This window comes from Bufo gargarizans, chromosome 5 (genome assembly GCF_014858855.1).
Source record: "Bufo gargarizans isolate SCDJY-AF-19 chromosome 5, ASM1485885v1, whole genome shotgun sequence".
Classification (NCBI taxonomy): domain Eukaryota; kingdom Metazoa; phylum Chordata; class Amphibia; order Anura; family Bufonidae; genus Bufo; species Bufo gargarizans.
In genome coordinates, this window is record NC_058084.1 from 468,398,132 (window position 1) to 468,470,220 (window position 72,089).

Below are 72,089 nucleotides of genomic sequence, written 5' to 3' on the forward strand. Positions count from 1 at the left end.
AGACACACAGATCCAGCACGTATCACCGGGAGGGACACACAGATCCAGCACGTATCACCGGGAGAGACAAACAGATCCAGCACGTATCACCGGGAGAGACACACAGATCCAGCACGTATCACCGGGAGAGACACACAGATCCAGCACGTATCACTGGGAGGGACACACAGATCCAGCACGTATCACTGGGAGGGACACACAGATCCAGCACGTATCACCGGGAGGGACACACAGATCCAGCACGTATCACCGGGAGCGACACACAGATCCAGCACGTATCACCGGGAGGGACACACAGATCCAGCACGTATCACCGGGAGAGACACACAGATCCAGCACGTATCACCACGAGGGACACACAGATCCAGCACGTATCACCGGGAGAGACACACAGTTCCAGCACGTATCACCGGGAGGGACACACAGATCCAGCACGTATCACCGGGAGAGACACACAGATCCAGCACGTATCACCGGGAGGGACACACAGATCCAGCACGTATATCACCACGAGAGACACACAGATCCAGCACGTATCACCGGGAGAGACACACAGATCCAGCACGTATCACCGGGAGAGACACACAGATCCAGCACGTATCACCGGGAGAGACACACAGATCCAGCACGTATCACCGGGAGAGACACACAGATCCAGCACGTATCACCGGGAGGGACACACAGATCCAGCACGTATCACCGGGAGGGACACACAGATCCAGCACGTATCACCGGGAGAGACAAACAGATCCAGCACGTATCACCGGGAGAGACAAACAGATCCAGCACGTATCACCGGGAGAGACACACAGATCCAGCACGTATCACCGGGAGGGACACACAGATCCAGCACGTATCACCGGGAGAGACAAACAGATCCAGCACGTATCACCGGGAGAGACAAACAGATCCAGCACGTATCACCGGGAGAGACACACAGATCCAGCACGTATCACCGGGAGGGACACACAGATCCAGCACGTATCACCGGGAGAGACACACAGATCCAGCACGCATCACCGGGAGAGACACACAGATCCAGCACGTATCACCGGGAGAGACAAACAGATCCAGCACGTATCACCGGGAGAGACAAACAGATCCAGCACGTATCACCGGGAGAGACACACAGATCCAGCACGTATCACCGGGAGGGACACACAGATCCAGCACGTATCACCGGGAGAGACACACAGATCCAGCACGTATCACCGGGAGAGACACACAGATCCAGCACGCATCACCGGGAGAGACACACAGATCCAGCACGTATCACCGGGAGAGACACACAGATCCAGCACGCATCACCGGGAGAGACACACAGATCCAGCACGTATCACCACGAGGGACATACAGATCCAGCACGTATCACCGGGAGAGACATACAGATCCAGCACGTATCACCGGGAGAGACACACAGATCCAGCACGTATCACCGGGAGAGACACACAGATCCAGCACGTATCACCGGGAGGGACACACAGATCCAGCACGTATCACCGGGAGAGACACACAGATCCAGCACGTATCACCGGGAGAGACACACAGATCCAGCACGTATCACCGGGAGAGACACACAGATCCAGCACGTATCACTGGGAGGGACACACAGATCCAGCACGTATATCACCACGAGAGACACACAGATCCAGCACGTATCACCGGGAGAGACACACAGATCCAGCACGTATCACTGGGAGAGACACACAGATCCAGCACGTATCACCGGGAGAGACACACAGATCCAGCACGTATCACCGGGAGAGACACACAGATCCAGCACGGATCACCGGGAGAGACACACAGATCCAGCACGTATCACCACGAGGGACACACAGATCCAGCACGTATCACCGGGAGGGACACACAGATCCAGCACGTATCACCGGGAGAGACACACAGATCCAGCACGTATCACCGGGAGAGACACACAGATCCAGCACGTATCACCGGGAGAGACATACAGATCCAGCACGTATCACCGGGAGAGACACACAGATCCAGCACGCATCACCGGGAGAGACACACAGATCCAGCACGTATCACCACGAGGGACATACAGATCCAGCACGTATCACCGGGAGAGACATACAGATCCAGCACGTATCACCGGGAGAGACACACAGATCCAGCACGCATCACCGGGAGAGACACACAGATCCAGCACGTATCACCGGGAGAGACACACAGATCCAGCACGTATCACCGGGAGGGACACACAGATCCAGCACGTATCACCGGGAGGGACACACAGATCCAGCACGTATCACCGGGAGAGACACACAGATCCAGCACGTATCACCGGGAGAGACACACAGATCCAGCACGTATCACCGGGAGAGACACACAGATCCAGCACGTATCACCGGGAGGGACACACAGATCCAGCACGTATCACCGGGAGGGACACACAGATCCAGCACGTATCACCGGGAGAGACACACAGATCCAGCACGCATCACCGGGAGGGACACACAGATCCAGCACGTATCACCGGGAGAGACACACAGATCCAGCACGTATCACCGGGAGAGACACACAGATCCAGCACGCATCACCGGGAGAGACACACAGATCCAGCACGTATCACCGGGAGGGACACACAGATCCAGCACGTATCACCGGGAGGGACACACAGATCCAGCACGTATCACCGGGAGAGACACACAGATCCAGCACGTTTCACTGGGAGAGACACACAGATCCAGAACGTATCACCGGGAGAGACACACAGATCCAGCACGTATCACCGGGAGAGACACACAGATCCAGCACGTATCACCGGGAGAGACACACAGATCCAGCACGTATCACCGGGAGGGACACACAGATCCAGCACGTATCACCGGGAGAGACACACAGATCCAGCACGTATCACCGGGAGGGACACACAGATCCAGCACGTATCACCGGGAGGGACACACAGATCCAGCACGTATCACCGGGAGGGACACACAGATCCAGCACGTATCACCGGGAGGGACACACATATTGCAGATTGAAAATAAGCACAAATGTTAGTAGCCACCGGTAACTACTAACATACGGTAAAAATAATAATTTACGTGTTAAAGGTGTCCATGACCTTTAAAATCTCATTTTTTTCACAATCTCATTCCAGTAGCAGATGATATAAAAATTAAGCAACATCTCTGGCACTTTGCAAAGGTGCAAGTTGTTCATCATCATCTAACATTTTTAGATATTTGTCGCAAATAACGGCAACACTGTCTCCAACAAACTTGCCTCATAATACCGCATGCGATTGATTCCCCCCCCCCCCCCCCACTCTGTTTTTGGTGCATTCTGTTTAGAAAATCGACCCCAAAATATGCAGAATCAAGGTCTTGGAGGACAGATTTCCATGCACTGCTTTTACCTAATGAGCAGATCACTCACGAGATTCGGGGCAAATATGTACATCTGATGGCGGGTTTATCAGGAATGAATGTCAGTACCAAGACTCCATCCCATGTAACGGCCGCAAATCACCTGATGAGCAAGCAAATGCTCGTTCTTCAGGTGAAATGATCTTTCATGCAGATGCCTCAATCGTTGTTTCTGGGCAGCAGACTGCGCTGTGTGAACAGGGATCTGTATGAGGATGAGCAATAGAAGTAGGCATCACTCATCCCCATAGAGTGGAGTGATGGCTGCATGTAAATGCATCTCTTTACCTCGAGTGACGAGCAGGTAACTATCAGGAAGGAACAAGTATAAAGCCACCGTAAAGCATTACCAGGATATGCCACCAATGTCCGATTCAGCACGTATCATATGTTCACATTACACACTGCTTTGATAGCTTTCCTGAGCTCCAATATCAGGGAATTTACTGTCTGGTGTGAACATGACACTCTCCAGAATGCAGATCACTACAGCAAGCTCTGAGGAAGGAGGGAATGCTGGGAGCTTTCAGCTCTGAAGCCTCTACAGAGGTTGTCTTAACAGCTTCCTCAGATTTTGCTGGTGCCCTTTACTAAAATCTAATGCATGGGGATGAGGCGAAGATGCGGTTGTGGGACCTTCTGTAATACTTTCTTTTCATTGGTCCTGGTCTAACAACACACACAACCCGCCCACGACCCGATGGCCACACGAGCGTGGTGGACATACGCCATAAATATTTATTACATTTCTTCTTTACATTGTGTATCTAGACTCACAGGACCTGTAACAAACGCGTTTCACGTAGTCCTTGCAGGCCACCATTTCCTGATGTGGTCTCTTCCCCAAAAAGTCATTTGGAGAAGCCGGAGATATCCAAATATTTTGGACGTCTTGTGAAAACATATCAGATTGCTTCTTATTTGCTTGGATTCCAGGGGTTTTCTGATGCAGGAGGGGGCTCGCTGGCGCGGTAAACTTCCTTGTGTTTGGAGAGGCCTCCTTGGACGGGAGCTGAAGGAATTTGGAGGATTTGTCCTCACTCTTACCAGGTTGGGAAGAATGAGGTGTGAGCTGGTGCAGACGGAGCAGGGACTGGAAGCTGAAACCTTTCCTACAGAACTTGCACTTGTAGGGTCTCCTCCTCTCATGTTTACACCGATGCAGGAAAAGTCTCAGCAGTTTTCCAAACTTTTGCCCACAGTCGTGACACGTGACCGCCAAGCTGTGGGACAGCTGGTGCCTTATTAACGTGCTCTGATGCCTGAAATATTTTTTGCACTCTTTACACCTAAAGAGTCTCTCAATGTCAAATTCTCTAAGAAGCTCTTCCGAAAGACGTTCCTTCCTCTGCAACGTTCGCCCTTGATCCTTCGCAAGGTCCACAGCTATCACAGGATCTGGAGAATTAACATAGTGGGGCACTTCTTCTTCAGCTGCAAAACTAGTGTATTTGACCCCATCGTGGGTAGGAAGTGGTTTTATCTTCTGGGTGGTGGTTGAAGAGAGGCGTTCATCAGCTTCAGGGTCCTTCGGAGGACTCTTGGGCTGGAGGTTGCCATCTCCACCTTTGTCCTTGGAATGAACTTCGGCATGTCTGAGAAGATAGGTCAGCCTGGTGTAGACCTTCTCACACTTTTGACACTTGTAGATCTCATGCCCCAAGTGCTCTCGCTGGTGGTTCACTAGTGCTGTCTTGTTGTGGAAGTGCTGGTGACACAGGGTGCATTCTACGAGTCTTGAATGAGCTTCTTGAAGATGGGACTTCAGATCCTGGGCGCTACTGAACTCCTTGCCGCATTTTATGCACAGCTTTGGGAGCTTTGGTTTCTGATGCACTAGCTTGTGTTCCTTTAAGTCTTTGACCGTCTGGCACACCAGTTGGCACTTATAACACTTGTATTCGAAGACTTGGTGGGTTTTCTGGTGTTTCTTAAGGTGGCTGGGCTTCTTGAAGCTTTTCTCACATAAGGAGCACTTATACGGTTGCCCTCTGTAGTGGCACTTTTGGTGCGCCATCAGGTGGCTCTCCTGCCTGTAACCTTTTCCGCAGTCGACGCAGACAAACCTTTTCTTCCAGTTCGTCTTTGCCAAGTTGCAGTAACATTTCATGATGCCTTTGCAGTCGAGACATTTCGGCTGACGGTCTTTTAAGGCTTTCTTCTGCCCAGGAGTCTCGCAGTCGTTGGTTGCTTCTTTCTGGGTTTGATTTTCATTGGGAATGTCAGTATCTAAAGGGTTAAAAAATATAGACGTTATTGCCCCTGTACGATTCCTATACCATTACAATGCCTGTTGATTTATGTCTCCTGGATCTCAGCAGACTGAAGGGGCCACAGCGCCGTACACTGTAGTGGTTGTGTTAGGTATTGCAGCTCTCTGCTGTGACACGGAGGTGGATAACATCCTTAGGTCCTCCTAGATCAGGGATCAGCAACCTCCGGCACTCCAGGTGTTCTGAAACTACAACTCCCAGAGTGCACCATTCAGTTCTATAGGAGTTAGAAGAACAGCCGAGCATGTTTGCATGCTGGGTGTGGTGGTTTCACAGCAGCTGGAGTGCCGAAGGTTGCTGATCTCTGCCCTAGATCATATGGACAAGGGTGGTCCTGATGAGATGATCCCTTTTCTGCTGTCCCACAGCCATTCTTATCCAGACTATGTTACCAGACAAGATTCTCCTATGTCGGCCGTGTGTCCCCCCCCCAACATCCTATGTCCTGCTGCATTGATCCTAGAGTTACGTTCATCAGTCACTTACTAGATAGCACACTGGTGGCAGCCTGCACAGACAGGGAATCCGTCTTCTCCTGCAATGGTTTCGACTTTGGCCTCTTGATATCTAAGAAATAAAAATGTCATGAAATAATCAATACCTCATCATCGATGCCCGTTTCAATGCTTTATGGGACCCAGTTGCTCTCGATACAGGAAATGTGTGCACTCAGCCAATCACTGGCCGTCCTCAGCCAGTGACGTCACATTTTGGGTGCTGGTGCTCGGGGGAAGGAGGAAAGTAACAGTCCAACAATCATTGGAAGACAATACGGACACGTGGACACTACCTGCGTGTAACGAGGGCCTTGATTTCTCATGTTTTCCAATGACAGACACATCCGTCCTCTCCCACTGCTCAATCTGATCGAAGAGAACTGGGGGTTCAATGTCAAGTCCTGAAATACGGAGACAAAACGCAGGGGACATCAAAAACTGGACAACTTCACCAAGGAATCAGAAATAATGTCACAACTGAAAAAAATAAATAAATAAAATAAAAAAGTGGGAAAGAAATAATCGGCTTCTACTGTGCCCATAGCCTGGTGGTCCAACCTGTATGATGGGAGGGGGCAGTAGTATATAAACTCAATGCAATATGGCGATATAGAAATAACCAAATAAATGGGCTAATGGCATGATGCCTACGCTAGAAACCTAGTCTGTAACGTGCTGGGTGTGAGGGCACTGCGCCAAGTGCTGCGGCCAGGATCGGGCTATCACACTGACAGAATGATCCATACAGCCCACCCCACATCACCCTAATTATGAAAGGGTTAAAGGATATGCCATCAGTGTCATATAGGTGAGGGATCCTCTCCTGTCTCCAGAATGGGACCTCCGAAGTGAGCAGAGGGCAGCTGCGCATGCGCAGCCACCCTCCGTTCACCTCTATGGCAGTTCCTGCTGGCTCAGCCATTTTTTGGCAGTCACAGTCACATAGCAGTGGCCACGCATATGTAGTGTGCTCTCCTTCACTTTGGGGGCCCTGTTTTGGTCAATAGGTGTGGGTCTCGCATGTGGGACCTGCACCTGACATTGATGGCATGACCCAGATGGGCCAATCCCTTTAAAGGGGGTTTCACAGGAGTTCAATATTTATGACCTATCCTCAGGGTCAAATCGGAGGAGGTCCAACGCGATCAGCGAAGAGGCTGCGGCGCTCATGTCACATTCATGGGTCACATGGCCACCGCATAGATCAGTGGGGGTGCCGGAAGTGGGACTGATCGGATATTGACGACCTATCAGCATGGATTTCAGGAAAGGATGACAGGTATATACAGTATTTGCTGGCACTTTTACGGGCTGTATATCGGGGGCATTGACATACAGAACCCTGATTCACCATCATCCTGGTGACTGGCCCGTACACTATTTATGAACTGCGTTAGGGATATCTCCATTACCCAAGACCAGTAGATTTGCGTAGTTCTCCTTCATGACATCTTTGTACAGTTCCTGTTGGTCCTGACCCAGGTTCCTCCATTCTTCCTCTGAGAAATATACAGCCACGTCATCAAAGGTCAGGTGCATCTTCAAAGACAATGCAGAGAGAACATGAGACCAGGGAAGGGGCTATGAATGGAGCCAGAGAACTTCTAAAACGTAAAAGGGCTTTTCCAGTGCTTTAACACCCCTCACCCAGCAGCACCAGAACCACACAGCTCCATGAATTCCTGCTGTTTCCACTGAAGTGCATGGTAACCAGCTGCGTCCACTACATTAATGGATGGAGCTGTGTAGTTCCGGCGTTACCGGTGTCGGAATGCTGAAATACCAGATAGTGATGATCCGGAGGATAGGACATTGTCAGGACCATGACTTGCTTAAAGGGGCACCCAGATTTTAACATCAGCTTCCCACTCTGCTACTTTGAGCCACAGGGTTACATGAAATCTTCCCCCTTAAGCTATCTGACATCCACATCTAAGGGATCTTAGCTGCCACCACTTGTCGTATCAGGTGGACAAGAAGTCTTACACTAGGTAACTCACAAGTACCCACTTCTCTCTAGCATTCACAGGGTTAACACGCAAATATATGTAACGCTTCTTCTAAGGCGGTGGAGTCGTTCAGAACACAAGAAGGCTCTGACGAAGGGGAAGTTTTAATATCCACAGGACAGAGCGTATAAAAAAATACAATAACATACAAAAAAATAACAGCTTCAAAGTAAAACGTAAAAAAGAAACGAAACGTAATACGTTACAAGGAAGCAGAAGTCCGGTCGCCTGGGGGGAGCAGGAACGTCGGCCAGATCATCAAGTGAGTAGTCCTCCAAATAAATGACAATTTGCTAGAGGGACACATACACCTTAAGAAGGTCTGCAGACTCCACCACCGGCCCCTGGTGTCACGGAGAGGCTCCTGTGTATGCTAATGGACTTTCACGACCCAGTTTTATGAGGCCGGCTTAAAAATGGTTTAGACTCAGAAGCTCTCCACTAAGAAATGTTTACTTGTGGTCATCAAAGCAACTTCATACTAACCTCATCAAACCCGTCAGAATGTTCCGCACGCGTGCATATCAAACATGGAGGGGTTAGAGGCAGTACTTAAGGAGTTCCTTAATTACTTCATCCCTGATTGAGGTGACATTAGCACAGATGAGGCTGGTGAATGGCCTAAGTCTAACACAAGCACATGGACATGTTATGGATTAGGTCCAGTATTTCTTTGATCATAAATATTCATCTGCATGAGATTTTATACATGACCCCTTCTGCCTGACCCCCCCCCCCCCCCAAACAGCTCCAACAGGTCTATGCCAGCAACAGGTTTTATGAGGGGCACCTCCTGTCTATGTGACGTTGTTCTGCTTCCCTGGTTTTGTTTAGACAGACCTTGAATTCTGGTTTTGGGAATAAGACATTGATGATTTTCTGGCCAGCCACAAGAATGTCAGGAAAGGAAGGGGGGGCTATCTACTACTTCGCCATCTACAAATCATTTTGATATCTATACTGCCACAGATATCAAAAGTAAAGTACCTGTAGACCATATTAAAATCTCATCCATGTTGCTGCTACTAAAAAAGCAGAACACACGACCCACTGCAGAAACTACTTACAGAATGAGAATTTTGTACAAAAGCAATGCTGCCCTCTACTGCACAGGAATATTACTGCCATACTATGCCCCTATTCACAAGAATATAACTGTTAAATTCTTGTACATAGGAGGCAGTATTATAGTAGTTATATTTTTGTACATAGGAGCAGTATTATAGTAGTTATATTCTTGTACATAGGAGCAGTATTATAGTAGTTATATTCTTGTATATAGGAACAGTATTATAGTAGTTATATTCTTGTACATAGGAGGCAGTATTATAGTAGTTATATTCATGTACATAGGAGCAGTATTATAGTAGTTATATTCTTGTACATAGGAGCAGTATTATAGTAGTTATATTCTTGTACATAGGAGGCACTATTATAGTAGTTATATTCTTGTACATAGGAGCAGTATTATAGTAGTTATATTCTTGTACATAGGAGGCAGTATTATAGTAGTTATATTCCTGTACATAGGAGCAGTATTATAGTAGTTATATTCTTGTACATAGGAGACAGTATTATAGTAGTTATATTCTTGTACATAGGAGCAGTATTATAGTAGTTATATTCTTGTACATAGGAGACAGTATTATAGTAGTTATATTCTTGTACATAGGAGACAGTATTATAGTAGTTATATTCTTGTACATAGGAGCAGTATTATAGTAGTTATATTCTTGTACATAGGAGCAGTATTATAGTAGTTATATTCTTGTACATAGGTGCAGTATTATAGTAGTTATATTCTTGTACATAGGAGGCAGTATTATAGTAGTTATATTCTTGTACATAGGAGGCAGTATTATAGTAGTTATATTCTTGTACATAGAAGGCAGTATTATAGTAGTTATATTCTTGTACATAGGAGCAGTATTATAGTAGTTATATTCTTGTACATAGGAGGCAGTATTATAGCAGTTATATTCTTGTACATAAGAGCAGTATTATAGTAGTTATATTCTTGTACATAGGAGCAGTATTATAGTACTTATATTCTTGTACATAGGAGCAGTATTATAGAAGTTATATTCTTGTACATAGGAGCAGTATTATAGTATATTTTTGTACATAGGTGTCAGTATGATAGTAGTTATATTCTTGTACATAGGTGGCACTATTATAGTAGTTATATTCTTCTTCATAGGAGGCAGTATTATAGTATATTTTCCTATCCAATCCAGATGATACCCTGAGTAAGAGATAAGTCCATTACTAAGGCTTTTATTAGACCAGTAGATGTCTTGCAGATAACAATTATAGATTGAAAATGTTTCAACTTGTTAGCGACCAAAAAAGTGCTTATTACATAGAGCAATGTTCGTTCATACTTTCGCTCTTTAATCGTTTGCTACAAAGACATCACTATAAATTACAAATAAAGATGATGCAACAATGCTCGCTCATGAAGGTGGGCTTCAGTTGGAATGGTGGACGCCTCTATGTGATTTGTAAGCGAGTAGACGCCTCCATAATATACCAATAGATCTGTGAATGAGACATGATAATTTTTTAGCTGGATAAAAGATCACAATTGGCAAGAAACGGGCGATTCCTCTCTCATCATTTAATCGCTCATGCTTATTACATCACGAGCGGCTCGTTCAATTTCGTTCACATTAGCGACATTTGGTACGATATTCGCTCTGTCTAATACAGGCTTAAGTACATGGAGAGTTCGGTCCAAGGTTCATCAGAAATAAGCGATACCTGAAGAAGACCTGAGGATGCCCGTCTGGAGGGTCTGAACTAAGCATAATAGAGGAGACACAAAAAAGATCACCCTCTAGGATTCTTGCCAGAAACTTTGGTCATGGTAAGGATACGGCTGGGTTCAATAATCTGTGCTGGGTCCTCACGTATACTTAGAATGGGAGACCTCAAAGGATCTGAAGAGTGCATGTGCTCTGCAATTCTCTGCTGGCCGATAAGTCGGGAGGCAGTGAAATCGGGGTAAGAAGGGCGTCCGGCATGCTTGACGTGGATTACGTTTCTGATGATTGAGGTATCCCAGATTCTAAGGATCCGTAAATGTGACAAAAGGGAATTTTTAGCACCCAAAAGATGTCGTCACTCCTGGAAGGTGAGTTTTGCTGCTAACTTAGACCCAAATAGAATAGTTTCTCGACTGGTGAAAACTTTTTGGAAAACAAGTCACACAGAGAATATTTGCCTTTTCCTGATAGTTTGAAGAGAACTGCACAGACTCCAATTGAGGAGGCATCACCCTCAAGAAAAAACAGGCCGTCGGAATTCAGATTGTGGAGAACAGAGGCAGAGGAAAGGCAAGACATAAGGAGGTTGCACTGGAGAAGTTGGCCTGTCTAGAATGATTGCATCTCTTTGGGTTAAAGCAATGAGGGGTGACATCACCAGGGAGCAATTCCAGATTAAAGGGAACCTGCCACCTCCCAAAACCATTACCAGGGAAGGAACAGGTTGTCTCTGCCCTGTCATTACCTTTAGGGCATCCGAGGGTCACCAAGGTTTTCTAGGTTCCTGTGTATGGGCATCTCTGCCATCGAGAGGTGTCAAAACGGATAGGAGTTAGGGCCAGGAGCAGGGTTTTATAGGTGGTGACCCTTTTCCTTCCCTAGCGGTGAGGCCTAGTGTCTTTCCCCTTCCTTCTTGTTGTCTTTTGGTGTTCGCCCCTATTACATCCGTGACATATAGACTAATAAGTTTTGGTACAGAACATCCCTGAAGATGTTGTCAAACTGCTGAAAAACAGCGGGAACACAGTGGAGACCCAATGACCAAAATCACTAAATATCCATAATGAGTTGAAGGCCATCTTCTGCTCAAACCTCTTTGATTCATATTAAATGGTAGATCCCCTGTATTATTTGTAATCTTGTTCATTCTGCTATCATCACGGCACCAGCAGAAGAAAAGGCTCTGCCCAGATTCTAAATAATATATTCAGACTAGGGCTGTGAGTGTTAAGACTCCATGTTGTGTTCTCAGCCTCCACGTTTGTATTTCATACTGCGATTTTTTGTGTAATGAACGGTGAGCTTCTTGTGGAAAGTTACTGACACTTCAAGGTCACTCATTGCCACCACCAACGCTTGTTAGAAAGGAATTTTAACAAGCACTAGGAGTACTAGTATGTGGCTAGCACCCACAGTTAAGATTAAGGAGACGTTCTAGGCGTATATGCTCATTTAAGATTGTGTTTTTAATAAGTTAATTACGTAAATGTTTAACTACGTCTTCAGTTGGAAATGATCCAGAAAATCGCTTTATTAACCTCTGCTTTCCTTTAATAAAGTAGAAACTAATGAAACACAGCTCTATGCCTGTGTTGGTTTTTATCTAGGGATATCCATAACTTCTAATTCGGAGTACACCGCTCATCCGGCATTGGGGTTTTTGCTCCAACAAGGCTCAAACAATTGATCGATTTAATTGATGAAATCGAGGCAAAGAAAATCCTCAATGCAGTTTGCAGGTTAGTGGGGGCACCTGTGATTTGGCAATAGCATGTATAAAGTTATTGTCACGGCTGAGGACGGGGAAAATCCTCAGCCGTGCGATGCCAGATGATGTTAACCCCTGCTCTGCCAGGACGATAGAATTAGGGAGCAGGTCACTTCCTAATCGCATCCCTAATCTGACCCTAACTCCTAGCTGCATGGGCCGACCTTTAAGGTAGGAGGACCCATGCTCAGGAACCTCGGATCCCTAACTCACCCTCCGACCGATCCCTGAACTAGGAGTCAAGGTAAGACGGCCTGTTCCTTCTGGACACGGAGGAACAGGGGTCTCACTGGCCAAGCTGCAGGGAAAAGGGGAAACACAAACAGATCTATGGATATGGCAGGTGAACTGAACCAGTTCCACCTACCTGCCACAGCCTTGCTGACTGGATCCCTGTGGTGGCAAGCTGAAGATGCCAACGCATCCACACACAGAGACCCAGATCCATAGCTGCACAAAAAAACAAGGAAAACATCAAATAGACATCACACATAAACTTGACATAAACTTATGACCACAAGGGTGGCCCCCACTGGCAGGTGAAATAACAGGAGGCTGCTCCAGCTAAGCATGGCTGAAGTAACCCACAGACTGGAGCTAACAGTGAGGCTTTATAGGCCCAAGTAGCCACACCCAACAAACACACCCAGTGTTCACAGACACAGAAGGGAATTAACCCTTCAAACACAAGGTAAGGGAAGACGGCCACTCAAAGGGGAATACACACATAAAACACACACTACACCTGTTGCCGCGGGCAACGGCATGTGTGACAATCATGTTCTGGGGATCAGCCCTAGGGCTGGGACACTGCCACCACACGCACTAAAGACCACACGTTGCCCCGGACAACCAAATGCAGGAAAGTGTCACACAACAAACCATAGGCCGTGACACTCTCACCCCTCAAAGCCCCCTCACCCACACAAAAGGGAAAACAAGTTTGGGACCCCAAACATGGAAGGGGGAAGGGAAAAGAAATAGAATCAGTGTCAGCGCAAAGCAAGTCTCCCTGGACTGTTGCCAGCCCCTGGAGCAACACACAGGAACCAGGGCGCCAGCCAACAAACAGCCAGGAGAGACCGCACTGACACTGCGTCCACACTCAGGACACAGTTCCCACCAGATCGTTGCCAGCCTGCATCCTTTACTAGCATACACCAAAGCCAGTCTCACAAGGACTGCAGCCAGCCACACCGACACAAGTCAGAGAACCACTGAGACGTGGACGAGGGGAGACCCAACCACAAGTGCAAGTTCATCCACACTGCAGCCACTGCTACAGAGAACTGCACTGTACTAGGGTTCCCCTTTCACCCTCCCTCCGGAGGATAAGCATGCGTGCCAGAAAACGAGAGGCGCCACATGCTGCGCCCTCTTCCGAAGGCCGGATACTCCCACCGCTCAAAGCCCCTCCCAACAGCAAAAGGGGAAGGTTGGTGAGGCACAAAAAACAAAGGGAGGGGGGGAGGGGAATGACAAACAAGAAGGCACCAACACGGACACGGTGAGAAAGGAATGGCGGGGAATGCCACTCACCGCGCCGTAACCGGTGATACCCCTATAACGCAGATGGCGGTACATGCTGCCCCCTCTTTCGAGGGAAGGCCAAGTGAGGAGCCTTTGTGGTCATACTGTCACGGCTGAGGACGGGGAAAATCCTCAGCCGTGCGATGCCAGATGATGTTAACCCCTGCTCGACCAGGACGACAGAATTAGGGAGCAGGTCACCTCCTAATCGCATCCCTAATCTGACCCTAACTCCTAGCTGCATGGGCCGACCTTTAAGGTAGGAGGACCCATGCTCAGGAACCTCGGATCCCTAACTCACCCTCCGACCGATCCCTGAACTAGGAGTCAAGGTAAGACGGCCTGTTCCTTCTGGACACGGAGGAACAGGGGTCTCACTGGCCAAGCTGCAGGGAAAAGGGGAAACACAAACAGATCTATGGATATGGCAGGTGAACTGAACCAGTTCCACCTACCTGCCACAGCCTTGCTGACTGGATCCCTGTGGTGGCAAGCTGAAGATCCCAACGCATCCACACACAGAGACCCAGATCCAAAGGTGCATAGAAAAACAAGGAAAACATCAAATAGACATCACACATAAACTTGACATAAACTTATGACCACAAGGGTGGCCCCCACTGGCAGGTGAAATAACAGGAGGCTGCTCCAGCTAAGCATGGCTGAAGTAACCCACAGACTGGAGCTAACAGTGAGGCTTTATAGGCCCAAGTAGCCACACCCAACAAACATACCCAGTGTTCACAGACACAGAAGGGAATTAACCCTTCAAACACAAGGTAAGGGAAGACGGCCACTCAAAGGGGAATACACACATAAAACACACACTACACCTGTTGCCGCGGGCAACGGCATGTGTGACAATCATGTCCTGGGGATCAGCCATAGGGCTGGGACACTGCCACCACACGCACTAAAGACCACACGTTGCCCCGGACAACCAAATGCAGGAAAGTGTCACACAACAAACCATAGGCCGTGACAGTTATTGGCCGGGGGAGGGGGGGTTAATGGGGGAACCTGTGATTTGGCAATGGCATGTATAAAGTTATTGGCGTGGGGGGGGGGGGAGGGGTTAATTTGGGGACCTGTGATTTGGCAATGGCATGTAAAAAGTTATTGGCATGGTGGGGGGGGGATAGGGGTTAATAGGGGGACCTGTGATTTGGCATGTATAAAGTTATTGGCGTGGGGGGGAGGGGTTAATGGGGGCACCTGTGATTTGGCATGGAGGGGCTGATCTGGGGGAGTGGGGGACATGGTGGATGGCATGGAGGCACTGAGGAATGGGGACATCATGGCAGCCAATGAACTCTGGCAGTCTGTTCCTCCACCCGAACAGACTGACGGAGTTCACAACATAACCTTAGATACACATTCTGGCAGAAGAACAGCCTGCAGGAGTATGACGTATTGGGTATAGCCGGATACAACCAGCTATATGCTCTCATTGACTATAATGTGGTCCAAGGCCACCTGGCCATGTTTCGGCATACATGCTGCGTATCGGCCAAAGCTTTTTTTTTGTCCTTACAAAACCCAGCTTGAATGCTGTAACAAGGCCGGACCCCATTACAGTCAATCGCTGCAGCAGCCGGCAGTATCCAGCTATACCCGATACGGTACATTCTGGCTGTTCTTCTGTATATTGCAGCTGTGAGAGAAGCCTTATGTGTGTACAATTATTTGCTGTACCACTGTAAGAAATAAAAATATTGTTTTTATAAAGCAATACGTTATTTTAAGAAGGTTTTTCTTATTTACTGCAGCCCTAATTCAGACATTGACTCCATTGGGTAGACCCTTGGGAGGTTCATGACCAGGAATGAGGGGTACGGCGCCGTCGTCAGAACGATGTTTTGGAAAGGCCATTGCCTTTTCTGAGAAACCGTATGAAAGATCAGTCAGAATTCCAGACAGGAGTGACAGGACTGGAACCTGAATGGCACTATTTTGTCTTAGAAGACAATATTGGAAACAGGAAGACCTCCAGCCAGTAAATAAGACCATTTGTCCTGGAAACAGATTGCCCCTCCAGCAGTAAGAGACTTCTCAAAATCACAATTAAAAAGAGCAGTAAATGCTATAAAATAGAAAATAAAAAACTACAACCTCCTTCCCCCAAACACTGCCTTGGTCTTTGTCTACAGGTATCCGGCAAGTGACCACACACCGAATCAGTGGCCTCCGCGGTCGCGTGCTGTACTACTGCTATCACTGCTCAGCGATGGGAGCCATGATGCCAGCAGTATGGCATGTGACCACTGACTGGCTGTAGAAATCACATGCTAGTACTGGTAAATAAAGATGGGGAGGACTGTCGGAGCGTCCATGCTACATCGGTGGGTGACACAAGAGATAAGCAGTACTTTAAAAAAATGGATAAGCCTTTTACATGGTTGAGTGCAGGGGAAAGGTACACCCTGACATATCACCTGTTATATGCTCCACTAAACCTTCAGAAAACGCCACGAGCAGGGCCACGTTGTTCTACACAGGTCTGGACAGCAAAATGTGAAATTTTTGACCGTGTACTGTTTGACAGAGAAGACACCTTGTGGAGAAGAGCAGAAGTGCAGCCTGGTTCCTCAAAGACTCTTTGGAAGGTGGCCAGAAATAATAATAAAATGTATTTCTATAGCACCACCATATTTCGCAGCGCTTTACAAATTCATAGGGTTCATGTACAAAACAAAAGTAACTGGCTAATATGCAACTGAAACACTAGGAGTCAGGGCCCTGCTCGCAAGAGCTTACAATCTATGAGGAGTTGGTGGTGACACATAAGGTAGTTGATTGTGATAAGTAGGATTCGAGCCATTATTGGACTGACCGGAGTGGTGCCGGCAGATCTGCTTCGGGTTTGGGACTACTAGAGCAGGCATGGCCAATCTGCAGCTCTCCAGCTGTTGTAAAACTACAACTTCCACCATGCCCTACTGTAGGCTGATAGCTGTAGACTGTCCAGGCATGATGGGAGTTGTAGTTTTGCAACAGCTGGAGAGCCTCAGGTTGGCCATCCCTGTACTAGAGGATCGAGTTCAGGCCAGAGGAGTTGGTGTAGGAGAGGTTTAGTCGGGGAAAAGTCATTTTAGGTAGCTTGATGAGCCTGCCTGAAAAGATGTGTTTCTAAGGCACGTTTAAAGGTGGAGAAGTTGTGGATTGACCTAGTATTCCGAGGGGCAGAGAATTCCAGAGAGTAGGTGCAGCTCAAGAAAAGTCTTGAAAACGGGAGTGAGAGGTACGAATTATGGAGGTTATTAATCTTAGGTCGCTAACAGAACGGAGAGCAGGAGTAGGGTGGTAGATGGAGATGAGGGAGAAGATGTATGGAGGTGCAGCACTGTGGAGAGCAGGAGTAGGGTGGTAGATGGAGATGTATGGAGGTACAGCACTGTGGAGAGCAGGAGTAGGGTGGTAGATGGAGATGTATGGAGGTGCAGCACTGTGGAGAGCAGGAGTAGGGTGGTAGATGGAGATGAGGGAGGAGATGTATGGAGGTGCAGCACTGTGGAGAGCAGGAGTAGGGTGGTAGATGGAGATGAGGGAGGAGATGTATGGAGGTGCAGCACTGTGGAGAGCAGGAGTAGGGTGGTAGATGGAGATGTATGGAGGTACAGCACTGTGGAGAGCAGGAGTAGGGTGGTAGATGGAGATGTATGGAGGTGCAGCACTGTGGAGAGCAGGAGTAGGGTGGTAGATGGAGATGAGGGAGGAGATGTATGGAGGTGAAGCACTGTGGAGACCACGAGTAGGGTGGTAGATGGAGATGAGGGAGATGTATGGAGGTGCAGCACTGTGGAGAGCAGGAGTAGGGTGGTAGATGGAGATGAGGGAGGAGATGTATGGAGGTGCAGCACTGTGGAGAGCAGGAGTAGGGTGGTAGATGGAGATGAGGGAGGAGATGTATGGAGGTGCAGCACTGTGGAGAGCAGGAGTAGGGTGGTAGATGGAGATGTATGGAGGTACAGCACTGTGGAGAGCAGGAGTAGGGTGGTAGATGGAGATGTATGGAGGTGCAGCACTGTGGAGAGCAGGAGTAGGGTGGTAGATGGAGATGAGGGAGGAGATGTATGGAGGTGAAGCACTGTGGAGACCACGAGTAGGGTGGTAGATGGAGATGAGGGAGATGTATGGAGGTGCAGCACTGTGGAGAGCAGGAGTAGGGTGGTAGATGGAGATGAGGGAGATGTATGGAGGTGCAGCACTGTGGAGAGCAGGAGTAGGGTGGTAGATGAAGATGAGGGAGGAGATGTATGGAGGTGCAGCACTGTGGAGAGCAGGAGTAGGGTGGTAGATGGAGATGAGGGAGATGTATGGAGGTGCAGCACTGTGGAGAGCAGGAGTAGGGTGGTAGATGGAGATGAGGGAGATGTATGGAGGTGCAGCACTGTGGAGAGCAGGAGTAGGGTGGTAGATGAAGATGAGGGAGGAGATGTATGGAGGTGCAGCACTGTGGAGAGCAGGAGTAGGGTGGTAGATGGAGATGAGGGAGATGTATGGAGGTGCAGCACTGTGGAGAGCAGGAGTAGGGTGGTAGATGGAGATGAGGGAGATGTATGGAGGTGCAGCACTGTGGAGAGCAGGAGTAGGGTGGTAGATGAAGATGAGGGAGGAGATGTATGGAGGTGCAGCACTGTGGAGAGCAGGAGTAGGGTGGTAGATGGAGATGAGGGAGGAGATGTATGGAGGTGCAGCACTGTGGAGAGCAGGAGTAGGGTGGTAGATGGAGATGAGGGAGGAGATGTATGGAGGTGCAGCACTGTGGAGAGCAGGAGTAGGGTGGTAGATGGAGATGAGGGAGGAGATGTATGGAGGTGCAGCACTGTGGAGAGCAGGAGTAGGGTGGTAGATGGAGATGTATGGAGGTGCAGCACTGTGGAGAGCAGGAGTAGGGTGGTAGATGGAGATGAGGGAGGAGATGTATGGAGGTGAAGCACTGTAGAGACCACAAGTAGGGTGGTAGATGGAGATGAGGGAGATGTATGGAGGTGCAGCACTGTGGAGAGCAGGAGTAGGGGGGTAGATGGAGATGAGGGAGGAGATGTATGGAGGTGCAGCACTGTGGAGAGCAGGAGTAGGGTGGTAGATGGAGATGAGGGAGGAGATGTATGGAGGTGCAGCACTGTGGAGAGCAGGAGTAGGGGGGTAGATGGAGATGAGGGAGGAGATGTATGGAGGTGCAGCACTGTGGAGAGCAGGAGTAGGGTGGTAGATGGAGATGAGGGAGGAGATGTATGGAGGTGCAGCACTGTGGAGAGCACGAGTAGGGTGGTAGATGGAGATGAGGGAGGAGATGTATGGAGGTGCAGATGTATGGAGTGTGAACTGTATTCTGTGGTGGATGGGCAACCAGTGAAGTGACTGGCACAGACTAGTAGCATCAGGGTAGCGGTTGGATGGATGGATAGATGAGCCTGGCTGCAGCATTTAGGACAGACTGAAGGGGGGAGAGTTTAGTGAGAGGGAGACCGATTAGTAATGCGTTGCAGTAGTCAAGACGAGAATGAATCAAGGCAACAACAAGAGTTTTTGCAGTTTCCACCGTAATAAAAGGGCGGATTCTTCCGATATTCTTGAGGTGCAGACGACAAGAATGTGTAAGTCATTGAATATGGGGAACAAAGGAAAGATCAGAGTCAAATGTGGCCCCAAGACAGTGGGCATGTTGCACAGGAGTTATGATAGTGCTGCAGACCGAAATTGAAGTATCAAGTTTAGGCGAGTTAGTAGATGGGGGAAATACAAGAAGTTCAGTTTTAGATACAGGACATGATGTCAGAGACAGCTGCCAGACAGTTACTGGTGTTTCGGAGTAAAGCAGGGGTGATGTCAGGGGATGAAGTGTATAGTTGGGTGTCGTCAGCATAGACATGGTATCGAGAGCCAATTCTACTGATGGTCTGTCCGATGGGGGCTGTATAGAGGGAGAAGAGTAGAGGACCTAGTACTGAGCCCTGAGGAACGCCGACATCGAGAGGAAGAAGAGCCAGCAAATGATACACTAAAGGAGCGGCCAGAGATAGGAAGAGAACCAGGAGATAGCAGTGTCCTTAAGAAATGACACAATTGGGTCGCCTTGCTCCCATGAGGGCGATGCCCGAGTCAAAGCCTCTCCTGAAGGCAAGGAGATCACACAGGCCAACACGCCACGGCCAGAGCAGGACTGCTGCTGAATACAAATGGCGAAATTCGCAGCAATTCCGCGGCAAATCTTCATCAGTATCCGCATGCAAGGCCGGAGAAATTTGTGGCAGATTTGTCCTTTGCATAAAATGAGGCCATGTGTGAACCTGCCCTTAGAGGCCAAACACGGTGACTTTGGGCTTGCACGTCAGGGGAAGGTAATATCTGGACACGCTGAAATAATGTGCAGAAAATCTGCCCGAGGTGAGCGACAGCGGGAATACGGCACCCGTAGTGTTAACTGAACCCAGAATATCAGAGGTAAGCAATGAATGCAGGATCCTGCAGCACATCGCACCCACCTTGTATTGTATACACAATTATAAAGTGCCAAGGCCTGCGGAGGACGATCTGCGGGCAGCTGGAATACGACATACATTTTCTAACTTTACGCCTAGCAGATCGCTGCTTCATTACTCAGGCGCTTTACCGCTCGGGGAGTAGTTTTGTCGGAGTCAGGGCGTTGCTTATTTTCTTGTACAAGGAGACAAGTCATTATAGCAGTGGCCGCTCAAGAGTCGTCTGAAGCACAGTCTGAATACATTGCTTAGATAGGTGTTTTCTTACATCTGTGGAAATAACGAGAAGCTCCCATCTTACTAGAAGTAAGGAGTAGTGATGAGCGAACTTCTGTTTTAAGTTCGGCGTCTAAAGTTCGGCTTCCGGTTAGCGGAGAATCCCGATCTGGATCCGGATATGGATTCCGACTTCCGTTGTGGTCCGTGGTAGCGGAATCAATAATGGCCGATTATTGATTCCGCTACCACGGACCACAACGGAAGTCGGAATCCATATCCGGATCCAGATCGGGATTCTCCGCTAACCGGAAGCCGAACTTTAGACGCCGAACTTAAAACAGAAGTTCGCTCATCACTAGTAAGGAGTCTTCTCCAGATGCTTTATCACTTCGTTCAAAACTTCGGAATAATAATACCGTCTTCCACTTTAAAAATCACTACTGAAGTTATTCAACAAGTCACGAGCGACTTCGGCTCATCGGAGCCCATACGTTCTGTCTCCGTACGGTATTATTCCGAAGTTTTGAACAAAACGACTTTGATTTAGCATCTGGAGCTCACTTTGCTCAACGCGAATCGTGGACATCACCGGCGGTTACAGACGGCTTCCTGCTCATCCTTGAAAACATACCGTGTATCACAATAATTGCTGATTCTAACAAAATATTAAATGCGGACAGTTAGTCTTCTTAGTCTAAAGCATCTTGTATGTGTATATACAGTATATATACCGTAGATATATTTATGGTATGTACTTATATAGCGCTACTATATTCTGCAGCGCTTTACAGACATCAGCATCCAACTGTCCCCAATGGGGCTCACAATCTAAGGTCCCTATCAGTATGTCTTTGGCGTGTGGGAGGAAACCGGAGGAAACCCACGCAAACACGGGGAGAACATACAAACTCTATGCAGAGTTGCCCTTGGTTGGATTCGAACCTAGGACCCCAGTGCTGCAAGGCACCAGTGCTAATAACCACTGAGCCACCGTGCTGCCCAATATATATATATCTAAGTAAGCCAGCTTCTTAAAGGGGTTGTCTGGGTCCAGAGCTGAACCCGGACATGTCCCCATTTTCACCCGGACATATCCCTCACAGTTCACATTGGAGTTGGAAGCTCCTGATGTACATGCCGTCACATCTGACTGGAAGAATGGTGCCGTATGGCATCCATCAAATGACTGTTCAGTCAAAGCCACAACAGATCTGAAAAACTGCAGGCGGCGTACATGACCAGCTCCACAGTATGGAAAGCTGAAGTGTCTGCGTTACCTGGAGCGGAAGCGTCCGTGACATCTTTCTCCGCACAGGACCTGACGACTACATCTGGAGGTTACAGACTGAGTGAGGCGTCTCACCAATATAATCAGCTTCAATTACCGGCAGCCGGGCGACTAACGGCTCTCAGGTGCTGCAACTGCCGCTGTGCAGGAGGGCGGAGTGACCACCCCCAGTCATTAACAGGCAGCCAGTGTGCCGGGACCTCCGGACGTGGAGCTGGTTAAGAAACAACTGCACTGACAGCTGTCGCCGCATTTTCTGTAATGGTAGTCAATGGTGTCGCACTGCAACGCGTCACATGCTGCGACGCGACAGTTGTGCAAAAATCCATCCAAGTTGAATTTTTGTGCAACTGTCGTGTCGCAGTCGGACACCACTGACGAGCTTTACCAAAAATGGGTGTCTCAGTGTAGCTGTACCCTTTTTGTCGCGTGACAAATCTCGTCGTGTGCCGACGGTCACACTACCTTGCGTATCACAGCGCGGCCACATTCACTATGGCATAGTGGTCTTAAAGGGGTTGTGTCATCTCAGACTTTTGATGACCTATCACTAGGACAGGCCACTAATCTAAGATAGTTGCGGGTCCCACCTATCTCCAGAACGGGCCCCCGGAAGTGAAGGAGAGTGCACAGTGCATGCGCAGCGTGCTCTCTATTCATTTCTATGGGAGGGCGCGCAGCTATTTTTTGGAAGTCATAGAAATGAACGGAAAGTGCGGAGCGCACCAGCGGGGCCACCGCATTCACTTCTAGGGACTGCCGGACATAGCAGAGCCAGGGCTTGGCTATTTTCCTCAGTCCCAGAGAAATGAATGGAGGGTGGCCGAACATATGTGGCTGCATAGCCCACAGATAAGCCACCAATGTCTAAGATGAGACAACCTCTCAGGGTCAAAGTCGCTGTAGCCCTAAACTTAAAGCGATATTCCATAAATTTAATACTGGTAACCATCCTAAGTGGGGGTCCAACTCATACCCCCCACCCGCTGACAGTGCCAGCACACCCACACCCAGCGGGACCTGTAGAGGGAAGCATGTTTACCTGCTCCTGGTTCTAGCTCCATGGGTCCACGTTGGGACACATGCGGCGTTGCAGCCGGTGATGTGTCCCCAAGCGGTACGTGACCTAGAAGTGACGCTCCGCATGAGGACAGTTATTGGCTACAGCAGCGCACCTGTCTCCATCTATGTCAGAAGTTCACATGCGGGGACTGAAGTGCATTGAAGACAGTGGTGGAGCCAGGGACCGCTGTGTATTCCCTTTCCATTTCTTTGGGGTTCCATCCATGAGTCAGGGGCACGTGCTCCGGGGGCGGCCCCACCTGAAGCAGAACCCCTTGTTTGGATCCAGCCCAGCAAGTTTTTACAAGTGACCATGGATTGCCATCTTCTGCTTTCATACATTCCTTTAAACTTCTTGTTTTAGTTTTCTGTCTGGGTCAAGTACTGGCAGCTGCAAGCGGATACATGGAAACCATCAGCAAGCAGGCTCGCTCGCTGGTGACATGCTGGACTCCAGGCTGATACATTGTGACAAACTATTAGCACAGCATTGAGATTTCTGCTACTGATGTGTTTAGCTCAGGGAGGATTCTCTAGACTGGAAACAACTGTAACAAACCCTCAGCTGTGAGAAGTATTAGGTCTGTGCAGCGTCTGGGTGACAACAAGCAGTGATACTGATCAGTAGTGACGCCTGTCACCAGTGATCAAAAGGGCAACAAGAGACTTTCTGAGGGCAAATATCTGTGCTAATATTTTAGGAAAATCCGTACATGAGAGGGTCTCTATTCACTGACCACTACCTCAGGCCTCATGCACACGACCGTTCCGTTTTTTGCGGTCTGCAAACCGAAGATCCACAAAAAACGGAAGCCGTCCGTGTGCCTTCCGCAATTTGGGGAACGGAACGGGCGCATTGTAGAAATGACTATTCTTGTCCACAAACGGACAAGAATAGGACATGCTATATTTTTTTTGTTGGGCCACGGAATGGAGCAACGGTGCTGACAGCACACAGAGTGCTGTCCGCATCTTTTGCGGCCCCATTGAGGTGAATGGATCCGCACCTGAGCCGCAAAAACTGCGGCTCGGATGCGGACCCGAACAACGGTCGTGTGCATGAGGCCCTTATACAGACATATGTCCCCATAGGCTCCCATAGTAAATACCAATGTATGCAATAATGCAGCAAGCTACTCCTTTTTCCGTGTCCGTTAAATTCAATGGAGCCGCAAAAAAAATATATATATATGGAAATGACTGTCTGCATCTTGTGTCTGCAAAAAAAAGAGAACAAGTCCCCCCAAAAAAATGGAAGTTAGGGCTCTTTCACACCTGCGTTCTTGTCTTCCGGCATAGAGTTCCGTCGTCGGGGCTCTATGCCGGAAGAATCCTGATCAGTTTTATCCTAATGCATTCTGAATGGAGTGAAATCCGTCCAGGATGCATCAGGATGTCTTCAGTTCCGGAACGGAACGTTTTTTTGGCCGGAGAAAATACCGCAGCATGCTGCGCTTTTTGCTCCGGCCAAAAATCCTGAAGACTTGCCGCAAGGCCGGATCCGGAATTAATGCCCATTGAAAGGCATTAATCCGGATCCGGCCTTAAGCTAAACGTCATTTCGGCGCATTACCGGATCCGACGTTTAGCTTTTTCTGAATGGTTACCATGGCTGCCGGGACGCTAAAGTCCTGGCAGCCATGGTAAAGTGTAGTGAGGAGCGGAGGAGCAGTATACTTACCGTCCGTGCGGCTCCCGGGGCGCTCCAGAGTGACGTCAGGGCGCCCCACGCGCATGGATGACGTGATCGCATGGCACGTCATCCATGCGCATGGGGCGCTCTGACGTAATTCTGGAGCGCCCCGGGAGCCGCACGGACGGTAAGTATACCGCTCCCCACTACTACTATGGCAACCAGGACTTTAATAGCGTCCTGGGTGCCATAGTAACACTGAACGCATTTTGAAGACGGATCCGTCTTCAAATGCTTTCAGTTCACTTGCGTTTTTCCGGATCCGGCGTGTAATTCCGGCAAGTGGAGTACACGCCGGATCCGGACAACGCAAGTGTGAAAGAGCCCTTACTCAGTGTGCATTCCGTTTCCATATATCCATATTTCTGTCACGCAAAAAATAGAATGGTCTATTATTGTCGCATAACGGACAAGGACAGGACTGTTCTATTAGGGACCGGCCCTTCCGCAAAAATGTGGAATGCGCGCAGCCGGTATCTGCAAAACACCCAACAGTGGTGTGCATGAGCCGTGGTGCTCATAATCCCCCAAAAAATACTTTTATCATCCGGCAGGCGGTATGTGAATTACGGACTTGAAGTTAAGGGGGTGGCGGCTTTCTCATTTGAAGTCAAGCTCGCTGCCCCCCCCCCTTTCCCGTCCCTCAGCATTTGGCCTCATGCACACGACCGTTTTTTTTCTAGGTCCGCAAAAACGGGGTCCGTAGGTCCATGATCCGTGACCGTTTTTTCGTCCGTGGGTCTTCCTTCTTTATTTGGAGGATCCACGGACATGAAAAATGAAAAAAAAAATCTAAGTCAAGTTTGCCATTGAAATGATAGGAAAAAACGGACACGGATCACGGACACGGATGACAATCTTGTGTGCATCCGTGATTTTTCACGGACCCATTGACTTGAATGGGTCCGTGAACCGTTGGCCGTGAAAAAAATAGGACAGGTCATATTTTTTTCACGGCCAGGAAACACGGATCATGGATGCGGCTGCCAAACGGTGCATTTTCCGATTTTTCCACGGACCCATTGAAAGTCAATGGGTCCGTGAAAAAAAAACGGAAAACGGCACAACGGCCACGGATGCACACAACGGTCGTGTGCATGAGGCCTTTGATTGATAGCCTTTGTTTACGTGTAATCTCCGATTCCAGGTCAAAATTTTGTGCATGCGCCGTGAGCTTGTTTTCAGTGGCTCAATGCGAAGGCGCGATGAGGACGCGGCACAGTCTCTGATCAGTGACCAGGTCACAAACACAGAGGAGGAGGAGGACATCTTCACCTGATCTCTGTGGAGGCAAAACACTGAGTGAATAAGGCCCCATTCACACGAGTGAGTTTTCCGTCCAGGACGCACAGGATCCGGACTGAATCCCTGACCTGGGTCTTTGCACCTCGGTGTTTATAAGAAATCGCAGCATGTTCTAAGTTGTGCGTTCTTCACACAGCGCTGGCTCCACAGAAGTGAATGGGGCTGCATGAAAAAACGGAAAACCATCCGGATTCAATGCGTTTTTCACTGATGTTTGCGTGAAACATACAATCCAGAGAGAAAAAAACTCAAACACTGAACACAATCACAGAAAAAAAACTGATCAAACTTGGTGCAAAACCGTCAGTTTTTTCCTGAACAGACACAATCCGTATCTCTAGTGTGAACGAGGCCTAAGGCCTTATGTTCCATCCAGGCCTCCAGCCACGTGCCATTACCTCTGCACAGCATTTCCCTTCATGTGTTAAATTTAATTGATCATCTGATTAACGAGCTAATTAACCCCGGATCTGAGCTCGTGCTTCCCTATAAATCTAGAGGCCGTCAGACCCCCATCCTGTTAGAGAGGCTGACGGGGAAGCAGCACGAGCCACGTACAGCCCTGGTCACACCTGAGGTGCTGTGCAGCATTGTAGCGCTGCGCTCTGCTTCTGGCTTCATTGCTGCGGCGGTTACCTCCGGACCTTTCCACCCTCCGTCCCTCCCGGAGTCCTCTCCTTCCGTGACCCATCACCACTTTACATGCACTTCTCACTTTCTTAGGGCTCATGCACATGGCTGTGCCCGTAGCGGGTCCGTAATATACGGGCACTGGCCGTGTGCGCACCGTATCGTGGATGCAGACCGGTTTACTTGAATGGGTCCTCAATCTGGGAGATATGGTGCGGTGCGGAACAGAGGCATGGATCAGGTTCTCTGTCCGTGCCTCTGAGCCGCAAAACAGTAGTGCATCAGACTGCGGACTGTCAGAGGGGGATTGCGGACCCCATTCAAGTGAATGCAGATGGCAGGCACACTGTCAGCGCCAATGCAATTTGCAGTCCGCAGCGTGGGCAAGGCCAGTTCGTGTGCATGGGCCCTTGCATCACCTTCACCCATCCCCCTCCATAGTACAGCACACTCCTCTTGGGTCACCTCTCTACTCCTAGATTGTAAGCTTTTGTGTCTCCTCCATTTCCTCATAGATTGTAAGCTCCTGTGTCACCCCCATCTCCTTATAGATTGTAAGCTCTTGTGATCAGGTCCTCACTCCTATTGGGTCACCTATCTTCTCATAGATTGTAAGAATGTGTTGGCACTATATATATATATATATATATATATATATATATATATATAATGGTTATGTTGGGGTACTTTTCACACTTGCGTTGTTTGATTCCGGCAGGCAGTTCCGTTGCCTGATCAGGCAAACTGTATGCAAACGGATGTCATTTTTTCAGACTGATCAGGCATTTTTCAGACTGATCAGGATCCTGATCAGTCAGAAAAATGCATTGCAATACCGGATCCGTTTTTTCGGTGTCATCAGGCAAAACGGATCAGTTTTTTTTCTTTTCTCATTTTTAAAGGTCTGCGCATGCGCAGACCGGAAGGAACGTATTTTGAATGCCGGATCCGGCGCTAATACATTCCTATGGGAAAAAATGCTGGATCCGGCGTTCAGGCATGTCTTCAGTTTTTTTTCGCCGGAGAGAAAACCGTAGCATGCTGCGGTTTTCTCTTTTGCCTGATCAGTCAAAACGACTGAACTGAAGACATCCTGATGCAAACTGAACGGATTACTCTCCATTCAGAATGCATGGGGATAAAACTGATGAGTTCTTTTCCGGTATAGAGCCCCTGTGACGGAACTCAGCGCCGGAAAAGAAAAACGCAAGTGTGAAAGTAGCCTTAAAGGGGTTATCCAACCCTTATAATGCCTGGGCCCCTCATACTGGTTATACTTACCCTGCTCCCTGGCATCAGGAGCGACGCAGGTGTCGGGGAGCAGGGTAAGTATAACCAGTATGAGGGGCTTGGGCATTAAATCCCCCCAGCACTCCCTGTTGAGGCCTCCATACTTTCCTGGACGTCTGACCGCTCCTGCACGGATGGGGTCACGTGCGCTGCAGCCAATAACTGGCCACAGCAGTGACACGTCTGTAAGCAACCCAGGAGCGGTGTGGAGACAAGTCACCGCAGAGATTAGTCATTCGCGGCCTCCGTCCGTGCAGAGGTTGACATGTGGGGACTGGAATGGAGCGACGGGGAGAAGGGGGCACACCTTTAAAGGGGTTGTGCCATATTTGCAAGTTACCCTCTACCCACAGGATAGGGGATAGATAACTGATCCCTGGGGGGGGGGGTCCGACCACTGGGACCCCCACAATTCTGAGAACAGGAGCCCCCTGCTCCATTCCTCTATCTCTGCCAGTCCCATACTTGACCTGCCGCTTCATTGGAAAGGTGGCCCCTGTTCTGGGGAGTGGTGGGGGTCCCAGCAATCAGCTAATGATCCCCCTATCCTGTGTATACAACCCCTTTAATTTGGTATAGAACCTGACCACCTGAGAGACCCCCGGGAGGGTACCAGACGTCTGCAGGAATGTACTGCACATTTACACATAAATACTAGCGCCGCGCCTCCACTTCTGCCCCCCTCGCCTCTGATTTCCACCTGAATGGCGGATTTATCTTATGGTAAATGAGCACATTCACATTCTGATCGGAGCCACGAAGGAGAAGAAAAACCTCGTACGACCGGAAACTCCTCACAAGCTGCCGTCCTCCGATGTGGGAGAGACCACCGTGTGAAACTCCAGGTGCTGCCCAACTACAACTCCCAGCATGCGCCATTCACTTATACAGCAGTTCTGAAAAGTGCGCACTCTGGGAGTTGTAGTTTCACGACAGCTGGCGGTCGCTGACCCCCGCCCTACGGTCCCATTGGCTGAATATAGAGGGTTAAAAAAATAAAATAAAACCCCATGCAGAGTAGGACTTATGGACACGACTGTATTTTGGGTCCGCGTTAGCAGATTGCTCGCAGACCCGTTAATTTCCATGTGGACAGCACATAGATGTCATCCGTCCTGTACATTCCGGTAAATGCGTCAATGCACGCGCCCGCTATCCGTATTTTCATGGATCCGCGGTCTGCATTGTCTGCATGACCTGGGTTCACGCTTTCTACCAAAGGAGACCAGATGCTTCGCTGCAGCATGGAAACAGGATGTGGCAAAAGAGGAGAATCCCTTTAAATGTGAGAAAGAGAATGGTCCCCAACCCCCACCATTACAGTATATATATTTTCCAGTTACCATCTGGGTTTAAGGTGAAGAACATCACTAATTACTCAAACCAAATGGTGGCGCTGATGAGCAGAGTGACCACTGGGACAAAGGAGACCAGATGCTTCGCTGCAGCATGGAAACAGGATGTGGCAAAAGAGGAGAATCCCTTTAAATGTGAGAAAGAGAATGGTCCCCAACCCCCACCATTACAGCCTCCCATAAACCTATACTTATTTTCCAGTTACCATCTGGGTTTAAGGCGAAGAACATCACTAATTACTCAAACCAAATGGTGGCGCTGATGAGCAGAGTGACCACTGGGACAAAGGAGAGACGCTCCTCGTGTAAGCCAATCAGATGGCTGCTTTCATCCTCACATCTAAGTGGGAATCATAACAGCTGCAATCTGATTGGCCGCTGGGGTCCGCGCCACGGTTCTTACTGGCTCGTTAATAATTACCTCAGCCCGGGGTGACAGATGCTTCGCCCTGGCTTCTACGTCTCTCGCCTTATCTCCCAGGTAGATTTACATATCCCTCTGCTCCGACCTGTCAATCACTGGGCCTTCTGCGATGTCATTGGCCAGCGACTATGCCGGACTCCTCACGGTCCCTCGGTCTGCGCGTCCTGTCACTCCGAGGCGTGCGCCGTGATTGGACATCGACGTCGTCAGTCAGCTCTCTGTCAAGCTGTTACGTTATTTCCTATTAGACGGGATTTCTGTCATTCATCGGTCACGTGGCACACGCTCTATGCTCCTATTGGTTACTTTAGCTGTCACTTACGAGCACGTCTGTCATGGACCAATCCGTGACTTTAACGATTGGCGCCACCGAGAAGACTGCGCAAATGGGACGTCCTTTGTCCAAGCAGTTGATTGGCTGGCCGGTTTGTCATTCTGAGCTCTGATTGGCTACGGGTTTATGGCGCCAAATCCAAGGCGGGCTGGGTGGTGGAGATGGTGGTCAGCTGGGGTTAAGAAGGAGCTGAGGGCCGAGCCCGGTAGAGTCATCGTATGTCCGGCCGTGAGGGTGTCCGCTGAGTCCTGCGTCCAAGGGAGGTCGCGCAGGTTACAGTGAGCGCCACTAAAAGGTACGGTATGTCCGTGTGTCGCCGATAACCCCTCCCTGTGTTCTCCGCCGAGCCCGGCCGCGTGACGGAATAGTCGTTTATTTGGACATGAAACTAAATATTTATTCCCCTGTTGCGCTGCCCGCCTGTCTGTGATCCGTAGCATTTACCTCTGACCCTGCGGCGCCCTGATCTCTGGATACTTTGTTTTGCAGTAATTGTGCCCGGCCGCATAGTCTTCGGTGTCAGGATGGACATGTACCGCTCGGCCCCAGCTCACGTCAGGGGACACGGCCGCCTCTCCGGGTTACCCGTGGTCAAGGCCTTGTTCTCCTGTGAAGCAGATACCGCCTCGGCCCTGTCTCCAGTCACCAACCTCGCCCTCAACATGGACCAGCTGGCAGTACTGGGCAGGTAAGTTACCACTGGTGCACCCACCTGGAGTGTGATCCTTCTGTAACTGTCTGCAAGAGCTGCACTCACTATTCTGTACATGCATCACTTATCCCGCCTTATACTCCAGAGCTGCACTCACTATTCTGTACATGCATCACTTATCCCGCCTTATACTCCAGAGCTGCACTCACTATCCTGTACATGCATCACTTATCCCGCCTTACACTCCAGAGCTGCACTCACTATCCTGTACATGCATCACTTATCCCGCCTTACACTCCAGAGCTGCACTCACTATCCTGTACATGCATCACTTATCCCGCCTTACACTCCAGAGCTGCACTCACTATCCTGTACATGCATCACTTATCCCGCCTTACACTCCAGAGCTGCACTCACTATCCTGTACATGCATCACTTATCCCGCCTTACACTCCAGAGCTGCACTCACTATCCTGTACATGCATCACTTATCCCGCCTTACACTCCAGAGCTGCACTCACTATCCTGTACATGCATCACTTATCCCGCCTTACACTCCAGAGCTGCACTCACTATCCTGTACATGCATCACTTATCCCGCCTTACACTCCAGAGCTGCACCCACTATCCTGTACATGCATCACTTATCCCGCCTTACACTCCAGAGCTGCACTCGCTATCCTGCTGGTGCAGTCACTGGGTACATACATTACATATCCTGAGTTACATCCTGTATTATACTCCAGAGCTGCACTCACTGTTCTGCCTGTGAATATTGTCTGATCTGTACTTTATCTTTTAGTCAGTGTGAGACCCCAAAGAGGAAGCTCTGTGACCGCTTGTCTCTGCAAAGATCTGATTCCTCTGAGTCCATGGATGCAGGTAAGCAGTGCTGCACTTACTGTATGACTTTGGGAAGGGGGGGGGGGTGTGTCTTGCTACCCCTTTTGAGGATCCTTCCAGGTGCAGCGTTGCTCTCTTCTATCAGCCGGGGAGAAGCTGCCTGTAGGGTCTCGGTGACGGGAAGCACAGACCTCCCAGCCCTCATGATGACTCCAGTACTGGCTGATATTAGAACGCTGACTGCGGGGTTCCAGTCCCTGCTGGTGACTGTAGATAAGGTTCTGGTGATGTCGTCACAGTATTTGGGGGTCACATCCCACAGGACCGTTTACTCCCAGGGTATCGGTTATTAGGGATGAGCAAATCTACTTGGTGTAAAACATCCGAAGTTGATTCAGATAAAACTTTGTTCTAATTTATGAAGTTATTACCTTAAGTCTCACGGGACTTCACAAACCTATAACTTGGGCTCATCGGAGCCAATACATTCTTAGTACTGTGTGGAGCTCTGTACAGTATTGGAACAAGTTTTATGCGAATTGTCCGAAGTCGCTTCGCTCATCCCTACCGGTAATCTTTGCCCTGTGACTGTATCCTCGGAGAGACTCCTCCCTTGGACAGGAACCAGAATCGCTTTAAGGGGTTGTCCAGGACTTGCATACTGTTGTCTCAGGTCATAGGCAGGGATCTGACTCGGACACCTCCACTGACCAGCCGTTTGGGGAAGCTGCTGTACTCGCTGGACATCCCACGGGCCCCACTGCCTGCCCGCAGCTTACAGAGCACAGGGCTGTCCATTGGATAGTGGCTGCGACTGCTAACTGCTTCCATAATTGTGCTTTAGGACTTGTGTACACGACTATGTACACAAGCCCTAAAGCAAAACGGATATGGATGTTGTCTGTGCATTCCGTATTTTGCTGAACGGAGCCGATGGCCCCTAATAGAACGGTCCTATCCTTGCTTTTAATGCAGACAATAATAGGACAGGTTCTGTTTTGCGGAACAGAAATCCGGAAACAGATTGTAACAGGCGCCCCCCCCCCCCCCCCCCCCCTTTTTTTTTTCTTTTTCTTTTTTTTTGTTAAAAAAAAAACGGATGCGGAAAGAAAATGCGTTTATGCATGAGCCCTTATACTGCCTGGGGCATTACGCATTCTGGTCATGGGTCCGATGTGGTGACCCTTCCAAGACACTGCTTGTCTTTGGCCTTTACCTTCTGGGTAAAATAAAGCACCAGTTCATGGCAGCTGCGCTCCCCTCCTTCACCACATGCCTTGGGGTCCATTCACACATCCGTGTGTCTTTTGCGGAACAGAGTTGCGGACGGGTGAATGGACCCTTAGCCTGATCCAGGTCGATCTGTGCTTGTCCTGTCCAAGGGGGTCAGGTGGTCTCAAGCTTAAATAAAACCAGTGACCACTAAGTGTAATGTAAAATTTTTCTAAGACTGGTCGGGGACTTCATCTCGGAAAGCCGGGTGCTGACCAGTGCGGCCGCTGTAGCAGGGACTGTTGCCCTGCTGCAGACTGATGCATGCTATGTCAGGTTACTGTGGCAGCCGTGTTAACTGAATATATATTATTTTTTTAGGCCTTGGTCTTGAATCACCCAGAGTATTGAACTTTAAGAACCTGGAAGAGACGTAAGTGCTCCAACCCCCCCCCCCCCCCCCTTCCCGCCACATAAAATTGGCTGCATGGGGTCACGTGACCTTGATCGTTCCTGTAGCCACATGCAACCCTGTGAATGCATTTATGAGGGTATGGTAATGTGACAGCGGTGCAGAGGTCCAGGGTGGTGTGAAGCTGCAGAGTCTGGGCTTCTAAAGTTGCAAATTGCCTCCTTTAGAGGAACTTCTAAGTGACTGATGTTCCTAAAGGTTAAACGGGTTTTGCAGGATTAGCAAAAACATGGCAGCTTTATTCCAAAAAACGGACATTCACCGGTCCATGGGGCGAGCCTGGTACTGCAGCACAGCTTCACTGAAGTGATCGAGGCGGAAGTGCTTTTTTTTTTTTTCTGTAATAGAGAGCAGCCATCTTTGCTAGTCCTAATAACCCCATTAAGCATGTGCAGCCTAGGAGCAGACCCCCCCCCCCCCCAGTTACCTATAGTCACTGGAGGAAAAAAAAAAAACCTCACCTGTCCACATTCCTGCACTGCTGTCCTGTGACCGCTATGGCAGTCGCTGGCTTCAGCAGTCTATTATTCTGGAGCAGCTCATGCTGTTTTCACACGTGACCCCCTGAGGCTGGGACTGTCTGCTCCTAAGCCGGGCCTAGTATTGCACATATTTAGAATTCCAGCTCCAGCAGTCTGCACCCCTGCTGCTAGAGGAGTTTAACCGCTAGCGCGGCTGACCTTGTGCTCCCTGTGGTCTTATCTCTGACCATGAGGCCTGTACATGCTGACTCTGTGGGGTCCGGGCTTTAGAACCAGCAGATATCTATCCATACGTGGTCTACTCCCATTGTGACTGACGCTATTTCTCTCTGGTTTCAGGTTTGAAAAGGCGCTGCATGACTCCAGCCGAAACCCAAAGTAAGATTCCTGCCGCCGGTGCTGCTATAGTCGTAGCCACTACAAGGGCTCATGCACATGCGGGTTTTCTTTCCTCCATGTCCGTTCAGTGTGTTTTGCAGACCGTATGTGGAATAATTTTAGTTTCAATGGGTCTGCAAAAAAAAAAGTTGCTCCTGGTGCATTACATTTCCATATGTCCGTTCTGCAAAAAATGTCCCATTGTCTGCATTAGACAAGGATAGGACTGTTCTATTAGGGGGCCATCTGTTTTGCATTATATGGAATGCACAAAGACGTCATCCGTATTTTTAGCTTTTTTTTTTTTTTTTTTGTGCAAAACTCTAACTTTCACTTTTTATTTCAGTGCAAAGATACCCGTGGGGAGGAGGCGGTCCCTGCCGGTAAGTGGTTCAGTCTTTGTGCAGAACTCTATTTTCTGTTGTGGCCCCTGTAGTCTAGCACAGGGTTCTGTAACCTCAAGCACTCCAGCTGTGGTGGAACTACGACTCCCATCGTACACACTTGTTTGACCGTTCTTGGACCTTCTGTAGAAGTGGAGTATTCTGGGAGTTACAATTTCAACACAGCTGGCGGTCACTGAACCTTGGGCTGGCAGCACAGGAGCTCTCCTAGTCGGCTCTGCCCTGGCAAATATTGCAGAGTATCAGGATTCCTGAGGGTTGTTTCTCTCTTTATACATTTTAACTTTTAATTTATTTTTTGGTCCAGCAAAACCTTGGTTCCAGCCCTGCCTTCAAGAGAAATCTCTCCGATTCCCTGAGTTGTGAACTATTTGGAGATGACGAGAACAAAGAAAATGTAAGTTATGCAAAACAATAGTGTTTAACTTTCTTAAACTTCGTTTTTAATTTTCACCTCAATGTTAACATCTCTGCTTACAGTCAGTGAATGACAGCATTCTTCACATTCTAAGGGTATGTTCACACTAGCGTTATTCTTTTCTGGCATTTAGTTCCGTCCTAGGGGCTCAATACCGGAAAATAACTGATCAGTTTTATCCCCATGCATTCTGAATGGAGAGCAATCCGTTCAGGATGTCTTCAGTTCAGTCTTTGACTTTTCAGTCCTGAAAATACTGCAGCATGCTACGGTTTTATCTCTGTCCAAAATTCTGGAACACATGCTGGATTTTTTATTTTCTCCCATTGACATGCATTAATGCTGTATCTGGCCCCGAGTGTTCTGGCAAATCTGATTCGGCATTGTGGTCTGCGCATGCTCAGACCGCAAAAAATGTGAAAAATAAATGCCAGAGACTGATCCGGCTGACACATGCCATCAGTTTGCATACGTTTTGACGGAATCGGCAGGCAGCTCCGGCAACAGAACTGCATGCCAGAATCCTCTGCCGCAAGTGTGAAAGTAGCCTAAAAACTCTAGTTCTGCTGGATCTGGCCTGGGTTCTGTTTCCTAATGATGCACTGTAACCTACCCTTGACTAGTGAGGGATTTATCAGCCTCTAAATAGTGCAGGTTTCCTGGTGACTTGATCTTGCTGCTTTGGACCAGTGCTTCCTGCGGTTTCTACAGTATGTGATCATGCATTTTACTTGCTTTCAGGAACCCTTCCAATTCAAGATCCCAGCCAGGCCAAGTTTCAGAAGTTTCACACGACCCCGATGCCAGGGAGAGGGCAAGGAAGCGCTTGTGCAGAGACAGAAGTCCGCTCCGGCATGCATGGTACGTGATAGGCGGCGCTTCTTATAATCAGCAAGTTGTGGTGAACACAAGGGGAGGTGTTCACAGGATGGTAGGCCTGTTTATAGACATGTGATTGTGCTCACATTTATGTTGTGCATAAACTGTCAATAGAGGGATATACAATTGTCAGTATAACACTGGTACTGGGTATAAAGGGCACCTACATTTTATTTTGTAGACCGTTAAAAAATAATGCATAGTGCATATTTGTATATAATAGCGTAAATGGACAGGGTACTGACAATGGAGTAAAACAATGGCAAATATTTGGATACTAAAACATGATGCTGGTAACACGTTTTAGATACAGGAACAGAAGGACAAAATGTTAGAACGCCATGATTAAAAGCCATTGATTCTGCTTGTAGCAGGAATGTGCAGGTAAAATCACTGGTGGTGTGTTTTGAATAGTATGTTATGTGGCTCAGTGCTTAGGAGTCTGTTCTAGCAATGGTTGAACGGGTTATCCAATCCCTATAATATGCACCTGAGTTGCTCTGGATCCCTACACGGCCACCGCCGCATCTCCCTGTCACTCGGATCAAATCATCCGGGTTACAATTAGATTGGAATGTCAGAAAGCCGGCTGTGCTGGAGGTGAGGAAGACAGATGGGATACAGGTGTTATTACCTTGCAGTTATGAGGGTGGTGCGTGGGTGTAAAAGGAAGAATAAATCCTCCTCTCCAGGCGTGTGAAGCATCGTGGCATGCAGAGAGAGCATGCCAAGTTTAGAAGGGCGTTGTCTCTGCTTGAATGACACTTAGGGTTGCAAGGGGATGGACCACGCGTGTGCTGACGGTAAATCTAGCCGTGTCTGACTGTATGTGGAGCATGGACCCACAGTTTATTAATATTTAGGTGTATTGAGCGAGTAGGAAAGTGTTTGCAGCACAATAGGGATTGGTGGGCTGAATGCAAGGGGACACGTGCAAGCTGACAGCCAACTTAGCCTGCACGTGTGCCTAATGGTGAATCATGAAGCCAGTGGTTGTAAAGTATGGATATGAACTGGGGATTGTGGACTGGGATTTGGATATTGGGAGCGTATAGATATGACTGTAAATGTACACATGCATAAAAACTTGCATCGGTACATGAAGAGGTTGCAATAACGCCTGTACAAGCGTCATAGATGTCTGTACTAATACGCCTTAGACTTTTCCCTGCCATTCAGCAGTGCAGTGAGCTGCCTGAAACAACCAATCACAAAGCTCCTTACAGTAAGGAACTTTGTGATTGGTCAGTTTGAGTCAGCTGCCAGAGCCTATAGCACACCGCTCTGAAGTGAGAAAGGAGGTGCGTGGTTGTCACTGGCGGGGTAAGTGGCCTTGCTCTGTAGGGTCCCAGATCTGAGCACCTTGGTTTTTCCATATGAGCGCTGTCTCTCCTCCCTGCTGAGTGCGGTAGTGAAGACGGCCTCAATAGAAGGTCTAGGGGACCGTCTTCACTACCACGCTCAGCAGTGAGGATAAGTGGCTGAGCGCTTCAGACTACTGCTTATAGACATCAGCGAGGGTCTCAGCGCTAGACACTCCAACAGGAGACCAGCAGCAAGCAACACCAACCTCAGACTTGGGTCTGACCGCCAGCTGCAAGTCAGTGAGGACACAGGGGGAGACCCTCAGGGCAGGTCATTCTATTGTCCTGTAGCCAGAAAAATAAAGGAGGAGCAGCTTATAGATGCAGCACCCTGCGATGTGCCTGTGTACCCGGTGCGGGGCCCAGCACAAGCCCCCCTGGCTGATACACAGATGTCACAGCATGACTGACTTACAGATGCCCCCTACTCTCATTGCTAATGCTAATCCTGGAGATGGGGGAGAACAGGAGGCTGCATGAGGGGTAGGGTCGGGTTCACAGACAGTAGTGGCCAAGGAAAAGAATCACTGTCCCACTATATACCGTCCACTAAAACTATGTGCACTATATACTGTGTACACTAACAGTATATACAGTTCACACTACATCCCTTTATGTGCACTACATACAGTACATTATCACACTGTGCTATCCTAAGCCTACCACCCAGACCCTGCATAGTTCTGTCTGTGCCACCCTAAGGGTACTTTCACACTTGCATTTTTCTTTTCTGGCATAGAGTTCAGTCCTAGGGGCTCAATACCGGAAAAAAACTGATCAGTTTTATCCCCATGCGTTCTGAATGGAGAGTAATCAGTTCAGTCCTTTTGACTGATCAGGCAAAAGATAAAACTGCAGCAGCTCCGGTTTCATCTCCGGCCAAAAAAAACTGAATGCCGGATTCGGCATTTTTTTCCCCATAGGAATGTATTAGTGCCAGATACGTCCTTCTGGTCTGTGAAAAATCAAAACGGGATACTGATTAGTCTTCAAATGCAATCAGTTGGCATACATTTTAAGATGTATCCGGCAGGCAGTTCCAGCAACCGAACTGCCTGCTAGATTCCTCTGCTGCGAGTGTGAAAGTAGCCTAAGCCTACATGGCCTCATACTGTGCTAACCTAACCCTGCAGAGCTCTGTGCCACCCTAAATCTACATAGCCTCATACTGTGCCAACCTGACCCTGCAGAGCTCTGTGCCACCCTAAGCCTACATAGCCTCATACTGTGCCAACCTGACCCTGCAGAGCTCTGTGCCACCCTAAGCCTACATAGCCTCATACTGTGCCAACCTGACCCTGCAGAGCTCTGTGCCACCCTAAGCCTACATGGCATTAGCATCCAATCTGAGACCTTTGCAGAGGGGAAGCTCTCATGTACCAAGTAGCCCCCTAAACTCCATTTCCGCTGAGTGTAACAGTGTCCCCAGCTTTAGTTGTTGGAGCAATGACTGTAATAAGGAGTCTACTGTTTGCATCTATACCGGCAAAAACTGGTGGCAGTGATCTTATGTTTAGTATATGATGTCAGCTAAATTTAAAATGATCAAAATTTGCTATTTATGCATGGACGACAGTTCTAGAATACTGGTTATGGTTTCAGTGCATAAATGGAAACCCCTTAATGTTATGTAGGCCTTTGTATTAAAGGGATTCTGCAGATTTTTTTAAAAAAACAGATCTGATCTATCCTCTGGATAGATCACCAGCATCTAATTAGCGGAGGTCCGACACCCGGGACCCCCGCCGATCAGCTGTTTGAGGTAGCGGTGTTGCACTAAGCAGGATGCCAGTCCGGTATCTCACGGACTGTGTTCCACAGACGTGTGAATTAAGCCTAAGATGGACCTCGTAGGATATTATGTTTGATATTATTATACTTGGTTATAAATGTAGATTTGGAGCCTTGATTTCAGAGTAATTAAACATTCTTTCTGGGTGAGTTCTTTTACCCTTGTGAAGGCTGCTTGTAATACTTTTTCTTTCTTGGGTAGCCTTTGTTGTGCAATGAGGCTTCCAGGATCTGAGTCTGGGCTTCAAAATCTTCAGTATTGGTACCATTTCTGCGGATTCTTGTGACGCCTGTGCTGTGGTCCATAATGCACGGGCACCGTCCGTGAGGCAGGTGCATAGGGATCGCAGACCCATTCATTTAATAGGTCCGCAATCCTTCCGTCCTGCAAAAAAACAAGTTCTAGATTTTTGCGTAGCGGAAAGCATGGAACCCCAGAAAGCACTCTGTAGTGTTCCGTTCTGCATCTCTGGATTTGCGGACCCTTGCAATTAATGGGTCCGCATCCGTGATGCAAAATGGCCACGGAACGGTGCCCGTGTATTGCAGATCCACAATACGGCAACGGGCTTCAAACGTTCATGTGAATGAGCCCTAAAGAGTGGTTGGATTTGATTTTTGCAGATAGTACCAGTTCGAGAGTTTTAGTGGATGGGCTTAAGTAGTTGGCTGTGAATGAGGCTGAAGGTATTGTGGTTTAGGAAGGATGGGAGTTGGGTGGCCGCCTCTCTGTTGCCTATCGGTAGTAGATCATCCATGTAATCGGGCACCTTACATGGGATTGGCTGGAGGTTGACGGCTTGTGTTTTCTTCTTAGTTCTCTTCTCCTGGGACGGACACTGAATCCAGAAGTCATGATCTTGTCTTGGTGAGGAGGTCGTCTTGCACGTCCACTACAACAGAGAGCAGTGACGATGGCTTCCTGGACATGTTGGATGGAGAGGATGAGGAGGTAAGGTTCGGACAGAAGCTGCTCATGGCTGCTGTGGCATAATGCTCCCCACCCTGCAGTGGCTGCTGACAGATGTAGTATGTGTCCTGTACTTGCCACAGAGTTAGGATTATAAGAGGATATCCAGAATTAGAAAAAGATGGCTGCTTCCCACCAGAAACAATACAACACCTTCCATGAGTGGTCTTGTAATGCAGATCGGCTCCATTGGAGTGACCTGTAATACCACACACAACCCAGAGGGGGCAGGTGTGCGGCTGATTTAGGAAAATAGCAGCCATTTTTATTTCTGTGCGACCTCTTGAATTTCACCAGTTTTGACCAGACATGCAACTGACCTCTTAACCTTCTGTCTTCCAGAGCGACGCTGAGGTTCCGTGTGGCGTTGCCAGTCTCTGGACCGCTCCCTTGGTTTTGAGCCGCCCACAGGTTGTAAGTAGAGGCCCCATTTCTAGTCCCATATATACGGATCCTGGAAATCCATCTAATACTCCTCTCTCCACTCCTCCAGAGTCATGAAACTGGTTCTCCCTCACATACTCCCGTGGCCAGGGCTGCGACAAAGCGGCCGGAGCTCCCGCACGGAGACATGCCAGAGAAGATCAAGAGGCGCCGCAGCATGTTTGAGGTGACGGAAGAGCATGAACCTGAAAAGGTGAGTGTCCGGAGGGTGGTGGGATATAGGCTGTCCCCTGCAGGTGACCGGGGTGACTGACCACCTCTGTCTTTCAGGGTTTGTGTCTGATGCGGTCCAAGTCCTTCTCTAAGGAAACTATTGAAAGTATATTCGACAGCGACCAAAGAGATCTTATCGGAGACTTCTCAAAGGTAAAAAGGAGCAAAGTGACGGGTTAGTCGCATAGTGAATGTGTATGGGTGCGATGCATTGATATGGCTACTGTCCACTGTGTAGTTGGATGGCAGCTGAGCTGCATACCCCGGCGCAGCCACTACACAGCGGACCAAATGCTGCCAGCTCCATCCACTGTAGGGCTGAATCGAGGCAAATAAATCCTCGCTGCAGTTTTTGTGCATCGAGGATTTGTTTAAATCGCATGACCACGGAGCGTGAGTGAAATGAAGCTTCTCACTCACCGCTCTGTGGCCTCCCGTTGGCACCGCGCTGCAGGGCCTTGTGTTCACGCATCGTCGACGGGGTGTGAAGTCAGGTCCCCAGTGCATGCTGGGATGAAGACGCGTCTCCTGCCGACTTAATGTGTCGGCACACTATGCACTGAAAGGCAAGTGTAAAGCTAGCAGATGGGGCGGGGAAATGGTGGCACCTGTGATTTGGCACATGGAGGGGCTGATCTGGGGGACATCATAGCAATCTGGATGGAGGGGCTGATGGCAGTGCCATAATGGGGCCACTGGGGGACAGGGCTGCTGCTGATTTGATGGGAGTGGGGCACATGGTGGTTGGCATACGAGGCACTGTGAAAGGGTGAATTTTTTTTCTAAAGCAATACGTTTAAGAAGTCTTTTCTTAGATTACTTGATGATTGATAAAATACTATATTACTTAATCATTTACTGCAGCCCTATTACACTGTAGTTTCTGGTGGCTGCCCAAAACAAAACAGTGGGCTATGGACCCCCCACTGACCCTATGGAATATGTAGGTACCGGAGTAGCCCCTTTTCTCTGTAACCTTTCAAACCTCCTCCGGTGAATTTGATAACTCCTCAAACCCCTTTGTTCGCACTGTACTGTTGGAAGGCATTTAGATTTATAGCGCTATCCATGTTTAGTGGGGGAGGTGTAGCTGCTTTCAGTATTTCTGTAGACCAGTAGCTGCCATCTCCTAGCTTGCACTGAGCAGTTTATGGAGAGATGCATGACTTCTTACTTTATTTTTTATTTTTAGGCCTTTTTATTTCCAACTGTTAGCGGTAAACATCAGGAGCTGAAATACATCACCCCGGAGATGGTGAGTTCTTTGTGTAGTGACTGCCGGTGTCATGGGTGGCTCCCGTGCTGATCCTGTCTCTCTCCTGCAGATGGCGCTGATCCTGAACGGGCAGTTTGATTCTCTTATTGAGCGCTGTGTGATCATTGACTGCAGGTACCCCTACGAATACGACGGGGGGCACATCAGGGTAAGTGTCTCCATTCTTAATGGTGCAGGGCTTGTGTGCTTCAGGCCTCTTAGATTTAGTTTTTTGTAACGGTTTCAGGATTCAGCAGATTTTGGCGGCATGGTTTGTTTCTCCCTGTGCTTATTTTTTTTTTCTTGGACATAACTGGCCTCGTTCACACGAGCGTATTGAAATCTTCGTTAGTCTGGCTCTGGTTTGTCCACGGGTTCCTGAAATATCGTCAGTATTGTCCTCGGTATTGATTTCAGGATTTACATGCGTATTTTTTTCCTCCCTGTGTTTTAATTTGAAAGCAAATATGTACAAAACTTGGACATGCTGCAGATTTCAAATACTGACGGAAATTGTATGCTTATGTGAATGGCTCTCCATTAGCGGCGGATTTGGTACGTAAAATCCCGGCCATATATACAGATTGCAAATACGCTCATGTGAAAGAGGCTTGTGAAGGATTTTTTTTTTTTTTTTTTTTTTGTGGTGGGCTATAGTCGGTAGTCATTGGCACCATTTTGGGGTACAGGCGGGTGTTGGCTGCATAACACAGCTATTGCCTACCTCATGAGCCAGCTCCATACGCTGGTTACATTAGGGTGCACCTAAGGGGGTAAACTGCATGCCCATATCACTGAAGTACGACTACCTAAAATGTAACATTTATTTAGGTCAATTAAAATTCCCTGAATGAGGGACAACTTGTACCACAACACACAAAAATACATACAGTACAATAAACACACGAACGAGCAAGATCAGACAGGTAGATTAGTATGAGAGGAAGAAAGGGGGGGAACGCATCAGGGCAAACCGTGCCATGACACACTCAATCCCTACAATATCCCTTTAGAACTTCTCCTCAGCCCGGAGATGTGTCTTGATGGTAGGCACACTCCGTCCCCGTACCTACACTGTCTATCCTTAAAATGCCCTTTATACACTATCCCATATGGATATCCGGGTAATAGTGTATAAGAAAAAGATGTCGCTTAAATAATCACGTGTCCCGACGCGTTTCCCCCCTTCCTCTCATTAAAGGGGTTCATCAGGGGACAAAAACAGTGTCCATCGAACACATAGTATTCAACAGACATCTGATAGATATCAACAGAAAACGGATCTTAAATCTGGAGGCCACAAAACAAAAGACCAAAAGGCCAAAAAACTGACTATAGAGGGAGTCCGCACACAATTATGTATAGATACACAGACTTAAATCCCAGTAAAGAGTATACTTAGCTGGCACAACTCCAAGTCAGCAGATCTGGATACACCTGTTGTGTTGTGAGGCCTCCAGGGGGCAAGATGTGATGTAGCTCCCAAACTGCATGCCCCCCTGACCCCAAAATGCATTTTATGCAGTGCATTTTTTTTAACTATAGAACTTAAAATGGCTTTCCATTACTTTGATATTTATGGCCTCATGGAAACTATAGAGTGGACTGAGCCCGGAGCAGGAGGCTCCATCCACTGTGCATTGTCCAGGTACATTCAAGTGAATGGAAGCTGAGCTGCGGTACATGGGTGCTGGGAACCACGCATTTCATGGAGCCCTCTGTCCGCTTGTAGTTTGGAGTGGTTGCCTGAAACAGCTGATGGGTGGGGGAGTTGGACCTCCAGCGGTCAGATAGTCATCAATATGTAAGTCGTGGAATCCCTGAAACTGGTGCTTGTCAGAATGTTACATGTCATTTTTAGTTTAGATATTAAATCGTTAGCTACAGTGAGATTTTCTGACCTGCACGCAGTGTGAACGAGGACTTACTGTGTACGTTTGTGATGTCCGCCCTCCCCTGGTGCTCATGTAGGTGATGGCTTCTCTTTCTTTACAGGGGGCCATCAATCTGTACATGGAGCAAGAGGTAGAAAACCATCTCCTAAAGACCTCCATCCGACCCCAAGGGTCCAAGCGAGTGATTATCATCTTCCACTGCGAGTTCTCCTCGGAGCGCGGACCCAGAATGTGAGTGATTGTCCCGGTTATTAAAAATACGGTTTTCTACTAGACTTAACATTTCAATTCCTCAGTTTTCAAGATCTCTGCTTGCTGTCAATAAGAGAACACTCGTTGGCATTAAACTGTACATGGTCAGTCCTGCTGAGGACTTCACACAGTTGTGTCCAGTCTGAACGATTATCTATTTAGCCTTCAGCAGCAGCTCTGCTAATGTTTGCTACAGTGTCAGTCTGGGCGACAGTCTGCATAGTCGGCTCTGTGTTCCTGTTCCCCCTTGCACAATGTTGAAATTAAAACTGAACATGCTATCTCATTATAGGTACAAGTTCTTAAGAGAGAAGGACAGAGACGTGAACGAATACCCCCATCTGCACTACCCCGAGCTGTACATCTTGTCAGGAGGCTACAAGGACTTCTTCCAGAAGTGCAAGGTAACTGTTAAGCCTCGTTCACACGTCGCTGATTTGTGAGACAAAACCAGGATTGTCGCCTCCAGACATGAGGTATAAGGGAAAGATCTGCTCCTCTTCTGTGTTTGGAACCGCACCTGGTTTTGGATGGAAATCACTGACATGTGAGGCATAATCGTGATGCTTTGCTGCCGTGAACTCTGGTTAGAACAGGTTGCTTGGGCTTTTTATTTTATTTTTTTTTATTAAATTTTTATTTTTTGGTAGAGATTTTGGAAAATGCCTGTGATCATGTCTGCCGCCTATCTAACCTCTTAGCAGATCTCCTTTTTAAGGGTTTGGGTTGATGGCTTGTTCTGACGTTTTCCTCTACAAACAGTGACAAACCTGTCTGTAGGCTGCATCTGGTGCTGCATTTCAGCCCCATTCACTTCAGTGGAGCTGAGCTGCTTTACCCCATAAGCCTGTGGACAAGTGTTGCAGAGTTCTGTACAACCCTTTAATAGACACATTGCAGAAAGCAAAACTTAAACCTGGAAACTTGTGAACGCAGCTCTAGACTACAGCGCGCGCTGTATCGATACCCATATGTAGTCCCAGCGCTTAAAGGGGCTCTCCAGGAATACTTCTATAAAAATGTTATACTTGCCTGCTTCCTGCCATTGTGGGCCTCCGTTGTGTCCATGTTGGTGTTAGGCTTGTGTTCTTGTATCGCTGCATGGTCACATACTCTGCAGGTGATGTGGCCAGAAGCAGCATGTCGCTACTGAAACAAATCACTGGCTGTAGTGCATCATGTGACCGTGCCAATGCAGCACCGGAAGAAAACTGACACAGCGGAGGACCGGAACGGCATGGAGCAGTTCTGTGAATCTTCTGTTTTATGGAAGCAGGCTGTAGACATTCGCTAAAAAAAAGTCAATAGTGTGCCCTAGCTTTGGATGCTGGGAGGTTTCACTGCTGTAGTCTGAAGCTAATTTATTTAAAAATTTTTTACATTTTTCTTAAATTTTTTTTCCCCCCAGCCTTTTTGTGATCCAGAAGGTTACCGTCCCATGCACCATGAAGACTTCAAAGATGATCTCCGGAAGTGTCGCATGAGGAGCCGGACTTGGGCCGGAGAGAAGAGCAAGAGGGAGCTGTACAGCCGTCTCAAGAAGCTCTGAATACGCTCTACTGACTTTCCCCACCTGGGATCCATCTATGGGAACATCCTTGACACAGGCGGACCCCGGGGAGTGGAGCAGACAATGTTCGGTGTTTCTGGAAAGCACAGAGCTGGGGATTAGTGTTTTTTACCTGGGACTGCCTGGTGCAGCCGACTGTAAATCCACTTTCTCTGGGACATTCTGTCTGCACCTTGCCAAGCCTGCCACGACTCGTCAGAAATCCTGCAGCTTACGCAACATCCCGCAGGATCAGTTTTTATCTAGCAGTAATGGTTTCTGGTTGCAAGACCTCCATGTGAACACAGACTGAGTTATCGCTCGGCTCCTCTTGTGCCACTGCTTTTTATACAAAATTTTAACCCTTCCTTTCTCAGGTTTGAGTGATCATTGAATCAAAGATGTCGATTTCATCAGCTTTTACTTCCCCTTATTTTAAGATTGACGGGGGGTAAAGCTAAAGTTTATATTCTTGTTACCGGCATGTGTAATCATTGTGTGACCCCAGACAGAAGAGACTGCTGTCTCCAAACTTGTCCTGTGTACATTTATCCTAACGTGGCTGGAGTTTGGCCACAGGGGGGCTTATGGTCGGGCCCCTTCCTCTTTTGGCATATGTTGCACAATTGCTGAATGCACCAGTCTTGAGTTATCACAGGGGTTGTCCACAAACCAACATGGCTGCTTCCATCCATGGGTAGACTGGCATTGCAGCTCAGCCTCATTCACTTCAGTGGAGGTGAGATGAAATTGCACATGTGGCCTTTGGACCGGTGTGGCGCCATCTTCTTTTCTGGGCGACCCCTGTAAGCTCACCATCTGACTTCTGCCTGTCATGGTATTTTTATTTTTTTTAATTACTGGGTTTTCTTAATTGGCAGAATTGCTTTTTTTAACTTTTTGCACTTAATTTTCAGGTCACGTCCACTTTGGCAAAGCATCTGTTGCCTTAACATCTCTACAGTTTTTATATGTAGAATTATTCTGCATTGGGGGTCACCTGCATTACTTACACTTTTCCTGCATTTGCTATTGTGCAGCTGTTGGAAACAGTCAGCAAGCCTGACGTTGGGCTCTTGCTGATCCAATTGAGATGCTTCTGTTAACACATCTCTGTGCAGGAATTGAACATGAAGGTAATGCTTGGCGATCTCTGCTCTGAAGCCTGCAGAATTAGGAGTGTAGCTCCAGAGTATAATGCAAGCTGTAGATTAAAGGGGTATTTAAAGCTATCCTCAGAATAGGGGACAACTATTAGATTGGTCCTACTGCTGGGACCCCCACTATCATGAGATTGGGAACACTGTACCCCACGGAGCCCCAGAAATGAATGGGATGGCTGGTTTGGCATGTGCACAGGAGTTCCAGATATGGGAGAGCACTTTGTTTGGCACTCCCATAGAAATAAATTGAACAGCCAAGAGCATGCCTGACCAGCCCCTCCATGTGTTTCTATAGGACTTCCAGAGATGGCTGAGTGTTGTATTCGGCACTTCTAAAACTCCCATGGAAATTAATGGAGGGGCTGCGCACGTGCCTGAGCAGCCCCTCTATTCGTTTTGGTGGCAGGGCTCAGTCGGGTACCAGGTCGTTGTGATCGATTTCAGGTCTCTCTACGATGTAATAGTTAAAAATAACTGGAATACCCCTTAAGTTGTAAATTTGGGGTTGTCCCATTTTGGCAACATGTGGCTCTCCATCACTTTAGGGCCCCTGTTCTGATTATAGCTGTGGATCTCCCCTTAGGTAAATGCTACTATCTGACACTTAAGGCGTATCCAAGCCATAAATGTTGATATGGGATAACCCCCTTTCAGATTTTAGTTTTCCTTCTGCAGAAAAGGATTGGGTCGTCTTGGGTTTGTACAGAATTTAGAAAATCATGTTTGCTCGTCTAGTATTGCAGCTCGGCTCAATCGACAGGAATAGTTGAGCTGCAGTACTGCGTACAACCTGCAGACAAGTCCTGTTTTTCTAATCATGTGCAACCCCCTCGACCCGCATAGTGTAGAAATATGGCAGTACTGTAGCGATCAGTGTTGGTGCTTGCATATGACACATCAAAGGGAGGCCCAATAATTTACTGCCATGAGTGTAAGTAGCAGTGATGACCACCACCACTTTCCTTTTTGCCGATTGTGACTTTCCTGTTTGTGGTTGATTTTTACCATCTGCACCCATGTGCGGCCTGGACTTGGCGGCCCTTGCTCAGGAGATCATGTTCATGTCTGTCATGTTACTATTCCAGGTTTGCAGCTTCCTGTACAGATTATGCAGTTTTGTATCTTTGCATTGTTTTTTGCAGGAAAATAAATGACCTAAAACCTCTCCTGTGTGTTACCCTGAAGGGGTGGTATAACCGCATGGTTGACTTTCTTACAACAGTGTCCAGTTCAGGGATCAGCATCCTCCAGCTGCTGTGACACTACAACTCCCAGCATGCATATTTGCTTAGCAGTTCTAGCAGCACCCATAGTAGCAAATGGAGGGTTCTGGGAGTTGTAGTTTCAGAACAGCGGGCTGGTTGCAGCTTTGTGGGATACTGGACTGAAAGGATATAGTTAGTGGGTTCCTGGATCTGGACTGGGACAGGGTGGTCCCATACACCCCATTTTGTAAGCCCTAAGGTCAGATGCAGAAGGCTGTTTCAATATGCATCCATATTACATGCTTCCTAGCGGCAGTTCCTGAATTGTACATTTTACTTCAGTAGTTTGTGGGTGGTCTGATACCATAGATGAGAAACTTGTGCAAAGTAGGGTACTTTTACACTTGTCTTGTTAATTCCAGTATCCGGCAGAGGATCTCAATCCTGGAATTAAACTGATCCGTTTGGATCTTGCACATCAGGATGCATCCGTTCCATTAGGATGCAGTTGTGTGAAATCAAAACGGAAAAACTGATCCGTCACTAAATACATTGAAAGCCGCTTGCTAAGTTGGGGTCATTTCCCCCTGGGTCCTGGATTGTTTGTTGGGCCGGTGTTCCTGGGCAGTCCCAGCATGACTGGGAGGTGATGCTGGATCCTCATCGCAGTGTTGGGAAGTCCAGGGCCGTCTCTCCCCTTTTTTTTTCCCCCTGACTGCTTCGAATCAAAGAAGCTAGGGAGGGTGGGCATGGAGTATATTCTAAGGCCTCTTTCACACGGGCGTCATTTTTTTGGCCCGGCTGAGAGCCGGGTGCGTTGCGGGAAAATGCACGATTTTTTCTGCACAAGTGCAAAACATTGTCATGCGTTGCACTCGCGTGAGAAAAATCGCGCATGTTTGGTACCCAAACTTCTTCATAGAAGTTCGGGCTTGGGATTGATGTTCTGAAGATTGTATTATTTTCCCTTATAACATGGTTATAAGGGAAAATAATAGCATTCTGAATACAGAATGCATAGTAAACCAGCGCTAGAGGGGTTAAAATAAAATAAAAAATAATTTAACTCACCTTAGTCCACTTGCTCGCGAAGCCGGCATCTCCTTGTGTCTCCGCTGCTGATGAACAGGACCTGGGATGAGCTGCTCCATTAAATACCGGTTAAGGACCTTCGATGACGTCACTCCGGTCATCACATGGTACGTCACATGATCTTTTACCATGGTGATTCACCATGGTAAAAGATCATGTGATGACCGGAGTGACGTCATCGAAGGTCCTTAACCACTTCAGCCCCGCTAGGTGAAACCCCCTTCATGACCAGGCCACTTTTTACACTTCGGCACTACACTACTTTCACCGTTTATCGCTCGGTCATGCAACTTACCACCCAAATGAATTTTACCTCCTTTTCTTCTCACTAATGGAGCTTTCATTTGGTGGTATTTTATTGCTGCTGACATTTTTACTTTTTTTGTTATTAATCAAAATGTAACGATTTTTTTGCAAAAAAATGACATTTTTCACTTTCAGCTGTGAAATTTTGCAAAAAAAACGACATCCATATATAAATTTTTCGCTAAATTTATAGTTCTACATGTCTTTGATAAAAAAAAAATGTTTGGGCAAAAAAAAAATGGTTTGGGTAAAAGTTATAGCATTTACAAACTATGGTACAAAAATGTGAATTTCCGCTTTTTGAAACGGCTCTGATTTTCTGAGCACCTGTCATGTTTCCTGAGGTTCTACAATGCCCAAACAGTAGAAAAACCCCACAAATGACCCCATTTCGGAAAGTAGACACCCTAAGGTATTCGCTGATGGGCATAGTGAGTTCATAGAACTTTTTATTTTTTGTCACAAGTTAGCGGAAAATGATGATGATTTTTTATTTTTTTTTTTTTTCTTACAAAGTCTCATATTCCACTAACTTGCGACAAAAAATAAAAAATTCTAGGAACTCACCATGCCCCTCACAGAATACCTTGGGGTGTCTTCTTTCCAAAATGGGGTCACTTGTGGCGTAGTTATACTGCCCTGGCAATTTAGGGGCCCAAATGTGTGAGAAGAACTTTGCAATCAAAATGTGTAAGAAATGACCGGTGAAATCTGAAAGGTGCACTTTGGAATATGCGCCCCTTTGCCCACCTTGGCAGCAAAAAAGTGTCACACATGTGGTATCGCCGTACTCAGGAGAAGTTGGGGAATGTGTTTTGGGGTGTCATTTTACATATACCCATGCTGGGTGAGAGAAATATCTTGGCAAAAGACAACTTTTCCCATTTTTTTATACAAAGTTGGCATTTGACCAAGATATTTTTCTCACCCAGCATGGGTATATGTAAAATGACACCCCAAAACACATTGCCCAACTTCTCCTGAGTACGGCGATAGCAGATGTGTCACACTTTTTTGCTGCCAAGGTGGGCAAAGGGGCACATATTCCAAAGTGCACCTTTCGGATTTTGCAGGGCATTTTTTACACATTTTGATTGCAAAGTTCTTCTCACACATTTGGGCCCCTAAATTGCCAGGGCAGTATAACTACGCCACAAGTGACCCCATTTTGGAAAGAAGACACCCTAAGGTATTCCGTGAGGGGCACTGCGAGTTCCTAGAATTTTTTATTTTTTGTCGCAAGTTAGTGGAATATGAGACTTTGTAAGGAAAAAAGAAAAAAAAAAAGAAAAATCATCATTTTCCGCTAAATTGTGACAAAAAATAAAAAATTCTAGGAACTCGCCGTGCCCCCCACGGAATACCTTGGGGTGTCTTCTTTCCAAAATGGGGTCACTTGTGGCGTAGTTATACTGCCCTGGCAATTTAGGGGCCCAAATGTGTAAGAAGTACCTTGAAATCAAAATGTGTAAAAAATGGCCTGCGAAATCTGAAAGGTGCCCCTTTGCCCACCTTGGCTGCAAAAAAGTGTCACACATCTGGTATCGCCGTACTCAGGAGAAGTTGGGGAATGTGTTTTGGGGGGTCATTTTACATATACCCATGCTGGGTGAGAGAAATATCTTGGCAAAAGACAACTTTTCCCATTTTTTATACAAAGTTGGCATTTGACCAAGATACTTTTCTCACCCAGCATGGGTATATGTAAAATGACACCCCAAAACACATTCCCCAACTTCTCCTGAGTACGGCGATACCAGATGTGTGACACTTTTTTGCAGCCTAGATGCGCAAAGGGGCCAAAATTCCTTTTAGGAGGGCATTTTTAGACATTTGGATCCCAGACTTCTTCTCACACTTTCGGGCCCCTAAAAAGCCAGGGCAGTATAAATACCCCACATGTGACCCCACTTTGGAAAGAAGACACCCCGAGGTATTCAATGAGGGGCCTGGCGAGTTCCTAGAATTTTTTTTTTTTTGCATAAGTTAGCGGATATTGATTTTTTTTTGTTTTTTTTTCTCACAAAGTCTCACTTTCCGCTAACTTAGGACAAAAATTTCAATCTTTCATGGACTCAATATGCCCCTCACGGAATACCTTGGGGTGTCTTCTTTCCGAAATGGGGTCACATGTGGGGTATTTATACTGCCCTGGCTTTTTAGGGGCCCTAAAGCGTGAGAAGTCTGGAATATAAATGTCTAAAAATGTTTACGCATTTGGATTCCGTGAGGGGTATGGTGAGTTCATGTGAGATTTTATTTTTTGACACAAGTTAGTGGAATATGAGACTTAGTAAGAAAAAACGAAAACAAAAACAAACAAAAAATTTCCGCTAACTTGTGCCAAAAAAAATGGCTGAATGGAGCCTTACCAGGGGGGGAGTGATCAATGACAGGGGGGTGATCAATGACAGGGGGGTGATCACCCATATAGACTCCCTGATCACCCCCTGTCATTGATCACCCCCCCCTGTAAGGCTCCATTCAGACATCCGCATGATTTTTTTACGGATCCATGGATACATGGATCGGATCCACAAAACGCATGCGGACGTCTGAATGGAGCCTTACAGGGGGGTTATCAATGACAGGGGGTGATCAGGGTAATCACCCCCCTGTCACTGATCACCCCCCCTGTAAGGCTCCATTCAGACGTCCGCATGATTTTTACGGATCCATGGATACATGGATCGGATCCACAGAACGCATGCGGACGTCTGAATGGAGCCTTACAGGGGGGTTATCAATGACAGGGGGTGATCAGGGTAATCAGGGTGATCACCCCCCTGTCACTGATCACCCCCCTGTCACTGATCACCCCCCTGTCACTGATCACCCCCCTGTCACTGATCACCCCCCTGTCACTGATCACCCCCCTGTCACTGATCACCCCCCTGTCACTGATCACCCCCCCTGTAAGGCTCCATTCAGACATCCGCATGATTTTTTACGGATCCATGGATACATGGATCGGATCCACAGAACGCATGCGGACGTCTGAATGGAGCCTTACAGGGGGGTTATCAATGACAGGGGGTGATCAGGGTAATCAGGGTGATCACCCCCCTGTCACTGATCACCCCCCCTGTAAGGCTCCATTCAGACATCCGCATGATTTTTTACGGATCCATGGATACATGGATCGGATCCACAGAACGCATGCGGACGTCTGAATGGAGCCTTACAGGGGGGTGATCAATGACAGGGGGTGATCAGGGAGTGTATATGGGTGATCACCCCCCTGTAAGGCTCCATTCAGACGTCCGCATGATTTTTACGGATCCATGGATACATGGATCGGATCCGTAAAAATCATGCGGACGTCTGAATGGAGCCTGACAGGGCGGTGATCAATGACAGGGGGTGATCAGGGAGTGTATATGGGTGATCACCCGCCTGTCATTGATCACCCCCCTGTAAGGCTCCATTCAGACGTCCGCATGATTTTTACGGATCCATGGATACATGGATCGGATCCGTAAAAATCATGCGGACGTCTGAACGGAGCCTGACAGGGGGGTGATCAATGACAGGGGGGTGATCAATGACAGGGGGGTGATCAATGACAGGGGGGTGATCAATGACAGGGGGGTGATCAATGACAGGGGGTGATCCAATGACAGGGGGGTGATCAATGACAGGGGGGTGATCAATGACAGGGGGGTGATCAATGACAGGGGGGTGATCAATGACAGGGGGGTGATCAATGACAGGGGGGTGATCAATGACAGGGGGGTGATCAATGACAGGGGGGTGATCAATGACAGGGGGGTGATCAATGACAGGGGGGTGATCAATGACAGGGGGGTGATCAATGACAGGGGGGTGATCAATGACAGGGGGGTGATCAATGACAGGGGGGTGATCAATGACAGGGGGGTGATCAATGACAGGGGGGTGATCAATGACAGGGGGGTGATCAATGACAGGGGGGTGATCAATGACAGGGGGGTGATCAATGACAGGGGGGTGATCAATGACAGGGGGGTGATCAATGACAGGGGGGTGATCAATGACAGGGGGGTGATCAATGACAGGGGGGTGATCAATGACAGGGGGGTGATCAATGACAGGGGGTGATCAATGACAGGGGGGTGATCAATGACAGGGGGGTGATCAATGACAGGGGGGTGATCAATGACAGGGGGGTGATCAATGACAGGGGGGTGATCAATGACAGGGGGGTGATCAATGACAGGGGGGGTGATCAATGACAGGGGGGTGATCAATGACAGGGGGGTGATCAATGACAGGGGGTGTGATCAATGACAGGGGGGTGATCAATGACAGGGGGTGATCAATGACAGGGGGGTGATCAATGACAGGGGGGTGATCAATGACAGGGGGGTGATCAGGGGTTAATAAGTGACCGGGGGGGGGGGTGTAGTGTAGTGTAGTGTGGTGTTTGGTGGGACTGTACTGACCTACCTGAGTCCTCTGGTGGTCGATCCTAACAAAAGGGACCACCAGAGGACCAGGTAGGAGGTATATTAGACGCTGTTATGAAAACAGCGTCTAATATACCTGTTAGGGGTTAAAAAATTCGGATCTCCAGCCTGCCAGCGAGCGATCGCCGCTGGCAGGCTGGAGATCCACTCGCTTACCTTCCGTTCCTGTGAGCGCGCGCGCCTGTGTGCGCGCGTTCACAGGAAATCTCGCGTCTCGCGAGATGACGCGCCGATGCGTCCAGGAGGAGAAAAGCAACCACCTTCCGGACGCATCGGCGCGTTAGGCGGTCCGGAGGTGGTTAAAGGGATTCTGTCACCTCCCCTAAGGCAAAAAACGATTTAAAACCAGCCATGCAGCACAGCTTACCTGGATTAGGCTGTGCTGTTCAATCTTGAAATCCGTCCAGCAGTTAGTTCAAAAAACGAGTTTGATCAATGAGGAAATGCGTCCTGAAGGTGCCCAGAGGGGTGTTTTTTTCTTCTGAGAGCCCAGTCCCGCCCCTTTTTCAGTGCCCAGCCCGCCTTCCTTTTACTTCCTAACCGCCGCCCCCAGCCTGCCACAGCCTCCCCTTCCTCTCCTCCCCCTCCCTCTTGCCGAACGAAGTCTCGCACAGGCGCAGTACCCACTGAGGGCTGCGCCTGTGCGATCATCAGGAGACTGAGGGCGGCAGCTTCATCTTCGTCACTGGGCATGCGCCGAGCCCAGTGACGTCCGATGCTCGCTCTTCCCTCAGTCAGCAGGGAAGAGCGAGCATCGGACGTCACCGGGCTCGGCGCATGCCCAGTGACGAAGATGAAGCTGCCGCCCTCAGTCTCCTGATGATCGCACAGGCGCAGCCCTCAGTGGGTACTGCGCCTGTGCGAGACTTCGTTCGGCGTGAGGGAGGGGGAGGAGAGGCAGGAGAGGCTGTGCCAGGTTGGGGGCGGCAGTTAGAAAATACAAGGAAGGCGGGCTGGGCACTGAAAAAGGGGCGGGACTGGGCTCTCTCAGAAGAAAAAAACGCCCCTCTGGGCACCTTCAGGACGCATTTCCTCATTGATCAAACTCGTTTTTTTAACTAACTGCTGGACGGATTTCAAGATTGAACAGCACAGCCTAATCCAGGTAAGCTGTGCTGCATGGCTGGTTTTAAATCGTTTTTTGCCTTAGGGGAGGTGACAGAATCCCTTTAAGCTCTATTTAATGGAGCAGCTCATCCCAGGTCCTGTTCATCAGCAGCGGAGACACAAGGAGATGCCGGCTTCGCGAGCAAGTGGACTAAGGTGAGTTAAATTATTTTTTTATTTTAACCCCTCTAGCGCTGGTTTACTATGCATTCTGTATTCAGAATGCTATTATTTTCCCTTATAACCATGTTATAAGGGAAAATAATAATGATCGGGTCTCCATCCCGATCATCTCCTAGCAACCATGCGTGCAAATCGCACGGCATCCGTACTTGCTTGCGGATGCCATCCGATTTTCACACACCCCATTCACTTCTATGGGGCCTGCGTCACGTCAAAATCGGACATTATAGAGCATGCTGCGATTTGCACTGAACGTACAAGTGATGCGTTCAAAACAACGCTCATGTGCACAGCCCCATAGAAATGAATGGGTCAGGATTTAGTGCGGGTGCCATACGTTCGCCGCACGGATCGCACCCGCACGGAAAAGTCGCCCGTGTGAAAGGGGCCTAAGTGCGGCGGTGCATGTGTACCTGAAGTCACAGGGTGTGACTTCTGGTATTTTGGACTGCATATGGTTCCAGGTGGATAGAGTTGTGGAAGTGAAGGGGTGATAGCTCCTTCCTTATTGGCTGCATGGGAGCGCTGGCCTAGGGTATAAACCTCTTCCTACATTATCACGTACATGCGGCAAGGAGCCACATTTGCACATCCTCATGTACATGATGGGATCGGGCCAGTGCAGGAGCTGCACGGGCCCGCCTGTTACTGCGCTGGCAGGGGGTCAATGGTTGCCATGGCAGCCTCGATGCCTTACAGACATCGGAGCTGCCATCCTATGGAAGCCCAGGAGATCCAGCATGAGCACTCGGTCTCTTAGGCAACTGTCAGCGTTTCGCTGTGTGAGATGCTGACAGTTCAATTCAGTACAATACATTTTCCTTTAATTCTTGTGGAACACCTAAAGGGTTAACAAAGTTTGTAAAATCAGTTTTGAATAACTTGAGGGGTGTAGTTTCTAAAATGGGGGTCATATTTTGGTGGCTTCTATTAGGGCTGCACAATAAATAAAAAAATTATAAAGGGGCCCGCGCACATAACAGTCTTTGTATGTAAAGTATTTTACTAGTGTGTAACAATATCTCTCCTATTGATAACCTTAGTAACGCTCCTGCTTCCTGAAGTGGGAGGAGCGTTACTTAGTGACGTCAGTCACACGCCGGCCGGCTCGCTCGCTGCAGTGCATTCATAGTGACAGTGAGTACAGAGGCCGGACCTGTTATCAATAGGAGAGAGATTGTTTCACACACACTAGTAAAATACTTTACACACAAAGCCAGTTATGTGCACAGTTTAGGACACATGAGGGGACACAAGGCCATGAAGGGGACCAGCATAAGATGCTATGTCTTATGCTGGACCCCCCCTCATGGCCCTATGTGTCCACCACAGATCCCCCCCCCCCCACAACACTGCGTCCTCCACAGATCCCCCCGCGCCCCCCCCCCCAAACAACACGGCGTCCTTCACAGATCCCCCCCCCCCCAACACAGGTTTTGGAAATTTTCGGAAACATTTCAAGATTTGCTTCTAAGCCTTCTAACATACTCAAAAATAAAATGTCATTTACAAAATGATCCAAACATGAAGTAGACATATGGAAAATGTAAAGTAATTATCTTTGGAAGTATTGCTGTCTATTATAAAAGTAGAGAAATTAGCAAATTTGTTTTCACGTTTTAGTAAAAAAAAATTATAAATAAAAATGTACTTTATGACATGGTAAATTTGAGTAAAAAAATGTCAATATGTGACGAGAAAATGATCTCAGAATGGCCTGGATAATGTAAAAGCGTTTTTAAATTATTACCACATATCAGTTACACGTCATTTTTGCTAAAAATGGCCGGGTCCTGAAGGTTTAAAACTAGCTTGGTCTTGATGGGGTTAAACACTTATTTTACTCCAGTGTGCGGCCAGAAGGGTCCCAGCCTGCCTGTAGGCGTCTGTGCCTAATGGAAGACTCTCTCCTTGTCTGGAAGTATGGAGAGAGCGTAGTCGGCATGCTGATGTCCAGGAGTGTCATGATGGCAGACTGGTATTCCTGCTGGGGTAAGGGGATTTAATCCCCACTCCTTTGCCTTCTTTCAAAATCTAATCTTTTTTTTATAATACCAAAGAGGGCCATAGAAAAGCCACTGCTAAATCTAAGGGAAGAGAGTGTGCAAGGAAAAAAAAAAAAACTTGCTCCTTCCTGGTCCAAATTATGTCAGCATTGTGTGTTTGAGGAGGAATCCCCGTCACTGCTTCAAAGATATTGTCAAATCTAAAGTTTCCGATTCAATTAAAATGTTTACGTGCCTTCCTTCCTCAGCTATGGGCAAGCAGGGTCACTCCAAGGTGATATCCGACTAAAAGGAGCAATTAAAAATACTGGATGATTCAAGCTCTTCCTCCGACGCAGAATCTGCAGGTAGACCTTTTATCCTCCCCTGAGGATACGGATTCCCTGTTCAAGGCGATTAGAGCCACTAGGGAACAAAAATCCATTCAGGACATAAGGTTTGGGGACCTGGGCCACAAAAGGTCAAGGGTCTTCCCGTTTAAAATAAAAATGTCAAATATTTAATAAAAAAAAAAAGAATGGAAGAAACCTGATCATTTAAATAAATACAATTTTAATCCCTAGAAGTGTCGAGAGAAAAATATCCTTTTGATGAGGGAGAATCTTCCTCCTGTTGGGACAGACCTTTGCTGGATGCCGCTCTCGTTAAGATTTCAAAGAGGTCAGTCTTACCATTTGAAGACCTTGGCACTTTAAAGGATCCAATGGACGGAGGTCTACCTTAAAAAGGTATAGGAAGCTTCTACGCCTAATATGGCCACTACCTCTAAGGCCAGATCCTTAAAATTATGATCACAGGAGTTGGAATCCCATATTCAGAATAAAACTTCGAGAGATCAGCTTTTCCGACTATTTTTAAGGCAGAGGATTTCATCTCTGATGCCTCAGCTGATGCAATAAGATGAAATGCCAGGTCAGTCGCTATATCTAGTTCCGCCAGGAGGGCCATTTGGCTTAAAGGTTGGACTGGTGATACAGGTTAAAAAAAAAATATAAAGCTTCGTTCTATCCCTTGCCTGGGGGATTTTCTCTTTGGGTCAGTGCTTGATGACCTGTTACAGAAAGCCTCGGACAACAAAAAGGGTTTTCCTGTTTCTAATCCCCATAAAAAAGTTTTAGTTTTTTTGTAGGAACAGAAAAATTTTCAACAAAACGGCTAAAAGGCAAAATAATTGGGAAAATAGAGGTAAAAAATAAAAATGAGGATTCCTCTTTAACGCCCAGTCTAGTCTACCTCGGGGCCCAAGTCCAGTCAACAATGACGGTGGTGACTGTCCTGTGTGGGGGGGGAAAGACTCTTTATTTTTATTTTTTATTCATTTTTTTTTTCCCTCATGCTTGGAGAAAAATCTCTGCAAGCCCTTGGATAAATGTTATTATAAGAGACGGCTTTCGCCTAGAGTTTATTTCCCCCAATCAACAAATACTATTAGTCACAGATTTGACTTTACATTCCTTGAAAAATCTGGCATTGAAGGAAGAGATTTTTTCCCTCCTAAGAAAAGAGGTTCTGGTCTCTGTCCCAGATTCAGAAAAAGGAAGGGGGTTTTACGCCTCTCTGTTTCTATTTCCCAAACCGGACTGATCCTTCTGTATCATTATAAACCTGAGAGATTTAAATCCGTACCTCAAATACCAAAAATTCAAGGTGGAATCCGTTCAGTGTACAGTAAAACATCTCTTCAAAGACTGTGTAATGGCTACCATAGACATGAAGGATTACTACTATCGTGTCCCAATACATGTTGATTTTCACAAATATCTGAGTGGCAGTGTCAATGGAAGGCTGCAATACCAAGCCCTTCGGATTGGAATATCTCAGGCCCCCAGAATTTTTATAAAATGAATGGCTCATATAGGAGACGGGGAGAGAGATACATTTTGATTATTCCCTATTTGGACCATCTTTTGGTGGTGGCAGAATCTGTAGAACTTCTATTTTCCAGTCTTCTAAAAGTTATAGAAATTCTGGTGAACCTCGGGTGGTAGATAAACTGGGAAAAATCAAACCTGGTTCCTTCTCAGAAATGCGTCTTCCTAGACTCTAAATCTGCAATGCATCCTCCCTCAACACAAGGCATCCCGCCTAAGCGAAGACGTACAGGCTTCTATGGCCTCAAAAAAATAGAACTATCAGGCAGGGAATGTCCAGTGTTGGGCAGAATGACTTCCACCATCCCTGCCGTGAAATGGTCCCTTTTTTCATCCCAGGAAGCTTCAGTGGCAGGGTTCATTGTTTCCTCCAGATGCCTCTCACTCCTCAAGTGATTCAGTCCCTAACCTGGTGCCGAAAGCCTTCAAATCTAACTCTGGGCTCCCCATGGCTTCTGCAGGAGCAGGTAACCATCACTACAGATGTCAGGGCATGGGATCGCGCAGTAAAATAGAGGGCACCGCACATGCGCGTGACTTTGGAAAGCGAAGCCGAATTGCGGGCTGTCACTCAAAGGCAAGAGGGGGCGCGGTTACCTTGACTTTAAGCAAGGAGGCCGCTGCCCCCTTGACTTCAAGCTGACATGCAAATTAGCGCGGACGGAGGATAATAGATCGTTTTCTGACCTTAGGCAGCATCGGACTGCAGGATGAAAAGTATGATTAGTATCACGCTGCGGGCGGGTTTACATGCATTTAGGAGGAGACAGGTTCCCTTTAACCGTAGAAATCTTTTCCCTAATGACACCTTATGTTCCTTTTTTAGTTTTAAAACATTTTTATTGACTTACAGAAATAATGACACCGTGCAAGTAAGCAATTGACGAGTTTAATCTATTGGATACAGTTCCAACAAATATTACATAGTTTTGACACAATCGGTAGTCATTAAAGCACTTATCATAAACATTAAATTACTTTTATTCTAATAGACCTACTTCTACGTAAGTAAACGAACGGTAACAACATAGCGCTGAGTACAGATAATACTGATTCTATAAAAGCAGCTAAGAGTACGTGATGTTCAGGCAGACTTTATAGCTGAGTTTTCTGAACTTCTTCCAATTTTCCCAAATCCTTTCAAACACAGAAGCCGTATTCAATTCCCAGTGAACCAGTTGTTCCATTCCGTAGACCTGATCAGGCTTGGCCAGCCGTTGTGAGATCGCTGGGGTGGCCGCATCTTTCCAGTGTGTTGCTACAATTAGGCGCGCTGTTGCAGGCGTGTGTCATGTCTGTTATTAGTGGTTACTGGAATCATACCTTAAAGCAGGGGAAGGCTGGCAACATTAGTCCTGGAGGGCAAATCCAGTCAAGTGGCCCATTTTTAGCCCCATCCAATATTAAAAGCCCCTCCTATATAATAAGCCTCTCCCAACAAACGCTGTACCGCTGACATTCTATAGTTGAGGCCTGTCTCTACACATCATACGGAGAGAGGAGGAGGTCTGTCCTGGCTGCACTGCCTGCATATATAACAAGCTACAGCCAGGAAGCTCCTCCGCTCTCCTCCCTCCCCAGACCCTGCTCGAGGCCTGTGGTTCCCCCCACCATCTGCCACCCGCCCGTGGCCTGCTGCCCCCCTTTGGCCGTCCTCACCCAGCTCTGAATCCTCCTTCTGCAAATGGCAGGGGGGGAGCCGGAGCATCTCCTCTCCTACATAGCGCCCCCTACCTCTTACATCCAGTGATGTCACCTTTGTTGTAGATGTTCTCTTTCTTTATCTTCTCCATTCAGACCAGACCGCCATGATGATTCTTCAGCATCTCCCATCTCTGCAGAGATTGAGAAACAGACATTAGTTTCCCACATTTCCATCATCTTCACATCTTCTGAACACCCCATCCTGCCTCCCCCAATATTGTGCCCGCTGTGCCCCCAATACTATACTGCAGAAACAGTCCCCCTGGAAATACTACAACCACACAGATAGTGCCCCCAATACTGTGCCCACTGTGCCCCCCAATACTATACTGCAGAAACAGTCCCCCTGGAATTACTACTACCACACAGATAGTGCCCCCAATACTGTGCCCCCAATACTATACTGCAGAAACAGTCCCCTTGGAAATACTACTGCCACACAGATAGTGCCCCAATACTGTGCCCGCTGTGCCCCCAATACTATACTGCAGAAACAGTCCCCCTGGAAATACTGCTACCACACAGATAGTGTCCCCTTCAAAAATTATTGGCACACAGACAATAATAGTATAAAGATAATGTCTCCCCAAAATAATTGTGCTAACCTTATACTGTGCCAGGGTGCCCCCCAAAGTAACAGTGCTCCCCAAAATCCCACCAATAGAAATAATTCTCTGCTAGAGCACACTTAGTAGTAATAATGCCCCTATAGTGCCCATACTAGTAATCATGTTCCTCATAGCCCCCCGTAGTAGTAAATCTCTGCATAATACCTCCTATAAGTACTAATTCTTCCTATAATATGACAGTACATGAAATACCCCCGCTTAGTGCCCGCAGTTGAGCTAATATCCCCATAATGTATGCCAGTATAAAATACCCCTATATAGTGCCCCAGTAAATGCCCTCATAGTGCTCCTCTACCCCTTCCTCAGTGTCCCCCATAATATGTCAGTAAAAAAATGCCCCTTCTTAGTGCCACCAGCAGATGCCCCCATAGTGCTCCTCCCCCCCCCTTATAATGTGCCAGTAAAAAATGCCCCTTCTTAGTGCCACCAGATGCCCCAATAGTGCTCCACTCCCCCATAGTGCCCCCAAATAATGCCACATAGTGCCGCTCTCCCTTATAGTGCTTCCCATAATGTGCCAGTAAAAAATGCCCCCTTAGTGCCACCAGATGCCATAGTGCCCCCCATAATGTGCCAATAAAAAAGGACCCTTTAGAAACCCCACTTCCCCATAGTGCCCCCAAATAATGCCCCTATAGTGCCAACAGATGCCCCATAGTGCTGCTCTCCCCTATAGTGCCCCCCACAATGTGCCAATAAAAAAAAAGCCCCTTTAGAGCCGCCAGATGCCCCATAGGCCTCCTCTCCCCCATGGTGAGCCTACATAATGTGCCAGTAAGAAATGCCCCCATAGTGCCCCCCCCCCCAAAAAAAAAAATGGGCAAGAAATAATGGGGCTGTAAGAAATGCCAGATGCCCCCATATTGCCAGCTCCCCCCCCCCCCCCCCCCCCCCCCCAAAACAAAAAAAACCACAAACTTACCTCCATCAGCAGCGATGCGATGCAGGCCTCTTCTGGCCTGTGTCCCTGCTGTGTGCTGCCCGGCTCAGGCAGCGCGATGATAATGACGTCATCGCACCGCCTGAGCCGACCTCTGATAGGCAACTAGAACCAGGGCCGCGCCGCCTGTGGTGATCGGAGTTATAATATTTCATGGGAAGGTCATCAGGACCCGGACTTTTATGCAGCGGAGAGGATTTGAGTGCCGTTTTAATTTCTAGGAGCGTGAACGGTCCGATCAGGAGGTCTGTCTGCTCAGTGCGGAGCTTGGGCAAGTTAAAGAGATCTGAGCCACTCGGTCATTTTCTGGATCCTCACTGTTTCCTCCAGCTCATTGACTGTTGGCCTGAGATTATACAGTTGCGAATAATACTCTGTAAACCTTTTGGAAATCAGACCACACTCGGCGACAACCCCTCGCGTTTCATTAAGTAGAAAGTATTCCTCAATTTTCCCCTCTATAAACTTATTATCTGGATTATTTAGGAGCATCTCATTTAGTCTCCAAGTCAACTCTCTTTTGGGCATATTCCTCGGAGAAAACTGCAGGAATACAGGAGCATGGTCTGAGAGGACAATCGGTCCAATCGTGGCATGTTTGCAATATGGTAGGAGCGATGCGGGATACCAGAATATAATCCAACCTCTGATAAGAGGTGGGAATAGTAAGTGAAGTCCTTTTCGCCCGGATGCATTGCCCTCCAACTAACTGTCCGCTAGGCCTGTCTTAGCGATGTGGTTTCGGATTTGTCTTAATGCACGATGGGATTGGGTTGAGGAGCCCATGGACGTGTCAATGTCTGGAGAGATCTCCACGGTACGGTCTCCTGAAAGTATAGCTACCCCCTCAGCGAATTCGTGAAAGGTGTCTAACACTGATTGCAGCCAGGGAGCTTGGGACGTATTGGGCGCGTAAACGCAGCCAAAAGTATACAGTTGTGGTCCAAGGGTCCCTTTAATAAATATGAACCTACCTTCTCCATCTACCAGCGTTGAACCCAGCCGTCTATGAAAAGCAATACTGACTCTGTTAGATGCGGAGCCCGGTGATGTACTATGATACCATTGGCTATACACACTGTGGCCCCGTTTATTTAGTCCGGAAGTGGGTTTCCTGCAACAATAAGGTGTCAACCTTCTGTTTATTGAACATGTTACACAACTGGCTTCGCTTGGCTGGTGCGTTCATGCCTCTAACATTAAAGGAACATATCTTAATCTTCACCATCTATAGTATCTTATATAGGGGTAAGAGGCAGCTATGACTACAAATGATGGGTATTGAACGCTCCTTCACAATATTAGAGCACATCATGCCCTTCGTTCTAGAACTGGTCCTGTGCTCAGCTATATCTTGCAGACTAAAAAAACAGGTTAATGGGAAACAGAATTGACAAGTATTTTCGCTAATGCCTATCAACTGAATAACACATACAGTATATACGATGAATACTTGCAAATAAAGAACTGAACATGGCTCCAACTTGGAGCTGTAACTGTGCCACAGCCACGTGGATTGTATTTGTGGGCGTAAGCTGCCATCTAGAGGATCTCTGAGGAGGAACGGGCAGTCACACGCTGTATCGAACGCCTGTGCAGAGAAGATCTCCACCAAGGGGAGAACAAGGAGAGGAAGAGTTAGAGGCTGCACCAGAGAGAGAGCGAAGAAGGAGACAGGTAGTACAGACGATCAAGGGTTACAACTACCTCTCACCACCCTCTGAGGTAAGTATTGGTAAGTAGTGCACTGGAGATTTCACTTCTGATCAGTCATCTCTGCGCGGTGTAGCAAGTCCTTGCTTTCTTTTTGCCCTGTAGTTTCTTTCGGTCCCAGCCGAAGTCCACAGCACCACCATAGGGGGGGCTGGGAGTGAGGTAAGTTCTTGGATTGGATTCCAGTCCTCTATCTGTAGGCCCGCAATGTCAAGGAGTTCGTATATGCCCTTGAGGTCTGCATGGGCCCCCACCACCACCTTCCTCTCCAAAGGGGAACAGCGGCCACCTATAGATAAGCTTGCGGTCCCTAAGGATCTCCAAAATAGAGATGGCTCGGTTGGTTTTGGTGGAGGCCTCAGAGCCTGGTGCGCTCTGTCAAGAACAATCAACTCTATTGACTTCTCACCCAGCAGATCTGTGGAAAAATCGCGGTGCACGTGTCAGTCTTTACTGCAGCTCCGGCATTCTTTTCATGGTTATTACAGCTATCCCAGAGCTGTAGGAGTGTGCCGTGGAATTATGGAAGAGCACGGAGAATCAAGAAAGTAGGATGAATGCACATAAAATAAACCCTGGCGCAAATTTAGACCCGGTGGAGGGTTCCATAACCTCTCATAATATTGCACATTCAGGTTGGGGAGCAGCTATTACCCCCCCCTGAATCAAGGAACAAGCGGACCTCCTGACAGCTGTCAATACTCCAGCTTAGTAAATTCCTAGTGCACGGAGCCCCTGTCGCTGGGACTTGCACAGACTGGCCGGGCTCTGACACATTAGCGCCTGCAGATAGACGCTGCATCGTATGGGACATGATTCAACTGCACATTTCTGGAAGGTAAATCTATCTGCAATGTCATCGTCTGATAAGGTTCGGAGCCCAAAATACAATCTTGCATCCGCAGCAAGGTGAGAATGAGGGGAGCAAGGTTCCGCCACGTGAGGGTGGACTGCAGGGCGATGGACCTGCAGCATCCGGCATCAAACCTCCAGCACATGACCAGAAATCTGGATCCCCGGAACTAAAATCTTGTTTTAGGCCTCATTCACACTACGTTCTAGTGCAGGGATGCTCAACCTGCGGCCCTCCTGCTGTTGCAAAACTACAACCCCCAGCATGCCCTAATAGCTGTAGGCTGTCCAGGCATGCTGGGAGTTGTAGTTTTGCAACAGCTGGAGGGCCGCAGGTTGGGCATCCCTGTTCTAGTACAACGACCAGGTGCGCTAATATGATTCCCTGCTGTTCAAAGAAAAATACACTGTGCACAAAGAGAAAAATCCAAAAAACAACTGATACTGCTCAAATAATACTGCCAAATGCTCCTCCAGTAATGCCGCCCAACAATGCCAAAATCATGGTGGTTGCACATCCAATAATCCTGCCCTACAAGGCTGAATAATGGTGCTAAATGCTCCCTAAATAATAGTGCTTAGACCGACCAAAATGACAGTACCATGTAGTCATCATATAATGCTGCCAAAATAACAGTGCCATATGGTCCTCAAATAATACTGCCCTACAATACTCAAATCATGCCGGTTGCTAAAAGCTTTCTCAATAATGCTGCTCTATACTGCCTTCATAAGTGGCATATAGTCCTCCAATAATCCTGCCCTACAGTGCCTGAAGCCTCCTCAATAATGCATCTTACACTGCCCAAATATCAGTGCCACATGGTCCTCCAATAATACCGCCCTACACAAGTAAATAATGATGCTAACTGCTGCCGCAGTAATGCAGCTGATAACGCTCGCGCCATATATTTCTCATATAATACTGCCCTACACTGCTCAAATAACATTGCCATATGGTCCCCCCCCCATGGGGAGAAATGCTTTGAAGCATGGCCAGACCGCTGAGACCCCTGTAAGAGTGTAGAGCTCCAGACCTAACCTTTCCTGAGGGTCACAGAGGTCTTCAGCGTACCTTATCTCCTGGTACCAGGGAGATGTGAAGACCACCACTACAACCCCCAATATCTAATACAGCACACTGACTGATAAAAGAAGCACATATCATAGGAAAATGACACAGTCCCCTGTGACAATGACCTATCCTGAGGACAAATCACCAATATCTCAATGCTGGACAACCCCTTATAGGGGTCGTGTCACTTCAGCAAGTGGCATCTATCATGTAGAGAAAGTTAATACAAGGCACTTACTAATGTATTGTGATTATCCATATTGCTTCCCTTGCTGGCCGGATTCATTTTTCCATCACATTATACACTGCTTGTTTCCATGGTTACGACCACCCTGCAATCCATCAGCGGTAGTCATGCTTGCATACTATAAGAAAAAGAGTTGGCCTCTCTGGTGGTTGGGACAGTGGGAGCGCACATAGGCTGGTGCTTTTCCCTATAGTGTGTAAGCACGACCACCACTGATGGATTACAGGGTGGTCGTAACCATGGAAACAAGCAGTGTATATAATGTGATGGAAAAATGAATCCAGCCAGCAAAGGAAGCAATATGGACAATCACAATACATTAGTAAGTGCATTGTATTAACTTTCTCTACATGATAAATGCCATTTGCTGAAGTGACACAACCCCATTAAAAATATCCTTTAATAGTTAATATACCCACAGTCCTGGGATGGTCACCAAGCTAAACATCGATGTATAGATAACCTTCTCCAATAAGAAAGGTCTGCAGCACAAATGGCTGAGACAAATGCATGCAGTTATTATTTCATTCATGGCAGGAGCTGCTCTTTAATTCATTGAAGTCTGGGGAACTAAATGCAGGCTTCAGCACAGGCCAGTGACAATACTACACTGAAGTAAGCGGGTATCCACTATTCCAATGCTCTATGCTGCTGAAGCTTCCCGGTTCTGGGACTACTGCAGAGCCCATGGCGGTTCCCTAAAAAATGCTGTTCTTTGCATTCCAATGTTCTATACAGCTGAGTCTTCCCTACTCTATGGTTATTGCAGAGCCCATGGCGGTTCCCTAAAAAATGCTGTTCTTTGCATTCCAATGTTCTTTAGAGCTGAGTCTTCCCTACTCTATGGTTATTGCAGAGCCCATGGCGGTTCCCTAAAAAATGCTGTTCTTTGCATTCCAATGTTCTTTACAGCTGAGTCTTCCCTACTCTATGGTTACTGCAGAGCCCATGGCGGTTCCCTAAAAAATGCTGTTCTTTACAGCTGAGTCTTCCCTACTCTATGGTTATTGCAGAGCCCATGGCGGTTCCCTAAAAAATGCTGTTCTTTGCATTCCAATGTTCTTTACAGCTGAGTCTTCCCTACTCTATGGTTACTGCAGAGCCCATGGGAGTTTTCTATGGATAAAATCCACCACCTCCCAATGCACTATGCAGTTGAAGCTTTCCCAATATGAGGCGCGAGGTGCTCTTTAAATTAATTACGCAAGTATCCACTGCATTCCAATGTTCTATGCAGCTGAAGCTTCCTTGCTTTGAGGCGTGAGGTGCTCTCAAAATTAATTATGCAAGTATCCACTGCATTCCAGTGTTCTATGCAGCTGATGCTTCCCTGCTCTAGGGTTACTGCAGAGCCCATGGCAGTTCCCTATGGATAAAAGCCACAGCCTCCCAATGACCTATGCAGTTGAAGCTTTTTGCGGAGGTGCCTAGAAATGCTATCCACTACATCCTAATACATTATGCAGCTAAATTGTCCCTGCTGTGAGGTGACTGGAGAATCCATGTCAGTTTCCTGAAAATGCTATCTACTGAATATTCTTTTCAGCTGAAGCTTCCCTGCTCTGGGGATATTACAGAATCCTTGGCAGTTTCCTAGAAATGCTATCCACTTCATCCCAATGCACTGTGCAGCTGAATCTTGCCTACTGTGGATTTTTGCAGAGTCCATGGCAGTTTGCTAAAACTGCTATCCACTGTATCCCAATACACTATTCATCTGAAGCATTTGTTCTATGTGGTTACTCTCATGTCCATAGCTCTTCCCTAGAAATGCTATCCACTGCATCCCAATACACTATTCAGCTGAAACTTTCCTTCTCTGGGGTCACTGCTATGTCCATGGCGGTCCCTTAGAAATGCTATCCACTATATCCCAATGCAATATATAGATTAAGCTTTCCTGCCCTGCGGTTGCTCTCGTGTCCATAGCGGTTCCCTAGAAATACTACCTACTGCATCCCAATGCACTATGCTGAAGCTTTACTTTTCTGGGGTCACTGCAGAGCCCATGCCGGCTGCCTTAAAATACTATCCACTGTATCCCAATACACTCTGCAGCTAAATCTTTTTCCTACTCTTGGCTGATGCTGTGTCCATGGCAGCTCCCTTTTTCATATGTAGTAATAATTATCATGGACCTGATTCCTCTGTCAGTGGAAAATCAAGTGCAAATTGGTGGACTCGTCTGAAGTGGATCTTTCCAGGAGTTGAGGCCTTATGAAGTGGTGTCCTGTCCGATATCCGGTAGAGTAAATTCCCCTGCAGCAGCATGCAGAGGCCAGGGTGGATTATGTGGAGGAATCCCGGACATTTCTCATGCTCGGCCACATTCCTGCTCGCAAGTGACCTTTGGGGACAGTGATGTTTGGAGACAGCTGCCCCGCTCTCACTCTGATGTCTCGCCCTCAGTATTGTGCTGTCTCTATTGCCAGTGAGGAATGCAGCCATCAGTACTGCTGTTTTCTGGGTCCTGGTGTGCTCAAGATATCTCACCCAAAATGCTATATAAAGTTACCGCCCTAAAATCCCCAAATTCCCCGGTAAGTCAAGTCGTGGAGTCATCTTTTAGAACAGCTGTCAAGTTCTATTTCACTGTTCCTTGGTCACATCTGCTTCTGGGAATGATGAGTCACAGTCTATATTTCTGCCGTTACACGTGGGTCGTCACCCAGCTTTCCTAGACCCCTGAATGGCAAATATAATTTATTATTCCAACTTGTAGCCAGCAGAAGTGTGAGTGCAGCTCTGGATGTTACTGGTGGCTGCAAATGGCTCATGATCAGTACAGTATAAGTAAAGCATACTGTGCATGGTTTACTAGATTGATAGCTCCTGGGGAAAGGGATGATGGGAGTGATACAGTATGTGAGATAGGGAGGTCCGATTGTAAGATAACTGGGTCATGGATGATGGGAGTGATTTGTTGTGTTTGAGACGGGGGCGGCAAACTGTGAACGCCGAATACAGGAATGATTGGAGAAATACACTATGTGAGGTAGGGAGGTAAGACTGTAAGATGATTGGATCATGGATGATGGGAGTGATACATTGTGTGTTTATATAGCAGGATCAGACTGAACTCTAAATACAAGGATGATGGGAGTGATACATAGTGTGTGAGATTGAGGAATCAGACTGTGAACCCTGATTGCAGAGATGATGAGAGTGATACATTATGTGAGAGAGAGAGATAGGTCAGAAGGTAAGATGATTGAGTCATGGATGGTAGGAGTGATATCTTGTGTGTGAGACAGGGGAATCATATCGTTAACCTTGAATACAGGGATGATGGGAGTGATTCACAGTAAAAAGTGGGGAGATTAGATTGGGAAGTACTGAGGCCTGGGATGATGGGAGTGATACACAGTGAAATGTGGGGAAATTAGATTGTGAAGCATTAGGGACAGGGATGTTAGGAGTTATACACAGTATGAGATAGGGAGATTGTGAAGCATTTGGAACAGAGATGATGGGAGTATTACACAGTATGAGATGGGGAGATTAGCTTGTGAAACATTAGGGACAGGGATGATGGGAGTCATACACAGTATGAGATGGGGAGATTATATTGTGAAGCATTAGGGACAGGGATGATGGGAGTAATACACAGTATGAGATGGGGAGATTGTGAAGCATTAGGGACAGGGATGATGGGAGTAATACACAGAATGAGTGTCATGGCTGTCATGGTCTGGTGGTATTGGACCGTGACACTTTTGCCGTGTATGCTTATTGCTGGTGGCAACGTGGTGTTAACATGATTTTACAATTCCCCTTTAAGGCTGGTGTTCCTTACCATTTTGGTTTGTTTAGGGTTAAAGGAGAGTGCAATGTGGAGCTGGTTGTGGCCTCATGGCTCTTCTTATACCGGAGTTGTGAGCCTGAGGTTAGTTGTGTGTCTGCCTTTGTATGAGTAGGAGCTTTGCTCCCCTCTGGATGTGTCACCTGTCCGTGAGGGCCTCCTTGTGGAACATCAAGGTCTTTGGCCGATGTTTCCCCGTGTCCCCTTACCCTTCCTCACCTGTTTATGATGTTTGGTGTGGGTTTATGTAGAGGGTGTTTGTTGTATGTCATTTGGTGTTCCATGTCTGGTGTTTGTAGTCCAGCATGGTTGTTTGACATTTCCCCTATCTGTCTGTGCCTGTGGAGGGCGGCTCCATGGTTACCCGGAGGGGTGAACCACCAATCAGCAAGCTGTAATTGTTCCACCCAGTCGTTGTGGCAGGTAAGTGGTGGTTGTTCCAGTGCGTGTTGTTTGCGCTGGGCTCTTACCTGCCGTTATGAGTTTATGCTTGCTATCTGCTCCTTCATTGTTGCTAGGCCTGTGGGAGACTCCAGTTCTTCTGCGTCTTGGAGGAACCGGTTGTCTCTTTCTTCTGACAATACCAGCAGGGATCATCAGGGCGAATTAGGGTCCTAGGTTCCGGGTACGAGCCCTCCCACCATCAGGGTTGGCTCATACAGTCAGGGATTGTATTTAGGGATGCACAGGAGGTGACCTGCTCCCTTATCCTGGGTTCTAGGCCTAGTGGCATGGTCCATATGAACATTGTGCAGTGTTTTTTTTTTCCCCATTGCCCACCGTGACAGTATGTTCCACAAGGAGGCCCTCACGGACAAAGCTCAAACTCATACAAAGGCAGACACACAACTAACCTCAGGCTCACAACTCCAGTATAAGAAGAGCCATGAGGCCACAACCAGCTCCACATTGCAATCTCGTTTAACCCTAAACAAACCAAAATGGGAAGGAACACCAGCCTTAAAGGGGAAGTGTAAAATCATGCTAACAACACGTTGCCACCAGCAACAAGCATGCACGGCAAAAGTGTCACGGTCCAATACCACCAGACCATGACAGCCGTGACAATGAGATAGGGAAATTAGATTGTGATGTATTAGGGACAGGGATGATAGGAGTAATACACAGTATGAGATAGGGAGATTTGATTGGGAAGTATTAGGGACAGAGAGGATAGGAGTAATACACAGTATGAGATGGGGAGATTGTGAAGCATTAGGTAAAGGGATGATGGGAGTAATACACAGTATGAGATAGGGAGATTAGATTGTAAAGTATTAGGGACAGAGATGATGGGAGTAATACACAGTATAAGATGGGGAGATTAGATTGTGAAGCATTAGGGACAGGAATGATGGGAGTAATACACAGTATGAGATAGGGGGATAAGATTGTGAAGTATTAGGGACAGAGATGATGGGAGTAATACACAGTATGAGATGGGAAGATTTGATTGTGAAGTATTAGGGACAGAGATGATGGGAGTAATACACAGTATGAGATGGGGAGATTGTGAAGCATTAGGGACAGGGATGATGGGAGTAATACATAGTATGAGATGGGGAGATTAGAATGTTAAGTATTAGGAACAGGGGGGTAATATCTCTCCTTAGGGAGATAGCGCCTTAAATCAGCGTGAGGAGCCTTATAGGCCATACATGCTCCTCTGGAATTCTGGGAGGACAGAAATGATGGGAGTGATCCATTGTTTACAACCTTAGTGCCTGTGCAGGACAGATACGTGATTTTGGTAAGAAGATAGAAGACATAAGATGGAGATTAATCCCCCGCTGGGTTTTACAATAAATCTTAGCTCTGACTCCCATCATGCCCACTTGCTTCCTCTAAGTCGTCTTTAGGAGTAGATCAGCTCAGCTCCGCGTCCCTGCAGATCCCGCTATAACCTGAGCTTAAATCCCCCCAAAATATCCCACACCTCGTAATGACGACATCT

General features: G+C 47.7%; 2 protein-coding genes across 2 annotated transcripts; one reads left to right on the forward strand and one right to left on the reverse strand.

Annotated features, from left to right (window-relative positions):
• Positions 1 to 2,843: 2,843 nt before the first annotated feature.
• Positions 2,844 to 30,141, reverse strand: LOC122938480 (zinc finger protein 883-like). Its single transcript, XM_044294016.1, has 5 exons — positions 29,983 to 30,141; positions 7,572 to 7,698; positions 6,453 to 6,560; positions 6,149 to 6,229; positions 2,844 to 5,618 (listed from the first exon to the last, which is right to left on the reverse strand). Exons 2-5 carry the CDS (start codon positions 7,696 to 7,698, stop codon positions 4,144 to 4,146), a joined length of 1,791 nt encoding a protein of 596 aa, XP_044149951.1. The 5' UTR covers positions 29,983 to 30,141; the 3' UTR covers positions 2,844 to 4,143.
• Positions 30,142 to 30,469: 328 nt separating this feature from the next.
• CDC25A (cell division cycle 25A) lies at positions 30,470 to 48,121 on the forward strand. The gene is made up of 17 exons (XM_044293371.1): positions 30,470 to 30,614; positions 30,809 to 31,007; positions 31,774 to 31,853; positions 33,408 to 33,459; positions 34,320 to 34,358; positions 34,705 to 34,741; positions 35,070 to 35,159; positions 35,922 to 36,041; positions 40,032 to 40,166; positions 40,527 to 40,598; positions 40,678 to 40,821; positions 40,899 to 40,994; positions 42,034 to 42,096; positions 42,167 to 42,265; positions 44,092 to 44,222; positions 44,536 to 44,647; positions 45,652 to 48,121. The coding sequence occupies exons 2-17, from the start codon at positions 30,844 to 30,846 to the stop codon at positions 45,790 to 45,792; spliced, it is 1,575 nt and encodes a 524-aa protein (XP_044149306.1). The 5' UTR covers positions 30,470 to 30,614; positions 30,809 to 30,843; the 3' UTR covers positions 45,793 to 48,121.
• Positions 48,122 to 72,089: the final 23,968 nt, after the last annotated feature.

Coding starts and splice junctions, on each gene's coding strand:
- LOC122938480 (XM_044294016.1), bottom strand. CDS start 7,698: ATGCACCTGACCTTTGATGACGTGGCTGTATATTTCTCAGAGGAAGAA. Junction 6,561..7,571: donor CGCAAATCTACTGGTCTTGG/GTAATGGAGATA, acceptor TCCGTATTTCAG/GACTTGACATTGAACCCCCA. Junction 5,619..6,148: donor TGCCACCAGTGTGCTATCTA/GTAAGTGACTGA, acceptor TTAACCCTTTAG/ATACTGACATTCCCAATGAA.
- CDC25A (XM_044293371.1), top strand. CDS start 30,844: ATGGACATGTACCGCTCGGCCCCAGCTCACGTCAGGGGACACGGCCGC. Junction 31,854..33,407: donor CTCTGAGTCCATGGATGCAG/GTAAGCAGTGCT, acceptor TTATTTTTTTAG/GCCTTGGTCTTGAATCACCC. Junction 40,995..42,033: donor TTATCGGAGACTTCTCAAAG/GTAAAAAGGAGC, acceptor TTTTATTTTTAG/GCCTTTTTATTTCCAACTGT.